The following is a 72089-nucleotide window of genomic DNA, read 5'->3' on the forward strand; positions in this document are numbered from 1 at the left end:
TACGCCGAGGAGTATATAATGCAAAGCAGAGAAGGATTAAATGGTAGGCAACTAGACGTGCACAGGATATTGAAACTCCTTCTCTGGGCTCGCTAGGATCGGCATGCCTCAGCTTCTGCCTGGCATTCATGGGGAGGAGGTTCTGGAGGTGGCGGAGTTGGGACCATGGGTGTAGGGGCCTCACAATGGAGGTTTAGGTGCGGGGGCCTCGAGGAGGTTCCGCTCCTCAACTGCGATTGGAACAGGTAACAGGTGGGGTGGGGTGGACATGGTTATCGGAAAAGATAAAGTTCAGGGATGTTATTCACTGAAGAAGAGAGAGAAATAGAGAATAAGAAGACGGCAGAGGGTTTCAAAACCATTCTTCTGAGTTTGGCTTGGGAAGATCCATTTGATTTTTTTTTTCCTGAATCTGAATCCATTGAAGTGGATTTGCAGGTTTGGGGAAGATGAGTTGTAGGTTTTGGGGAAACGATTTGGGGAAGATGAGGGCAGTTTGGTCAATTAAAACACAATTTTAACCATCTACAGTTAACGGACTGGGTATTTTTATTACTTAGTTTGGAAAGCAGGGGAGGTACATGAAAATTTCCAAACCTCAGGGTGAAAGTGTACATAAGTCATACCTCAGAGGAGGTACATGAAATTTTCATTAAAATAAAAGGCCGGATACAATAACTAGTTTGGGGAGAGGGGAAACAACTTTGGTCTAAAACCAAACATAACAATATTACAAGCATGTAACTATTGATAAAAGAGGATGCAACTAGTTTGGGGAGAGGGGAAACCCTTTCGGACTAAAACCAGACATACAAATACAAACATGTGACTAAAAATAAAAGAGGGAACATAAAAAAGGGGATATACTTTATTATGATAAAGCACTCAAATCTCATCTATTCTAATGCTCAACATTGATTCATTTCCCTCTATTGTGTTGTTTCCTCTTTTTTCCTTTTCTTTGCTTGGATCCTTTGATTCTCAAATCACATACAGAGTATCGGTTGCCTCTCCAAAACAATTGTTGTCCAATGATCAACCCAACTATTAAACCAGAGCAATATCCAGCTACGACAAATTTCCAATCAAGCAGAGGTGTTGAATCATCATTTTGTTGGAACGTTGATGTTGGAGGTAGTGCTCTATCTGATATTCCACACTTCCTTGACAAAGGCAACCCACATAGTCTTGCATTTCCCTCATAGGAAGCATTTGAAAAAGTGTCAAATTGGCTCCCTTGTGGTATACTTCCTATGAGGTTATTACATGATAAATCCAAGACTGAAAGGAAGGTCAAACTTGTTAATTGCCTTGGGATTTCTCCTGAAAGTTTGTTTCTTGAAAGATCTAGTGACTCGAGTTCGCTTAGATCCCCCAGTGAAAATGGAATTTGACCTGTGAGACTATATCTTGACAAGTTGAGTACTCTAAGTGTCTTCAAATTGCCCAAAGCATCTAGAATCTTTCCTTTGAAATTGTTATTGGATAAATCAATGGTGACGAGGGTGCTTAAAATTCCCGGCATTTTCAAGTATAGTCCCTTGTACGCAATAGCAATTGTGTCTTGATAGTGGTAGCCGGAAGTCTTTGCTTGGAAACTGAGGTAACTCAAATCTGAATTGTTACATTCATCATCGCTTTCCAATGAAAAATATATCACAATGGTAACTTCCCCCTAAAAGCATTGAAAGAAATGTCAAAGACACGTAGGTTTGGGAAGGGGGAATCCACATGAGAGAGTTGTCCAATGTGACCACCAAAGTTGTTGGATCTCATGACAAGAACACGCAATTCAGAGAGATTCTCCAACCAATATGGGAAGGTACCATTGCACTGGTTGTCCCCAATATCTAACACTTTCAATTCATCGCAGTTAACGAATGATCTCGGAACTTGTCCTTGAAGCATGTTTTTATTGAGTTTTAGCGTATTTAGAATGCATCCACTTATGAATAATATAGGAGGAATAGGACCATGTAATATGTTGCCCTCTAAATTTAGTACCCCCAATAAGTTACTATAGCTGAGGCATATTGGGATGGTGCCACTCACTAGGTTATTGGAGAAATCCAAAATATCCAAATTACTTGTATTACAGATTGAGAAAGGGATATTTCCAGCTAATTTGTTGTTCTTCAACTTTAGTACCCTCAAGTTGCGGCTGCCAAGGCATTTTGGGATGGTGCTACTCAATTGGTTATTGGACAAATCCAAATATTTGAGAGTAGTTGCATTATAGATTGAGAAAGGGATTTTGCCAGTTAAATTATTATCTGAAATTGAAAAGTAACTGGCTTTGGAAAGAAGGGACGTGAGATTCCCTAAGATAGATGACACAAACTCATTGAATGTTTGATTCATTGAATGTTTGGGAAAAGCATGACGCTGTTGAGATACACTCTTCTTCTTGTATCATGTTTGAGCTAAGATCAAGTATATCAAGGCCGACAAAGGAGTGATTATTAGTAGGTAATGGCAATTCCAGACCAGTCAACGAGCGGATGATAAGTGATGACACCAATCCCTATTTTTTGGAGCTGACAAATGTTGGCTAAACAACGGTCCAGGGATCAAACCATGGTTCCCTAGGGAGACCAAGATATTTATCTTTAGGGTTTTGCACGCCCTGGGTTAGCCCATGGTGTCCCATGGGTGCCCCATTTTAATTTTAGGGTTTCCCATGGTCGCCCATGGGAACCCTGGTGCATCCCTATTAGGGTTTCTCCTTCCCTATTGCATTCCATAAAATTAATTATCACAATAGGGACGGAGAAACTCGTCTCTAGTCCATCACATGGCAAGAGGGATCCATCCCATACTCAAATGCGCAGCGGAAAATAATCGATTCAAGTTTCTTTCGCATCCCATAAATATTAATAATCAATGAACAAAAGGAATTAATAAAAATCGCTAACCTGGTGAGCCTCAAGTGTTGCTCCTCCAATAGACAGTGGTTCTTCCTCCAATGAGCGCTCCAAGCAAAAAGATCTCGAACCTCCAATGGTGCTACCAAGGTTCTACACGCCAATCCCGATGCCCTCAAACTCCTCAAGACAGATCTAGGGTTTCACAAACCCTAACTCTCAAACACAGGTGAGAGAAGCAAGAAGAAGAAGAGAGATCACAAGAGGGAGAGAAAAACCAAAAACATAGGAGAGAGAGTGTCTGCGCTCCAAAAACGTGGAGAGCTCCCCTTCTGCGTATTTTTGGTCCCCTATTTATAATAATAGGGTTTAATTAAATCCTAGATAGATTTAATAGAGCCCTAGTGAGAGTCCGACTCTCTCTCTCTCGTCTGGCGATTCTGTTTAAACTCAAAGTGTTACACAGGTGAAGAAGCAGAATCTAATAGGGAAAGTATTAATTAGATTCTTTATTTAATTATTAATGGATAATTACAATTAGCACCAAATCCATTAATTAAATAAATAGCCAATTAAATTAGCAAATTTCAAATAACTCCCTATATGATAACAATTTATCATATACAACCCCCCCACTAATCAACACCATCATTATGGAATCTAGGGCATGTACACATGTACTACCAAACCCCAATCCATAGTACATGTCCATATAAGAGCGTCTGTGCATTCGATCGGGTCCCGCAAAACTCGATAAAACACTTTATTTGAAATAACTATAAATAATGTATCATTTTATGTAAAATAAATTTTGCAAAACCATTTCCAAAACGTGCATGGATCCGCATTCGATCCGACCATGCACAGACGTTTCTATCTTGGTGTTCCCCAATCGGGCAGTGGTGACCGTGTTGGATAACTCCTTCACTCACAAAGTGTTCACGCATTCCCAAAACACCGGCTTTGACTCGCTTGAGTCTCAATCATTGATGAACCAAAGAATGCGATCACACTTTGCAGTGATAGGGTTCCTCAGTACAGTGGTGTCGGTGACACATGTCTATCCCTTCCTACATCCGGGCAAGTAATACATGAGGGAATCGACAAAGTAGATTCTTCGCCAATGCACACATCAAACATGTGAGCACTCGCATTCGCACTCGACATCACATGTCTAGGCATACCCAATGCGACGACCATATGATAAGGGTGCCCAGCCCAAACCCTAGTCATGACTACCATTTTAAGTATAACTTACGGACACATAATGCTCAAAAAGTTTATATCGCATGTGACAAAATTAAACTAAAATGTATAAATGTTCAATACAAAGGTGAACCGGGTTGAACCGGACCGAACCGGGTTTGATGGACACACACTTGTCCAACAATCTCCCACTTGTACATCAAAGCCAATTCCCCATACATTTTAAAACCATGCCCTCCATGTGTTTCTCAAACACTCCTGGTGACAAGCCCTTTGTCATGGCATCAGACACATTTTCAGTTGTGTCCACTTTGGAGATACTCACGTCACTCTGCTAGATAATCTCTCTGATGAGGTGATACTTTCGCTGCACGTGGTTGTTCCTCTGATGAGGCCTAGGCTCCTTAGGCCCCTCTGTTGTCACATAACAGGGGAATAGGGCCCTTGAGAAGATCAGGGACTACTCCAAAAATGTTAGGAACTTCCTAACCTAAACACCTTATTAGCCGCATCACATGATGCAAGGTGTTCATAAAAATAGGGATCAGCTATAGATTTCTATTTTGTACTCCTCTATACAATGGCACCTCCACTCATTAAACTCATAATGACTCACAATACCTACTGCATAGCAGACGTCCGGCCTCGTGCGCAATATAGCGTATATTAGACTTCCTACTACTGAGGCATAGGGATTCCTCTTCATCTCTTCAATGTCCGTCTGAGACTGAGGACATCGTGATCTGGAAAGACTGACTCCATGTCTGAAGGAAACACTTCCCTTCTTGGAGTTCTCCATACTAAATCTGGCCAGGAATTTGTCTATATAGGTAGCCTGTGACAAGCCTAGCATCCTTTTCTGGCGATCTCTTACAAGTTTGATCCCAAGGATATAGCTAGCCTCACCAAGGTCTTTCATCGAAAACATTGTGGATAATCACTATTTTACTGATGAAAGGAATCCTACATCATTACCAATCAGCAATATGTCATCTACGTATAAAACAAGAAAACATACTGCCCTCCCACTGATCTTCTTGTAAACGCATGGTTCATCCATGTTTTGATCAAAACCAAATGATTTGATTGATTGATCAAACCTGATGTTCCAGCTCCTGGAAGCCTGCTTCAGCCCATAAATGGACCTCTGTAATTTGCACACCTTTCTTTGTTCCTCCAAGGAAGAGAACCCCTCTGGCTGTTCCATGTAGATTTCCTCTTGAAGGAACCCATTTAGAAATGCAGTTTGCACATCCATCTGCCAGATCTCATAATCAAAGTGTGCTGCGATAGCCAATAGAATCCTGATGGACTTCATCATCGCTACTAGTGAAAAGGTTTCCTCATAGTCCATACCCTCTTTCTGGGTATAACCCTTTGCCACCAGTCTCGCTTTGAATCTCTCGACCTTTCCATCTGCGCCCTTCTTCCTCTTGAAGATCCATTTACATCCAATCGGCTTGACGCCAAGTGGTGGATCGACTAGAGTCCAGACCTCGTTGGAATGCATCGAATCGATTTCAGAGCGCATTGCTTCAATTCCAGCCACCTAGTGGCATCAACATCCTTTAGAGCCTCAGAGTATGTCATCGGATCATCATCCGATTCAACCGATACCATGTGGAACTCTTCCATTGTTTCCTCTTCGGTTAGAAGAGTTAGCCTGGTGGGTGGTCTAATAGTCCTCCCACTGCGTCGAGGTTCCTCAGGTGTTGGTATTTCAGCGGGTATGTCAGTTGGTCTCACTTCTGGAAGTGACGTTTCTGAGCCATCTGATGGCTCTTCTATGACTACTGGTTCGGACCTCTGGGTCATCATTTCTTCCTCCAAAAATGTGACATGTTTACTTACAATGACCTTTTGGTCAACTGGATCATAGAAATAATAGCCTATCGTGCCTTTGGGGTAGCCTAAGAAATAGCATCTCGAAGTCCTGGATTCTAACTTGTCTGTCTATTGCTTTCGCACATGTGCTATGCAACCCCATACCCTAAGGTGTTGAATACTGGGCTTTCACCCTTTCCACAACTCAAAGGGTGTCTTGGCTACAGACTTAGATGGAACCCTATTCAAGATATATATCGCCGTCTCTAAAGCGTACACCCAGAAAGAAAGAGGCAGCTCACTATAAGTGAGCATCATCTTGACCATATCCAATAGGGTCTGATTACGTTGTTCGGATACACCATTTTGTTGTGGTGTGCCTGGATTAGTTAGCTGACTAACTATCCTTTGGGATATGAGATGTTCTTTAAACTCATCCGATAGATACTCCCCTCCACGATCTGATCGTAAGGACTTGATGCGTTTATCGAGCTGTCTTTCGACCTCCGCTTGGAATTCTTTAAATTTATCAAAGGCTTCCGATTTCCTACGCATCAAGTATATGTAACCATATCTAGAGTAATCATCGGTGAACGTGATAAAGTACTCATACCCATATCTTGCTTGTATGTTTATAGGTCCACACACGTTAGTGTGTATCAACTCCAACAGATCTGTGGCTCTAGCACCTTTATTGCTAAAGGATTTCTTGGTCATTTTGCCCAGAAGGCATGACTCACAGGTGGGGAATGGTTCCACCCTCAGACTCTCTAAGGACCCATCCCTCACCAATCTACTGATTCGGTCCACATTAATGTGACCCAATCTTAGATGCCACAGATATGTTGAGTTCACTGGAGCTGCTTTCCGTTTCAAATCAACATTTGAAGCAACATTCGTTCTAATAGGGCAATCTAGAAAATACAAACCACTTTGCATATATCCGGATGCCACAAAGGAGTTATTAAAACGAATAATCAATTTAGAATTAAAGGAAAAACTATATCCGTCCAAAACAAGTTTTGAAACTGAAATTATCTTCCCCTTGAAAGAGGGTACATAATAGCAATCCTTTAAAACTAAACTAGTAGAACTAAAATTTAAAATAAAAGTTTCCACAGCCAACGCCATGGTCTCAGCTCCAGTGCCCATCCGAAGACGCACTTCATTTCTTTCCAGGCTCCTTGTCTCCTTGAACCCCTGCAAATCATTGCAAATGTGAACAGTGGATCCACTATCCACCAACCAAGAATTGGTCGGTTCAAAAGACAAATTAGACTCATAAAGAACGTGAACATCACATGTACCTTCTTTAGCAGCCTCTGTTTCATCCGGCTTCTTGTCTTTCAAAGTTGCCAGGTAAGCACGATAGTTTCTTTTCCAGTGACCCTCCTTCTTGCAATAGAAGCACTTGCCTTTGCCTTTATTCCCAGACTTCCCACCCTTGGCTTTCAGGGTCTTGCCCTTATTTCCCTTTTTCTTCTTCTTCCCATTTGAAGAAGGCTTTACCTCAGTTGCATTGACCTCAGCCTTGTCCTTTTTCAAGGACGCTTCAGCCTCTACCAGTGCATTAGCAAGCTCGGTGAGCTCCATCTCCTTCTCGGACATCTTGTAGGACATCCTAAAAGGTGCATAGGCAGAAGTGAGTGACGCTAAGATCACATCAGTCTTGTATCGCAGGCTGAAATCAGTCCCCATGGATTCCAATTTTTTAAACAAATTGATTATTTTCATTACATGATCCATCACTGGAGTCCCCCTGAGACATCTTGGAGTTATGGATTTGACTCACCACATCAGAATGTGCGTGTGTCAACTGCCTGTTGAACAATTCAGCAAGCTTATCCATTTTACCCCCAGCAGTGCGTATATCCTTGACTGAGTCTACAACTGATTTTTCCAACGATCCTAGGATATAGAGTGATGCCTTGGAATCCCTCATGAGGAACCCTTGCATCTCTTCATTTGCCTCAAAATCGTTCGGGTCGGGTTGAGGAGGAACTTGTTCATCTAGAACTGTATACAGTCCTTCAGCAGTCAGGAGCAACTTAATGCTCCGGTACCAATCGACTTAGTTTGTACCATTAAGTTTGTATTCGCTAATGAGTGTTAACAAGTTGGAATTAACGGCAGCCATCGTATATTAATCTACACATGCACAAGTAAATAACCACATGCTAATTAATGACCATTGAAAATAATAAATTGAGCACACACACATCAATGGTCTTTCATGATTTGGGTTTCCCTCATAACCCAAAAGATGAATTGGATACCTACAACCCTTGCATGCATAACTTACCCTGTCGGGAGTCATTATACACACCATGGTAGTGTGGACTAAGCTGTCCGCCTCATGGGCTTCCAATATTTTCGGCCAACTAGGTGTCATGTCCAGATCCTGTCGGCTGACATACACCCAAGTCATGTACTTACCTATTGCATTAGTTAGAATCATGGAATCATGAAAGATGGCCCACTGTCACAGTGCCCTCTCACTATCCATACCCTAACGTATCTAGATGGAGGTAAATATAGATAAATACGTGACAGAGGTCCTGACAATGTCCTGTCGGCTTATGCGGGGTCATGTCACACATTTTTTATATTTATCTTCAAGAGGAGGCCATGGACATGTCTACCGATTAAGACTAGTCCATATCATACATGTATTGTGAATAAAGAGGGATTAATTAACTCTCACATACATGGATAGATTTAAACAACATAATTAATCAACATTAATTAAAAGTGATTATGGGATGGCGGCATTTTTATCAGAAGCAATTAAAGAACCCTTCCAATAAAAATAAAATTAATAACTTTGGGTGCATTTATCATGCCATGACTGCCACGCCTCGATCATCTCCTCCGCCTGATCACGTCTTCAAAGTAGGTGACTTGCATCTCCATAAGCTTTGAGCACCACATGTGGATCACCATCTACATGCCCTGGGAGTCCTAACTCCTCTAAAATTACAATGGAAACCTAGAAAAATTCTATACACTTTCTTTTCCATAATAATAAAGAAACCCCGAATGGAGAAACCAACCCACCATTTGGGTTGCCCATGGGGTGGAGTACATTTGTTTATAAAAAAGAAAGGGGGAGAGAGAGAAAGAGAGAGAAGCATCACATCCACCCATAACCCCATGTATCACATACATAAACAATCCATCCATTTATTAGAATGCCATTCCCATAATCACATCATAATATAATTTCATGCATGGGCATTAAAGCAAGTGAACCAAAAATTAAAACATGGATTCCTTCAATTATTGAACCACCACATCGCATGTGATATCATGTATCCAAGCACATAAAATTAAAATCGCATTTTAATTGCAAGTGGGTAAAGAGGGAATCTCTTCACCCATCATCATCCTCCAAAAACAAAACAAAATAATAAAATTCTGTTTTGAAAAATACAACTTTTTTTTTTTTTTTTTTTTGTTAAGGGAGGAAACAAGGGTGCATGCCACTTGCGCAGCCGCAGCACTCCTCGCGCAGCCCATATGCACAGGGCCCACGGACAGCAGCCTTGGGCTGCGGCCGCAGCCTGCCGCGTAGGCTAAAGCCCATGGACAGCAGCTGCAGGCCCGCTGTCGCAGCAAAGAGCCCACAAGGGGATGCGCACAAGGGTAGGTTCATGGGGAAGGGCGTGCACGAGAGGCTTTGCAGCGTGCGCTCCCCCTCCACATATAGAACATGATTAAAAAATTTTAAAATAAAAATTAGTAATCACAACCTAATTGGATACATGTTTCAATAATTGGAATAAACAAAACAAACCAAATCCATCATCACATGGGTAGGTTGTTACACTAACAACCTTGTAACTACCCATGTGGACATGGGAATGTTGTTACAACAACCATATCCTAACCACCCATGTGCCAACTTGCATCATACTCATGATAATCATATTAACCATTAATTATCTAATATTCATGGGTGGGAAAAGTGGCTCTGATACCACACTGTTGGCTAAACAACGGTCCAGGGATCAAACCATGGTTCCCTAGGGAGACCAAGATATTTATCTTTAGGGTTTTGCATGCCCTGGGTTAGCCCATGGTGTCCCATGGGTGCCCCATTTTAATTTTAGGGTTTCCCATGGTCGCCCATGGGAACCCTGGTGCATCCCTATTAGGGTTTCTCCTTCCCTATTGCATTCCATAAAATTAATTATCACAATAGGGACGGAGAAACTCGTCTCTAGTCCATCACATGGCAAGAGGGATCCATCCCATACTCGAATGCGCAGCGGAAAATAATCGATTCGAGTTTTTTTCGCATCCCATAAATATTAATAATCAATGAACAGAAGGAATTAATAAAGAGCTGCTAACCTGGTGAGCCTCAAGTGTTGCTCCTCCAATAGACAGTGGTTCTTCCTCCAATGAGCGGTCCAAGCAAACAGATCTGAACCTCCAATGGTGCTACCAAGGTTCTACACGCCAATCCCAGATGCCCTCAAACTCCTCAGCACAGATCTAGGGTTTCACAAACCCTAACTCTCAAACACAGGTGAGAGAAGCAAGAAGAAGAAGAGAGATCACAAGAGGGAGAGAGAAAAACCAAAAACGTAGGAGAGAGAGTGTCTGCTCCAAAAACGTGGAGAGCTCCCCTTCTGCGTATTTTTGGTCCCCTATTTATAATAATAGGGTTTAATTAAATCCTAGATAGATTTAATAGAGCCCTAGTGAGAGTCCGACTCTCTCTCTCTCGATCGTGTTCTGTTTAAACTCAAAGTGCTACACGGTGAAGAAGCGAGAATCTAATAGGAAAATATTAATTAGGTTCTTTATTTAATTATTAATGGATAATTACAATTAGCACCAAATCCATTAATTAAATAAAGAGCCAATTAAATTAGCAAATTCCAAATAACTCCCTATATGATAACAATTTATCATATACAACCCCCCCACTAATCAACACCATCATTATGGAATCTAGGGCATGTACACATGTACTGCCAAACCCCAATCCATAGTACATGTCCATATAAGAGCGTCTGTGCATCCGATCGGGTGCCGCAAAACTTGATAAAACACTTTATTTGAAATAACTATAAATAATGTATTCATTTTATGTAAAATAAATTTTGCAAAACCATTTCCAAAATGGTGATGGATCCGATTCGATCCGACCATGCACGACAGTCTCTATCTTGGTGTTCCCCAATCGGGCAGTGGTGACCGTGTTGGATAACTCCTTCACTTACAAAGTGTTCACGCATTCCCAGAACACCGGCTTTGACTCGCTTGAGTCTCAATCATTGATGAACCAAAGAATACGATCACACTTTGCAAGGATGGGGTTCCCTCAGTATGTGGTGTCGGTGACACATGTCTATCCCTTCCTACATCCTGGCAAGAATACATGAGGGAATCGACAAAGTAGATTCTTCGCCAATGCACACATCAAACATGTGAGCACTCGCATTCGTACCTTGACATCACATGTCTAGGCATACCCAATGCGACGACCATATGATAAGGGTGCCCAACCCAAACCCTAGTCGTGACTACCATTTTAAGTATAACTTACGGACACATAATGCTCAAAAAGTTTATATCGCATGTGACAATATTAAACTAAAATATATAAATGTTCAATACAAAGGTGAACCGGGTTGAACCGGACCGAACTGGGTTTGATGGACACACACTTATCCAACAACAAATTCACCCCATCAAGACGTATTTCTCTCAAGCTAGATGATGATAGATTTTGATGATGAACAAATAATAATGCTCTCAAGTTAGGGATTTCAAGTTGGGAAGCCCTGTAGCGAGAGAGGTCAAGGAAAACAAGCTTGGTCAGCAGTGAGATTTCAGATGGGATTTGGCCCTCAAAACGGTTAAAAGAAAGATCAAGAGAAACCAAATCTGTGAGTTGTGATATCTGTGATGGAATCCGACCTGAAAAAATGGTTACCAGAGAAGTTGAGGGTTTGAAGGTGACGAAGATGGATGAAGAGGGTGCTATTGGAATGAATGGAACCGTAGAGAGATGAATGAGAGAGGTCAAGGCCAACAACATGACCATTGGTGGCATCGCAGGTGATGCCTTCCCAGTAGCAACAATCAGTATTATTGGGCTTATTCCAAGACTTGAGAGGATGGTTTTTGGATTTTGGATGGAAATGATAGTGAATTTGCTTTAGTTGCAGCAAGGCATGTCTCTCATCATGGAGACATAATTGGGGAGGAGGATGAGAAGAAGGAAAACAAGTTTGAAACAGATCAGACAGTAAGAAAATGATCAGGAAACACCACCACCACCACCACATATTTCTCTATATATGCCTTCAAAAGAACTAATTAATTAATAAGAAGAGAAGTAAAGGAGAGAGGGACAATTCAGAGCAGAGCCAGAGCTAGAGCCAGAGGGGGGAGCTAGAAGGTTTGGTATGTACTTTGTAGAATGATAGATGAGTGAGAGAGCCTTCACCGCTTCCTATTTATAGACACAAGATAGGAGGATCCCCACGGACCCGTGGGACCCCATCCACAGGATTTTTTTTTCTTAATTTTAATTGTCTTGAAGGGCATGAGAGAAAATTACAAGCATACCATTATGAAATAGTGGATTCAAGGATATGCTTATTCACAGGATGTGGATCTTTATCCGCTCAATTTGCTTGTCCATCAATATCCTTAATTCCATCTAATAAGGGGACAGAAATGATCACCCTACCCCATGCCCGAACACACTGTCCGGAAGGGGTCCACCTCCCTCTATTAGAGGGAATAGAGGAAATTGATGGACAGACAAATTGAGGTGATATTTTTCGCACATTTGATTTGATTTGATTTGATGACAGTAAAAACCTTCTCTCAAAGCCCAAAGCTGATCAATTGCCTTCCCCATTGATTTATTTTTTTGGTACGAATTGCCTTCCCCATTGATGGTGATTACGTGACGGGTCGCTAAGGGAGAATCTTGAAGAAATTTGTACATTCACTCACTGGTGACTTTGATTTCAACAATATTAATGAGTTTCATTTTCTTCAGTACTTGGGCGTGTGCAGTGCGTTGCCCATGCACCTAGACACAGGGGCATGCGAAATGACCACCACACCCTCATAGAAAAACATAATTTTTTTGGGGGGCACAATGATCATTTTACAGATCCTTGTGTCTTGGCACAAAGACAACGTACCACACGCGTCTAGGTAGCGTTCTCTTTCCCATGTCTTAAATACACCTTATTGGACAATTTGAAAGGGGGAATCCTCATATTCCCCTGCATTAGAAAACAAGTATCGAAGGAAACCCTCTCCCTTGTATAAAACTTACAACTTATCCGAACTCAAGGATTTTACTGTGACGATTGAGATTGTATGTTTGAGCATTTTTTCCCCCTTTCAAATCACTGCCTGTTCTTTTCATGATCCATTTTCTTTGTAGTCGCCCAATGATGGTAATTACATGACGGGTCTTATGGGCTAAGGCTAAGAAGAATCTTGAAAAAATTAATGTATCCACTCATATATGTGCTAGTAAGGGAAAAAATTTGAATGTAACATATCATTATGTCATTATTAAAAGGCGTCTTTTTCATGTACATTTTTCAAATATACAAGTGAAATGAAACTATTATCTTTATTGGAAAAAATTGATCAGTGTCATACTTAGAGAGGATTCAGATCCTCTATTGCTGAGCTGTCCGGCAGAACCATGCTGTCAAGACACGACGAGGCACGTAATGATTGCCTTACCCCTATCCAAGTGCCTTGCCTGAGTGGGGGTAAGGTGGTCATTGCGTCTGGAATGAGAAATCTCAAGCAAGTTAGAATCTTTCAAAAGCAATTCATTAACTACTGGTGTGTGTCCTCTATGTGCAATAGATATGAGGGGTAGAATACTAGAATTTGAGGGGCCAAGTGTCTTGGTTAGTCTTGGGTCATGTTCTAATAGCAATTGGACAACAAGTGTATAATAAAAGTCACTTTAACTGTATGTTAAAATAGCAAGGATCATTTTTTAACATTTTAAAACATAAAAAATGGTGCAAGACAAGTTCAAGTATATGCATTTGTTCCGGTTCCTACAGTTTCGGGACCAGACTAGATCCAGACTAATAAGCTATTGGGTGGGTCAGTTCCAATCCCTAGCAGAGCGGTTTCGGTCCAATTACCGGTTCCGGTCCAAAATTGACACCCCTAAGTGGTGTTCTCTGTCTCTTTAATATTTAACACTTCTGGAGTTATGGTCTTGGACAAAAAAAAAAAAAAAAAAACTTTCTCTTGCGTTCTCCGAAATTGAGGATTTTCTGTGACAATTGAGATTCTATGTTTGAGCAAATATTTTTTTTCCTCCTTTCAAATCACTGACCATTCTAATCATGATCCATTTTCTATGCAGAGGCCCTTTGATAGTGAATACATGACGGGTCTTATGGGCTAAGGAGAATCTTGAAGAAATTAATGCATCCACTCATGTATTTGCATTTTTTCCTTTTTTTATTTTTTCAGATCAAGTACAGACTACTCTATTCATGGTCTATTTTCCATGGAGAGAGGCCCAACAATGGTGACTATTCATGCTTCATTTTCCGTGGAGAGGCCCAACGATGGTGATTACTTGACGGATCCGATGGGTTGAAGCCAAGGAGAATCTTGAGTGTCCATTTTCTCGTTTAATTTGGTTCATTAAACGGAATCGGGTCTTTCATGACCAGGATAAACCTAACCCCCATCGGGTTCTCTCTAATATCAAACATTGGGAAGCAACCTTATCTCCAAGTCCATCCCAGTCTTTCCCATATCTATCCAGCAGTAGGAAACCAACCTTTAAACATCACACCTTTCTCCTACTTCATGTATTATCTCTCTAAACCAGCTAAATTCATCGGAAGGATACTTTTTACTTTTCACTGATTGGAGTTCTCATTGTGACTCCAAGGAAAGTGGATGGACATCAATATTATACCTTAACTCAGATATGTTTGTATTTTCATTTGATTATGGAATTGTAGATTTTGTAGATGAAGCAAAAGAAAAAGCAATCGAACAAGGCATCTGATCCTCTACAGACAAGGGCATCAAGTGCCTAACTATTTGGACTGACTCGACAAATTTGGTTTTTTGGCTACAGAAGGAAAATGGTCATTGTTGGCCGTGGAAACTCTTCCATCTTTTGCACAATATTTTGTCTTACTTTCAGTTTTTTTTTTTTTAATTCTGTTATTATCCAGAAGGCTCATAAAACTATTATTCAGCCAACTCATTTCTGGCTAACAGAGCTCGTATATCTTGTAAATACTTTTCTTTATGTCCTTTTCATGATTTTAAGTTTTTGCATTTAAATGTGGTATTCATGTATTTATCTTGTACCTTGACCTCTTAAGGGTTTACCAAAAAAAAAACAAACAAACTTGGTCTCTTAAGGGAAATTTCGCCATTTTGAGTATTTTAGTGTTTAATTTCGCCGTAAGTTAGATATTGTTACCTAGGTTGGATATTTTGATTAATTTTTAAAGTCAGCCTTGGAATATTTATGATTGTTAAATTATGGTAAAAATATATAAATTAGTTAAGTAGAGCTCATAATGTACATAAGTACCTACCTAGGGCTAGTAACTAGGATCAAAATATTTATTTTAACTAGATTAACTATGTTTATAAATCTTAACAAAGATAAGTTAAATCTTCCAAACTAGATTAATAAGGTGCATAATGTGTATAAACAACAGTATACAACAAGAATTTGGTATAGGAAGATTAGTTTCGGTTGGGAGTTCTGGGGGTGGCTAACACCTTCCCCCAAGCGTAACTTGACACTTACCCGGCCAGTGATCAAGGCAGGTTAGACTTCAAGTTGGAGTTACTTTAGTCTTCCTCCTGCAAAGGAGGGATATCATTTATGTCTCATAAACCCTAATCTAGATGGCGACTCCCTTTTATCCTTCAATGTGAGCAGGTACAATCTCAAGGTGAAAACACCTTGACCTCTTTTAGATACTTACAGCTTGTTCTGTAACACCTCGTCGACGCTCAAGGAATCTTGTACCTACACATGTCAGGCAATATTTTCTTTGTGTACATATTTTCAATATGTATCATCATGCATGGACTTGTAAAGGAGCCCTCATTATTGGTCAAGCAGTATAAAGTATGAAAGTACACATATTATGCATTGATTGACATATCTTACATATTAGTTATATACATTTTTCCTTATGACTACGTTTGGTTGGAAGGGATATTAGAGGAAAGGGATATGCAACCCTAATTACCTACCATATTCCTAGTTCCAACCTAATAAGTTTGGCTCAAAACTTATTAGGTTAGAACCGGGATTTTCTTGTTTGCTCTGGGTTATGCTCAGCAGAAGGCTTACTTCTTCAGCTCAGCAAGTCTTATTATTGAGTATAATGCATTTGTCATTCACTCCTCCTAATTCCATTCCCATTGTCCATTGACAAGGGTAGTCGGGTGGGTAGCTTGCCCTTGGTATAATGGTATGCCCTCCTATGCTTTTTTCTAAAAGGGAATGTGTGCATAGATATGAGCCCACTCATTCCCCAATTGAATTAAGCAAAAGCACATCCTGTAAAAATAGTGGGCTTGACTTGTACTTCAACCTTTTGTGTACATTTCAAAAAAATTATTGAAATGTAATTCTAAAATTTGGACGATGAAGGGCAATTTAAATTTTAGAAGAAAACCAAATTTCTTTTTTTCTTTCAATGAAATTCTTCTTAGGGCAACATTTTTTATTTATTTTTTAATCTATATAATACAGCTAATAAACGATAGCTAATTAAAAACTGTCTTTTCTATTTCTAATGCTCTCATTAGGTCTAATCTGACTTCAAATTTAATACTAAGCATCACATTTGGTTTCCATGTGTAGAAGACTAGTAATAAAAAAGAGGGCACAACTAGTTGGGGTGGGGGAAGCAAGTTTGGACCTAAAACCAGGCATAAATATATAAGCATGTAACCATAAATAAAAATGGGAGCTTATAAAAGATGGTACACTTTATTATAATATAATACTCAAATCACATTTATTCCGATGCCTAACATTGATTCATTTCCCTCTCGTGGGATGTTTGCTCTTTAACCCTTTTCTCTGCCTGGATCCTTTGATTCTCAAACCAAACGTAAAGCATCGGTTGTTTCTCCAAAACAATTGTTGTCCTGTGACCACTCCAATTATTAAACCAGAGGAATATCCAGCTATGGCAAATTTCCAATCAAGTAAACATTCTGAATCTTCTTCTTGTTTCAATGTCAAGCTTGGATGTAATTCTCCATCTGTAATTCCACATTTCCTTGACAACGGGAAACCACATAATCCTGCATTACCTTCATAGGAATTGTTCAAAAATGTGCCAAACTGGTTACCTTGTGGTATACTTCCTATGAGGTTGTTATCAGATAGATTCAAGATTGAGAGGAATGTCAAACTTGTCAATTGGCTGGGGATTTGTCCTGAGAGATTGTTTCTTGAAAGATCCAATGACTCCAGCTTGATTAGATTTCCCAATGAGGATGGAATTTGACCCGTGAGGCTATTTCCTGACAAGTTTAGGAGCAGAAGTGATTTTAAGTCGCCCATTGCATTTGGAATCCTGCCATTGAATTTGTTGTAGGATAAATCTACAGTGGTGAAGGCTGTTAAGATACTACCCATCTCGAAGTATATTCCCTTGTCCACAATGGCAATTGTGTCCTCATAGTAGTTGTGACCTTGAAAACTTAAATAATTCAAATCAGCATTGTTCTCATCAGTCATCATTGCATTCCAATGAAGAATATATTGCAATGGTAAATTCCCCGTAAAAAATATTGCAAGAGATGTCAAAGACATGTAGCTTTGGGAAGGGAGAATCAACATGGGAGATTTGTCCAATGGAACCACCAAAGTTGTTAGATCTTATGACAAGTACCTGCAATTTAGAGAGACTTTCCAACCAATATGGGAAGGTACCATTCAACTCGTTGCCCCCAATATCTAACACTACCAATTCCTTGCAGTTAGCCAACGATCTTGGAACTTGTCCATGAAGCATGTTTCTATTAATTTTAAGTGTATGTAGACTGCATCCACTTCTGAATGTAGAAGGAATAGGACCTTGTAATTTGTTGCTCTCTAAACTTAGTACCCCCAAATTGCTATTGCCAAGACATGTTGGGATGGTTCCACTCAATTGGTTTTTGGACAATTCCAAAATATCCAGATTACTTGCATTGCAGATTGAGGAAGGAATTTTTCCAGTTAATTTATTATCTGAAATTGAAAAGAAAGTAGCTTTGGAGAGAAGGGAGGTGAGATTCCCTAAGACAGGAGAAACAAACTCACTGTTAGATTGGTTGAATGTTTGGAGAAAGCAAGGAGCTGTAGAGAGACAATCCTGTATCTTGTTTGAGTGAAGATCAAGATATCTAATATTGAAGGAGGAGGAATTATTAGTAGATAATGGCAATTCCAGACCTGTCAATGAGTTGTTAGAAAGGTCTAGTACTGTCAAATTCTTCTTTTGCCATATCCATTTGGGTACCGCACCCTTAATTCTATTACTAGAAAGGTCTAATTGAGACAATTCCTTCTGGTTCCTAAGGAAATCTGGAAATCTACTAATATTGCAAGATTGCATGAACAACATATGAATTTGAGCATTGACAAAGTTGTCACCACTGCTACTATTGATGGACAAAGTATCATAAGAAAGATTTGTATCTTCCACCATGTAGCTAAAGTCATTGAATGAAAGGTCAAGTATCTCAAATGTTCCTGTGATTTTGGAAATTGATCTCATCAGATCTTGTCCTTTCAAGTTGTTTCCATCCAAGGAAAACATCCGTGGATTAGAAATAGAAGAAATGTTGTGAATGGGAATAGGATCATTTATGACTTCACTGAATTGGTTATTGGACAACTCCAACAAACTTAGTGATGGAAGAAAAAAGAAATGAGAATGGATGGGTCCCTGGAGAAAATTTGCGCTCAATCGTACTTCCTCAAGATTGGGAAATCTCCCCAGGAAAATGGAAGAAATTTGACCACTGAAACTGTTACCTGAAAGGTCCAACAGGGTAAGGTGGGTAAGATTTGTTAAAGAAGGTGGGATTAGTCCAGAGAAGTTGCAATACGGAAGATATAGTCCTTTCAAAAGTTTAAGATTCCCAATTGAACTTGGCAATTTCCCTTGAAATTGCGTGTAACCAGCACCCAAATATTGAAGGGCATAGTTGACTTGATCAGGGAATTCAGGCAACTGTGGTATTGAGAGCAGAGGATTGAAAGTTAAGTCAATGTGTGTGAGATTAGGTTGAAGGAAAACGTTGCCTGGAAAATCTCCGTGGAATCCACAATAGTGGAGACTAAGGACAGTCAAAGAAGTGAGGTTTACCAAAGAAGTTGGTACTGTGGAAGTGAGATTTTGGTTCAAGTCAAGGTAGAGCTCCGAGAGGAAACGAAGGCTTGAGATGGATGCATCCAAGGGACCTGTAAGTGAACAATTCCTCATTGACAGCACATGAAGATTAGGGAGTGCAGATGACAAGTGATGACACCAATACCTATTCTTTTTAGCCGACAAATCCACCCCATCAAGACGCAATTCTCTCAAGCTAGATAGGTTTTTAATAAATGCTCTCAAATTAGGGATTTCAAGATGGGATGAAAACCCGCTTTCATCGTAGCCATTAGAAAAGAAAGAAAAATTGACGCTAGAGAGGTCAATGTAGACTAGCTTGGTCAGCCCCTGTGAGATTTCAGATGGGATTTGGCCCTGAAAATCATTCAAAGAAAGATCAAGAGAAACCAAATCTGAGAGTTGTGAAATTTGTGATGGGATTTCTCCTGTAAAAAGGTTACCAGAAAGGTTGAGATGCATTAACCTGGAGAGTCTGTCAAACCCAGATGGAGCAAAATAGTTGAAAGCATTACCTGAGAGGTTTAGCGTTTGAAGGTGATGAAGATGGAAGAGAGTGCTATTGGAACGGATAGAACCATTGAGTGATGAATGAGAGAGGTCAAGGCCAACTACATGACCAGTGGTGCCATCACAGGTGATGCCTTCCCAGTGGCAGCAATCAGTATTGTTGGGCTTATTCCAAGACTTGAGAGGATTGTAGTCAGATTTTGGATCCACATCATGATAGTGGTTTTGCTTCAGTTGCAGCAAAGCATACATCTCATCATGAAGACATAAAAATTGGGGAGAAGAAAAACAAGTTTGAAACAGAGACAACAAGAAGATGAGAAAAAACCACCAGGACATATTTCTATTCTATGCCTTCAAAGGAACTAAAGGAATGACGATTAAGAAAGGAAGAAGAAGTTTGGTTTGTAAAATGATTGATGAGAGAGCCCTCAGCGCTTCATACTTATAGATACAAGATAGAAGGACCTCACTCTCACAGGACTTTTCTTAAACACCTTAAAGTCACTCTTATAAACACTTCTGGTCTGGATGTGGAGTGACCAGAGAGTTAGAATTCAATGAAATACCAATCAAGATCACATTGGTAATAGTAAAACCCACCCCCAAAGAAAATCCTGACCACTTTCCTTAAAAGGTTGGCCAAATTTGACCAAAACTAGTTGATGTTGTGAGGAGTGAACTTTCTATGCATGTGCATTTTATTCAAATCAGAGACCGTTCTGTTCATAGTCCATTTTTCATGGAGAGGCCCAACGATGGTGACTACATGATAGGACTGAACTCCTACTATGCAAGTGCATTTTTCTTTTTTTTCTAATCAGAGACTGGTCTAGTCTTGTAACTATATGAAACCTAACACTCATTTTTAAACACTTCTGATATGGCTGTAGTGTGACCTAATAGGATTAGAATTTTAGAAAAAGCCAAACCCAATGGCCAAACCTGACCAGTTGCTTTCCCTAAAACACCAGATTTGACCAAAGCTTGCAATGCGTATCGTCTATGGCTCAGCTGCCCGTAGCAGCCTGTGCGGCGCAGACTGGGCTGCGCGCACAATGATCACCTTACCCCCTGCCCAGCACCTTGCCCGAGTGGGGGGTAAGGCGGTCATTATGCATGCGGCCCTGTTACGTTGCACAGGCTGCTATGGGCAGCTGGGCCATAGGAGATCTGGATCCCCAAAGCTTGTTGATGTTGTGAGGACTGACCATATATGTATGTGCAATTTTTTTCAAATCATATTGTTCTATTCTTGGTCCATTTTCCATGGAAAGGACCAATGATGGTGACTGTATGGTAAGTCTTATGGACTAAGCAAGCCTAAGGAAAATCTTGAAGAGCTTAATGCATACACTCATGTATGAGGGGGGTTTTTTTATTTTTTATTTTTTTGATTGGGCCCTATTCTGACTGATATTAAATCTAACAGGAAACTGGTGGTCCAGTAGAATATTATTATGTGAGGCAATGGCCATCATTTAATGTCTATATATTCAAAGGTCAATTTGAATTGAAGAATTTTATATGTACATAAACTGATTTTTTATTTTTGATATTTGATTGGGGACAGTTTAGGTTATTCATGTCATAAATTTTTGGTCATGCAATCATGAAGGACTTCTTTGGATTCAAAATTTCAAAGATTCTCAGTTGTATTTTTTAACTGCAAGTCAAAGAGAAGTAGGTGGAGAAGTCGACCTAAAAGTGTGCAGTGCGACAGTGTTAAGTGGAGATGTCGACACCTGGCAGCTCGGACATTCAACGTTCCAAACTCATTAACTTTTGTTTTTTATTTTTTCTTTCTTCTCAAACTCAATTGGATGTTCGAACTCTAGTTGTCGACATCTCCACTTGGCACTGCCACACTGCATACTTTTAGGGAATTGAAGAGGATTAAAATCCCCTCCAATTACTGTTATTGAGGGTTCAATGATGGCTGCTTGAATGGTGGAAGTAACTTGGATAAGTTAGGCTGGTGAAAAGCCACCTTGGTAGACTAGTGAACTTGTTCATGTTGGTAGTTGGATTCTTCTTTCCAAGTTCTGTTTGTAAATTAATGAACTTATACTAAGTACATGACCGCCCAGGTAGCTTTAGATGATGACACACCTCAAAAACCGAATTTTTATCAATTGCTGTAACTAGAGCGCTGCTATGCGTATCATGCGACGTAGTAGTGGCCATGTGTATACAGCAGGCCCCACTGAGAATCTTAAAAATTATCTGATGGTAATTTTTAAAGAGAGGCAATTTTTAGTTAGTTATAGTTTGTGAGGTGATGGTCTAGCCGACTAAGTTGTCACTTATCTGATGGTGTTGTTGCTCTCTCTCTCTCTCTCTTCGGTTCTTTCTTGTCTGTGCAAATACTTTTGATTAAACTTTTGAGAAAATCTACCCTCCCCTCTGATTGTGGGATTAAAAACTTCTACCATTTTAGATGAGCTTCAAATAACATAAGTTTTAACATGCCAGAGAAAATTCACAACTTTTGACAAAATTTAAGATTAAAGTATTAATATGCAAATAAATTAGGTTTCAATTTGTAATTAAAGTATGCAGGCCATTAGAATAATTGATCATACTAGGGGGTAATGTTAGGGTTTGATTTTTCTACCGTGTGGATAGATCTATCCGATCAAGGGAGATTGATTGTATCTACCAATAGACATAGAATTTTGATATGAAAATTTTTAAAGAATGTGGATGACATGTAGATGGATGTCTCTTCCAAATTTGGGTTTGTTTTGATTCATTTGAAAGGGTAAGAAAATATTGGAATTCGGACTGACATACTGAGATCACAAACTGAAAACCGATCTTCGAAAAATCATAACTAGACATTTACAGATAATTTTATGTGAAATTTAGAGGTTATGATTCTTTTTAAATGTTTATTATGTCATAAAATTTTCGGACTATTTTGGAATTGAGAAGTATGGATTCTGCTATCATCTTATCACTATGTACAGAAATATAATGATTCTAGATACTGTATTTTAGGGGTTGGATACTCGACCTAGGAGTTGTTTCTGAGTCTAAAATTTGCGCAGAATATGCCAATGATCTCTAGGGGCATGGGAGAAAATATCTGCAAAAATTGGTCCCTTCTTAGTTCTCACTGGTACACCATGTTTGTCAGTAGTAGTGCAACATCTCAACCTCTCTCTAGAAGCAAGTTTCATGAAAGAAAGATTGGCCACTAATTGATCTCAACTATGGGATTAGTAGAGTAACGGCTTGAGATTAGGGCTCCTTTACTTAAAAAGTGCAAGGATTGTATGCATTTTACTCAGTTGATTAATGAATTGAAGTTCACACCATTGTGTGTTTGGAGACTAGAAGAGCTTCTTTCTCCCTTGAGCTTTTAAGAGCTCATCCTGTTCTTGTATTTTTTGAGAAGCAACAGAGGATAAAAGTTGTGAGCCGTGCTAAAAGGTCCAATTCTCGTGTATGTCCATGTAGGGGTGCAAGTTTGGCCCAGCGAAGCCAAGTCCGAGCCTGCCAAAGCCCACCCTGAGCCTGGGCTATGCTTTTCAGCCCACGAGCTGGACGAGGGTTGAGATTTTCAAGCTGGTTAGGGCTTGGGCTGAGGCCTCGATTAACCCCAGCCTTAACCTGGGCTGGCCCTGTAATATATTCTTATAGATTATAATTTCATACATTCGATAATAAAACAGGGCTAACCTGGCCAAGCCTAGCCATAGAATAATAGAAATAGGGGCTGCTAGGGTCAATCAGGGCCGGATAGGGTTTGGTTGAGCCCAATAGGGCTGGACTTGAGCTGTGATATCCCAGTCCTACCTAGAGCTGAGCTGGGCTGGGGTTGGGTTGAGCCAAGGGGACCTAGGGATTGGAGTTTTAAAAAATTTGGCCCAACCCGGCCTGGTTGCACCACTACGTCCAAACATATTTACGGTACTCCAATCACTTCTGTATGGTCTTTAATTTCATTCTTCTCTACCATGGAAAATTATCACCTCAATTTGACTGCTCATCAATTTTCTCAATTTCATCTGACAGAGGGGGTGGACCCCACCCGGGCAGTGTGTTCAGGCAGGGGGTAGGGTGGTCATTTCCGCCCCCTCTATTAGATGAAATTGAAGAAATGGACGGGCAGGCAAATTGAGGGGTTAAAGGTCCCTCTACCACTTGGTAATCTCAATCTTTGCTGAAATTTAACATAGAATAAGGTGATCTTGGGATCTACCTACCTATTAAATCTGGCCCCATCTTATTTACAATGTCCAAATATTTGGGTTGTGTTGAGAACGTTCTCAACATGGGTTTTTGAAAGAATTCACCCAATAAATATTATGGGAAAAGGAACGCTAAGCGGTGTTGTGCCTTGGCGTGTACCTGTGCCCAGGCATAGCTAGGAGCGAAAAGACCGACACTGTCCCCTGAAAAGGTGGAAAGGATCAGGGCAGCACTGATCTTTTTTGCCCCACACTGTGTCTGAGCACAGGTACATGCCAAGATACATCACCGGTTAGCGTTCTTTCTCTCTTAATATTTCATAATGCTCAATTTAAAAATCATATGATTTCATAATGCATCTAAACAATGTTCCAGTTGTGAACTATATCACTAATGTAGCATATCTCTCTCTCTCTCTTCTCCATACGTCTCTCTATGTGTATGTGTTTGTATGGAATCGTGTGGTTGTTTCTCAGTTTCTCTGACTATAAATTATTCTATTTGTTGTTGTTTGACAGCTACGTTGGGCTTTGAGGTACGTAAGGAGAAAAAAAGGTTGAGAGGAGAGTAGAAATAGGTTTAATCCTATTGTGTGTGTGTTAACCCGGTTTTCCAACTACAGTTAGATCAATATTATGATTTCTTACTCCATATAATACCACCAAATAAACTATAGCTAATTAAAAATTGCCTCTCTTTCTATAACTCTCATTAGGTTCACTTCAAAAATTAATGGTATGTATCACATGTGCCTTGTCTGGGCACAAGACTAGTAATAAAAGAAAAGGATACAACTAGTTTGGGGAGAGGGGAAACAATTTTGCTCTAAAACAAGAGATAACAATACAAAAGAAACGATGGACGATCGCCTGCCGGCTGGCGATGGCAAAGTGGCGGATTTGGGTGGCTTCCGAGGCTTCCCGGTGCTGTTGCACTCACAGGAGCCTATTATTCCTCCTCGATCCTATGCAGCAGTGGCCAAACCTCAACTGCCTGAGTTAGCAAATCTACCATCACCAGTGAGAGATGGCACACTGACGAGAATAAAACTTCCCCAGGCTGCGTACGTGGCCCAGTTGGAAAAGCTACAGTTTTCTCTATTGGGTAGGGTTAACTTTCGTTTCACCATAATGGAAAAAGTCCGCAAAGCAGCCAAGGCATGGGCTTTGAAGGACGCTGTGGCATTGAAATCTATTGGCAAGGGCTTTGTGGTTTTCAGGTTCAATAATGCAGACAATATGACAAGCATCTGGAGGAGAGGGCCAGCTCGTGTTGAAGGCCAGATTCTTCGCTTCCAGCAATGGCGTAAGGACTTCAAGGTTGATGTCCAGTCTATCACACATCATCTTACTTGGATTCGATTTCCTATGTTGCCGCAAGAATATTGGCATGAAGATATTCTATTTTCAATTGCAAAGGCTATGGGGAGGCCTATTGCCATTGATAGAAAGACCATAGATTCTTACTATGGCCACTTCGCAAGAGTTTGTGTGGACGTTGATGTTTCAAGCCCAAGAGTGGATGAGGTTTATGTTGAAAGGGAGCAAGAAGGTTCTTCTGAACTATATGTCTTCAAGCAACCGGTCGTCTACGAAGAGCCTCCTTCTCGATGCACAGGTTGTCTCTGTTACGGTCACAAAATAGAGGCTTGCCCCCAGCGTGAAATGGAGAAGCCTGATGATGGAGCTATCCCGGGGGCAACGTATGTGGATGTCTTGCCTCTGAGAAGGCGACAGCGGTGGCAGCCAACACAAGTTCCGGCAGAGGGGGAGGTGCAGCATGCTTCTGATTAGGACGTTGATTTGGATAAGGAAACTGTGTTGCAATTCCCGTAGGCAGTTGCGAATATCTTGGACTCTTCCACTTTGAGAGAGGATAATCAGGAGGATCTCGACAACGACTCCTCTAGAGTACCAAACTCTATCTCCCCACAAAATCAGGATGCTTTTCTTGGAGAGTCCTCTTGCAATGAGGAATTTGATCGAGACGACGTGGGGTTGGTGCAATCGACCCATGTGTCCCCAACCCAGCAAGTGGAAGCAGCCCAACCAGTTGAAGCGACCAGGCCAAGGCTCCCAAGCCCGGTCTGCTCTCTAAGATGGAACTCTCAAGGTGAAGGGCGCTTAGAGGTGGTTCTCTCCCCGTTATCCGTCACCAGCCATGATCAGGGTCACATGGCAGTGGTTGTGCATGCCCCGAATGACCTAGAGAAGGAAGCTGATGGTGAAGTTCCCTTTACCAAGTGCAGCATCGCCGTCAAATCAGAGACAGGAACGTTGAGCAAACAAATATCGTCCCTAGGACTTGTCGTCGTCGGTGTGATGTGGAGGTTGGAATGGTGGCTAATACCATTCACAACTCTCAGCGAGAGGGTGCCGTGCACGGGTGCCAAAATGAGCTCTCTTCTGCATTCCCATGAAGTGTATTTATTGGAACGTGAGAAGGATTGGCAACGATAGGGCTCGTGTGCATCTGCGTTTGATTGCAAAGGAACACAAGCCTCACTTCCTGTGTTTGGTAGAACCAAAAATTGGGGTAGAAAGATGCCCTTTACTATTTTTCTCTCAGTTGGGGTTTAAAGCGGAGCTTATTTCCAATCCCAGAGTTGGGGGTATTCCGAACATCTGGTTCCTTTGGAAAGAAGGTTTGGTGCGCCCAATTGTTGTCTTGGATTCAGATCAACAGATTTCTCTCCAGGTCAAGGTGAATGGTACTTCAAGCTTTATCTCTGTGGTCCATGCAAGTTGTTTCAGAGTAGGGTGTCGTCAGTTATGGTGAGATTTGGTGTCGCTAGCAGGGGTCGCCCGCCCTTGGCTAGTAATTGGTGACTTTAATGCTTGTCTGTACTCATTTGAAAAGAGGGGTCCTGGCTGATTCAACCTAGGTTCTGCTGAAGATTTTGCAGCTATGGTGGATGCAGCTTCGCTCTCGCCAATCCCATCGATTGGTGCAAATTTTACTTGGACGAACAATAGAAGAGTGGGGAATGTTCGAGCAGTTTTGGATCACAGTTTTTGTAACGATCTCTGGTGGCAGCAGTATGCAGGTTGTGTTCAGCGTGTTATGGTCAGGGGAACCTCAGACCATTCTCCCCTTCTCATCTCTTGTGAGGTTCCCAGCCGCCCGCCCAATGTACCTTTCCGTATGCGGCATTTTTGGTCCGAGCATGGAGAATTTAGAAACTTCATGCAAAATTCATGGGTTGCGCCTGTGCAAGGTTCCCCCCTTTTTGTCGTGGCCAGTAAACTAAAGCGTTTAAAAGGCCCCCTCATAAGTTGGGCGAGAGAAGTCTTACCTCACATTGATCACGACATCTCTCGCACTAGGGCTCTCCTTGAGTCGGCTCAACGTGCATTTGATATTGAAGGAGCTTCAGAGGGGTTATTTGAAAAAGAATTGGAAGCCAGAAGAAATTATGATGAGGCGGTCATGCTTCAAGAGAAATTGTGGAGCAAAAAGGCTAGGGAAAAAAGGGTTAAATGTGGTGACAGATGTTCAAAATTCTTCCACCTATCAGCTAAAATCAGGCACGCTCGTAATACAATTCGAGAGATAAAAAATGAAGACGGAACGGTTCTAACCAACCTTGGTGATATCGGTTCCTGTCTGGTTGCTCACTTTGAATCACTTTTTAAAAGAGGTGATTCAACTAAGAATGTCGATTTGCTCTCTGTGATCCCTTCCATTGTCTCTAATGCTGACAATGCGATGCTTTCTAAGATTCCCTCACTCGACGAGATAAAGGCAGTGGTGTTTGATCTTGACCCCTCCAGTGCTCCAGGTCCAGATGGATTCCCGGAAACTTTCTACCAAGTTTGCTGGGACACGGTAGGGAGAGATGTTTGTCAGGGTATTCAAAACTTCTTCAGGTAAGGGGTGGTTACCAAGGGGATTAACAACAACTTCTTAAGCTTGGTTCCAAAAGTTGACAATGCAAACATGGTGGGGCAGTTCCACCCAATATGCTTGGGGAACTTATTTTTCAAGTTAATCCCAAAAATAATGGCTAGTCGTCTATCTACTATTCTACACAAGTTGATTTCGGCTGAGAAGGATGCTTTCCAGAAGGGAAAAATTATCTTTGAAAATATTGGGGTGGCTTCTGAGCTTACTAATTTAATGTTTGTCAAATGCAGAGGAGGAGGGATGGGCATGAAGCTAGATATTCAAAAAGCATTTGACACTCTTGAATGGTCCTATCTTTTTGATGTTCTCAGCTCTTTCGGCTTCTCACACTTGTGGATTTCTTGGGTGGATCAGATCCTACTATCTACAAGAATCTCGATGTTGATTAATGGTGGTCCGATTGGCTTTTTGGGGTGGAAAGGGGCCTGCGCTAGGGAGACCCACTTTCCCCTCTCCTCTTTATTTTATCTGAAGAGATCTTATGCAGAGGTCTCAGGGAGCTTCATCACAAGGGTTGGATCGTTGCACTTCCAGGCCCACGGCAAGTGCTTACCCCCTCTCACCTTCTTTATGCTGATGACTTATTTATTTTTATGAAGGCGGACTTGAAGGGAGTAAAGCGGGTGAAGCGCTTCCTCGACAACTATGGATTGTACTTGGGCCAAAAAATCAACCTTGCAAAGAGCAAAGTATTCATGGGAAGAATCTCTGCGGCCAGACAACAACGCTTGCTTTTGGAGCTGCAAATCCCTGTTTGTACTTTCCCAACGAGATACTTGGGGATTCAACTCAGGAAAGGCAGGGTGAATAGTGATATGATTTTACCTCTTGTAGATCAATTCAAGAATAGACTAGCTGCTTGGAGGGGTTGCCTTCTCTATATGGCAGGGCGCATTGAGCTTGTCCGATCAGTAATGGGAAGTATCCTGATTCACAACTTCTCTGTCTACCTGTGGCCAGTTTCAATTGTGAAGCTTATGGAGAGATGGATTCAAAACTTCATCTGGTCCGGTGAGGCTGATAGCACCAAATCCATTACAGTCAGGTGGGACAGTCTATGCAAGCCAAAAAAAAGAAGGTGGTCTTGGGATCCGTCGTCTAAGGAATCTTAATCTGGCGCTGTTATCTAAACTAGCATGGTCTATAAAGCTAGAAAACTTGGTCTTCGCAGCTTTCATGTGAGGGAGATTAGTTAAGGCTGATGGCTCCCTTAAAAAAGCTATAGGAACCTCATCTATTCTCCTTGGGCTTCACAAGGTTTGGGGCTTTGTCTGTTCAGCAGAACATTGGATGGTGGGCAATGGACATGCCAATAATTTCTGGTACGACAAGTGGATTGGGAACCAAAGTGTGGAAGACCTTATGCAGCCTTATTTGATTCCATGCTCCCTCTCTGCGGCGGTTTCTGATTTTATAATGGAGGGAGTTTGGGACTTACCGGTGACCAAGGTCCCAGTCCTGCAAAACATTTTTTCTCTTATTCAGAACGTGGATATCTCAGATACCAGCAAGAGTGATCACCATGATTGGGCTCACACCAGCTCTGGCTCCTTCACGGTGGTGTCTGCCTAGGAAGCTTTAAGAATCAAGGTTGCGCCTACTGCATGGGGTTGGGCAATTTGGCACAAAAGTTTGCAGCCCCGAGCCTCAGTATTTGGATGGCGGTTGATGCATGGCGCCCTTCCAACTGAAGATAAAGTATGTCAAAGAGCAGTAGCTCTGGTCTCCAGGTGTGAGCTTTGCGGGGTCGATTGCAAATCTGGAAATCATATTTTGTTGAACTGTGCTTTCTTGTGCAATATCTGGAGGGAAATTTTATTTTATTTCAATGAAAGCTGGAGCGGGTTTCCATCAATCCAACTTTTATTTTCTTGGTGGCTGAGAAAATTCCAGTTCATTCCCCTACCCAAAGTCTGGGGTCCCTTCATCGTTATTATCTGTCACCAGATATGGCTGGAGCGTAACAAACGGCGATACGACAATCTAAAAAGAACCCATTCTCAGGTGGTGAACTTGTGCCTTAGAGAAGTCTAGGACTGTACCAGAATTGAAGGGATGAAGATCAACTCAGTGAATGAGTTGATCCTTGCTAGAGTTGCGGGTTCCTATCACCAAATTACTAGCAAAAAATATTTTGGAGTTGAAGTGGAAACATCTTTGGGAAAGCCAGGATCTGCAGGCGCAGGTGGGATTTTCAGAAACCATCTCGGCTCTACAATTAGATGTTTCACTTCTTTTCAGGGGGTTGGAGCTAATTTCATGGCAGAGATGGCGGCTTTCATGGTGGGAATAAAGGAAGCTCGGGAGCTACGCATCTCCAAGCTTTGGATAGAAAGCGACTCTGAAGCTACAGTATCGGCTATTCTCTCCTGTAAGATCCCATGGAGATTCATGCAAAGCTGGTGGTCTATTTCTCCTTTCCTTGATTCTATCCAGTGGAGAATCACACATTGCTATAGGGAAGCTAATGTTGCAGCAGATGCCCTAGCAAACCATGCGGCAAGAAGAAAGATCTCAAACACTTGGCAAACTCCTCCTGCCTTCATTTCTCATGTTGTAGTTTGGGGTGCACTAGGCCGGCCTTATTACAGATTTACTTAGCATGCTCTTTTGAGCCGTGGGATTTTCACCCTCTTTTTGTTTTGGGTTTTTGATCTTCAGGGCTAGACCACTTGCTGATGGCTCTGCCGAAGGTAAATGGTCTATCAACGGAGAGGGTTCTAGCTTGATCTACAGTCCTTTTTGTAACACATCTTTTTACTTTTTCATATCAATACATTGCTGATCTTTAGCAAAAAAAGAGAGATTCTCCAACCAATATGGGAAGGTACCATTGAACTGGTTGTCCCCAATATCTAACACTTCCAAGTCATTGCAATTAGCCAATGATCTCGAAACTTGTCCTTGAAGCATGTTTTTATTGAGTTTTAGCGTATGTAGACTGCATCCACTTCTGAATATTATAGGAGGAATAGGACCATGTAATATGTTGCCCTCTAAATTTAGTACCACCAAGAAGTTACTACTGCTGTGGCATGTTGGGATGGTGCCACTCAATAGGTTATTGGAAAAATCCAAAATATCCAAATTACTTGCATTGCAAATTGAGAAAGGGATATTCCCAGCTAATTTATTGTTCTTGAACTTTAGTGCCCTCAAGTTGTGGCTGCCAAGGCATTTTGGGATGGTGCCACTCAATTGGTTATTGGACAAATCCAAATATTCGAGAGTAGTTGCATTGCAGATTGAGAAATGGATTTTGCCAGTTAAATTATTGTTAGAAATTGAAAAGTACCTGGCTTTGGAGAGAAGGGACGTGAGATTCCCTAAGATAGGTGACACAAACTCACCGTTGTTCGATTCATTGAATGTTTGGGGAAAGCATGAAGCTGTTGAGATGCACTCTTCTTGTATCATGTTTGAGCTAAGATCAAGTAAATCAAGGACAGAGGAGTGATTATTAGTAGGTAATGGCAATTCCAGACCAGTCAACGAGTTGTTAGAAAGGAATAGCCGTGACAAATTCTTTTGCCATATCCATTTGGGTATTGAACCATGAATTCTAGTACTAGAGACATCTAAATAACTCAATACCTTGAGTTCCCAAAGGAAATCTGGTAATTTGCTGATTCTATTGTATGAAAGGTCAAGCCGAAGTAACAGAGATGCTCTTCCTTTGATTTTTGAAAAAGAAGAAATGTTGTGAATAGGAGACGGCTCATCATTTATGACTACTCCACTGAATTGGTTACGAGACAAGTCCAGCAAACTCAATGATGGGAGAAAAAACAAAGAAGAATGGATGGGCCCTTGGAGGAAATTGTTGTCCAACCATAGTTCCTCAAGACTGGGAAAGCTCCCAGTCATGAAAAAGGATGGAGGAATTTGACCACTAAAACTGTTCTTTGAAAGTTGCAAACTGATAAGATGGGTAAAGTTTGCAAGACAAGGTGGGATTGGTCCAGAGAGGTTACAATTATAGAGATACAAAATTTTCAAAAACTTGAGATTCACAACTGAACTTAGAAACTTACTGGCGGTTAAGAAATTTGTGCCGCTAGCACCCAGATATTGAAGAGAACTGTTGTTGACTTCAGGAAATTCAGGCAACTGAACTGAGAGGGGAGGATTATAAGATATGTGAATCAGCGTCAGGTTAGGTAGAAGGAAAACATTTCTCAGAAAATCTCCATGGAATCCACAATACCAAAGACTAAGGACAGTCAGAGAAGTGAGGTTCACCAAAGAACTTGGTACCGTGGAAGAGAGATCTTCGCTCGAATCAAGGTAGAGCTCCGAGAGGAAACGAAGGCTTGAGATCGATGCATCCAAGGGGCATGTAAGTGAACAATTCTTCATTGATAGCACATGAAGGTGGGGGAGTGTAGATCATAAGTGATGACACCAATCCCTATTTTTCGGACCTGACAAGTTCAACCCCATCAAGACGCAATTCTCTCAAGCTAGATGACAGATTTTGATGAACAAATAATGCTCTCAAGTTAGGGATTTCGAGTTGGGAGTGCACAAAGATTGAAAATTTGGATAACCTATAGCCAGAGAGGTCAAGGAAAACCAGCTTGGTCAGCAGTAGTGAGATTTTAGATGGGATTTGGCCCTCAAAACGGTTGGAAGAAAGATCAAGAGAAACCAAATCCGTGAGTTGTGATATCTGTGGTGGAATTCGTCCTGAAAAATGGTTACCAGAGAAGTTGAGCATTCGAAGGTGAGGAAGATGGAAGAGGGTGCTATTGGAATAGATAGACCCATAGAGAGATGAATGAGAGAGGTCAAGCCCAACTACATGACCATTGGTGGCATCGCAGGTTATGCCTACCCAGTAGCAACAATCGATCAATAGAAGTATTAGTATTCCAAGACTTGAGAGGATGATGATGGTTTATCTCCGTCGTCTGAGTTTATGGGATTAAAGAAAAACTTCTTCCTTTTCTTCTCTTTTCTTAATGCTTTGGATGCATAGAAGTGTCCTGCCAAAAAAACAAGGATACATAGAAGTGCAGTTTATAATTTCAAGACATTGAAATCAAAATCAACATCGATTCCATTGAGAATCTTACACATGGCATAGATGCATGTATACAAGAATTTACGTAGTTCTCAACAAGATTCCCTTTAATTTTAGCATGTACTTTCCTTATGGCACTTCAATTAGACCCTTTTTTTTTAAGGATTGAATTTTCCTTCATCGACGGTGACTAGAGAATCTCTTCATTTATCAGTTCCAATGTTTGAATGAATGGAAATTTGAGAATAATACCAAAGATACTTTGGACATTCGAACACGTACAATAGGGAGGTCACATGGCATTCCATGATGGAATTCTCTTCTCTCACCCGATGAGATAAGCAATTGTCTCTTCTTTCCCTTAATAGATTTGTTAACCAAATTATGCCTCATGCTCCAGAAATTCGTTGAAACATCGGACCCCTTTTCGGCATAGTACATGTTACGTGTGCAGATATTGGTGAGGAGAAAATAGAAAATAAATAGAAAAATAAAAGAAAATAAAGATTTGGTTTTACGGACGAAATTGAGCATCCTGGGCTCAAATTGGGAGGCCACCAATCCTCTCTCAAGACAAACTCAAGAATTAAATTAAGATTTTTTCCCATCCCTTTCTACTTTTTCATTCATCAATTACATGGATTAGCCTTCCACCAAAAAAAAAAAAATTACATAAATTATCCCAACTACCCACTTCCCCACTCCCATAATTTCTCCCTACAACGCTCATCCCACTTTTAATAACTACATATCCATCTACCCATTGAAAATGTTTTAAAATTAATTGACTCGACTTTGTGTGTATCTTATGTAGATTGATCTAAATATATATTTTATGATATAACAAAGAAAGCCGTTGGTAAATGATCTTCCAGAAGATGGAAAGAAGCTTACATGGTGGTTGCTTTCATGTCGGCCAATATTTACTTTTGTGTTCATTTTTTCAACACGCAAGTATTATCATGCATGGAGTCAATGTCGAACAACCAAGTCTTGAGACTTGGCTTTCTACTAAAAAAAGAAGTCTCCTTGACTACCAATCCTGCATATAAGTTCCCACCCCTTGATGGAACATCTAAAAAAAATAGTTTTGAGACTTGTCTCCAAGTCAAATAAAAGAAAAAGAAAAAAAAAACAAACAAAAACCAACTACACATATCTTCTACCGAGCGCTGCCCTGTCTTGCCTGTGTTGCGCACAAATATGGCCACATGCAATGACCGCCTTACCCCAGCATGGGTAAGGTGCTCGGGCAGGGGTAAGGCGGTCAATGCACACTGCCTTGTGTCTGTGCAGCAGGGCAGGAAGGGCAGCCCGCGCCGTAGAAGATCTGGATCGAAAAACCAAATCAATAAGCTAGAAAACCTGGCTAGTATTGTTGGGTAATTGTATTACAACTTCTTACAAATAATTGAAACAATACAAATTGTAATACAATAGATTGAGTAGTAGAAACTAGGCTTGACCTTTGGCTGAAATGAGAAGACCAAAGCTTGGATTTGATGTAGAACCACACCCGCAATAACTTGAACAAGCTTGAGGTTGAGTCACACTTGTGGTGCTGCCTTTAAGGTAATTGATGCCTCCTACTGCCAAGGAGTGTTCAGCACCACTACCCCAAGATAAAATAACCTCCAACTAGAAGATGAAGCAGTCCTTCTAGTCACTTGAAGGAGCCAAGAGCTTCAACACAGCAACCCTCTAACATACTTAGAAGAAAAGAGAGAGAGAGAATAATACTCTTAGTGATTGCTAAGTATGGGCATGAACATGTATCCAAAGATGTATCTTACAATGCAATTGGTTGGGTTTATATAGGCCCAAGATCAATCTTTGCACTCTCTTGGAATTTCTAAGAATAACCATCCACTTATGACCAAATTGAAAAATGAGATTTATGGACATGAATATGGACATGAATTGGAGGTTAATTCCAAATTCATGGTCATTCCCCACTAAGGGGTCATGAATGGCCTTAAAATTCATTCATTCTCCACTAAGACCATAAAGGCCTTAAAACCCCATAAATGGTCATTCTCCATTAAGGACCATAAATGCCTTAATACCCCATAAAGGGAGAGACATCACCTATGGCCATGAATTGAGAAATTAATCTCATTCAATATCCTTGACCCACCTTCCTACTCATGATAGTGACTATAAATAGACTTTAGAGTACCCATAGAATGTTACAACCTTTGGAATTACTTCTTTGATCACATGGGTCCCACACCATAACAAAGCAATCAAAACATTTTGAAACTTAAAATAAAATAAAATATATATTAAATCTAACAAGTATCAACAAGTGACAAGACTCCGAGTCTTCTTGAGTTTTTTTTTTTTTTTTTTTTTTTGTGAGCTTCTTGAGTCATTAGTGATTCGGTATTTTTACCAATGACTATTTTTTCATAAGGTGCTCTAAACTTGTTAAGTTTAGTCATTTCCTCTTCATTCCCTTTAATTATTGTCCTTAGAACATGGAATATAATCATTTGCATGTAGAGTGAAAATCTTGTCTTCCCCATCGACTAAACAGTCAAAACTGATTTGGCTTTGAGTTTTTTTTTTTTTTTCTTACTTTTAATTATTTATCTATATTTATTGAATTTGAAAAAATAGAAAAACTTGACTCTCCCAGACCTGGTTTGACTGCCCGAGTCACTAGATTTTGTAAAGGGTGAGTTGGGTTGGAAGATCTGGTTCTCCAACAATTCTCATAACTCACGGCTTAATCCCCAACCCCCAAAAAAGAATGGAAAAAATGGACACTTGAAGCTGTTAGTGCTTGTGGCAGTGTTGTCATTGTTGGCAACAAGGTTTGGCAATGGTGGTCATCAGCAAATGGTTGTGGGTATAGTATTCTGTTGGTCTTGCGGGGGTTTAGGGGGTGTAGCCCCAAGGTAAATTTTTGGGCTTGCATTTTCTTATTATTGGTCCAGAGAGTATTTATTGGAAAGTATATATATCCACTTAATATGACCAAAAATGCACTTTTAGAGCCCTAGAGAAGAAGGAAATCGAAGAGAAGTAGTGTTCCATCGTTTTGGCGTGGTTCGAGAGCAGAGGCGCGAAGGAGATCAACTGAGAGCTTCGATCTGGTGTTGGCGATGGATTCGAGTGCTTGATTCGTGCTATTGAAGATCTCACAACATTCACTTGTAGTTGGAGGTTTGCCTTTGAGAAGGTAAACGTGATCACAAACTTCTCTGTTCTGGGTTTAGTTCCTGTTCTTGAATGTATTGGGTAGAACCTAGAGTGTAATCTGTTGTGGGTAGGGTTTGTGATTGAATCTATTTATTTGGGTTGATTGATTGTAAGGCTGAGGCCATTATCTTATTGGGATTGAGGTCCTTGCCCTCATTGAGGTGAGAGGTTGAAGCAGGGTAAGGGGTATCCTGGCCGTAGGGGCGGCTTACTGTATTTTGAGTTGAGTACTGGGCATATACGAAACCCCGAGGGGTATTGCTCCATGGACGTAGCCTTCACATACTGTGAGGTGAACCACGTAAATCTTGTCTTGTTGCCTATTGTTTTTTGTTGGAGACTAATCCTTGTTTTGCAGAGTGGGTTTATAGTCTTGGTAGACCTGGCCACATTCTGGTGGTACGAGGTGAGACTGTAAGCGACCGAGTTGTTTACAGGAAACGAAAAAAGGGGAAACTGATTCACCCCCCCTCTCAGTTTGATCCGGTACTTACAAAGGTGTTTTGTGCATGCATAAGACTAGTAGTGATAAAAGAAGAGCATACAACTAGTTTACAGAGACGAGAAGTAATTTTGGCCCAAAACTGAACATGAATATATAAACATGTAACCATAAAGAAAAGAGGAAACATAGAAAAGAGGATACACTTTGTTTTGATATAATACTCAAATCTCATTTATTCTAATGTTTAACATTGATTCATTTCCCTCTGTCGTGGTGTTTCCTCTTTAATCTCTTTTTTTGCTTGGATCCTTTGATTCTCAAATTACATGTAAAGTATGAGTTCGCCCTTAGGTTCACGTACGAGAACCATCTCGTACGCCCCTGAGCCGACGAGATGGAATCCACAAAGTGAGGTCCACAAAGTGGATTCCATATCGTCGGCTCAGGGGCGTACGAGATGGTTCTCATACGTGAACCTGAGCTGCACTTGTAAAGTATTGGTTGTTTGTCCAAAACAATTGTTGTCCTATGACCTCTCCAATCATTAAACCAAAGCAATATCATGACAAATTTCCAATCAAGTAGACATGTTGAATCATTATTTTGTTGGAACATTGAAACTAGAGGTAATGCTCTATCTATTATTTCACATTTCCATGACAAAGCCAACCCACATAGTTCAGGATTTCCCTCATAAGAAGCATTTGAAGACGTGCTAAATTGGCTCTCTTGTGGTATACTTCCTATGAGGTTATTACATGATACATTCAAGATTGAAAGGAAGATGGAATTTGACCTATGAGGCTATTTCCTGACCAATTGAGTACTCTAAGTGATTTTAAACTACTAAAAGCATATGGAATCCTTCCTTTGAAGTTGTTGGATAGATCTATGGTGGTGAAGGTGGTGAAAATTCCTGGCATTTTCAGGTATAGCCTCTTGTCCATAACTGCAAGTGTGTCTTGATAGTAGCTGAAAGATTGAGAGAGACTGATGTAATTCAATTCAAAATTGTCCTCATCAAACATCATCACCTTCGAATGAAGAATAAATTGCAATGATAAATTTCTAGTAAAATAATTGAAAGAGAGGTCAATGACATGTAGGCTTGGGAAAGAAGAATCAACTTGGAGAGTTGAGCAGTGGGACAACAAAATTTGTTTGATCTCATGACAAGAACTTACAATTCAGAGAGAAATTTGAATCAATATGAGAAGTTATCATTCAATTGTTGTCCCCAATATCTAACACCTTCAGTTCCTTGCAACTGCTCAGTGATCTTGGAGCTTTTCCTTGAAGCATATTATTATTGAGTTTGAGAGTATGTAGAGTGCATCTATTGACCACTGTTTGAAAGTAGGAGGGACGTGTCCATGTAATTTGTTGCTTTTTAAATTCATTATTGATGCAGTGAATATACTCCATGGACAGGAATGGGAGGGGAGTTTAGTCCTACATCAGTCGGGTAGTGTGCGGCAGTTTGGCTTATGACTTTGGAAGGGCCTCTCCACGTTGAAGCTCGGGTTTTGGGTTGGACACCATTAATTAACCCCAAATTGCTAATGGCAAGGCATGTTGGAATGGGACCACTCAATTAGCTATTGGACAACATGCCTGTGTGTTAGAGGGGTTAGATATCGGTCATATTCCCGAGTTTATATGAATTGGAAGTGTTTGATATTGGGATAACCAGTTGAATGATACATTCCCATATTAGTTGGAAAGTCTCTCTAAATTGTGTGTTTTTGTCATGAGATCCAACAACTTTAATGGTTCTATTGACAGCTCTCCTATGTTAATTCTCCTTTCCCAAACCTAAATCATTTTTACATCTCTTCCCATACTTTTACCTGGAACTTACCATTGCGATATATTATTCTTTAATAAAAAATGATGATGTAATTTATGAGGATGATTTTGAGTTGAAATATATTAGTTTTCAAAATTTTGCTGGCCTTTACTATCAAGACACAATTGCTATTATGGACAAGGGAATATTCTCGAAGATATACTTGGATAGAATACATGCTTGTATGTTGCTTTGTATGAACTCACTTGAGTTCTTTATCGCAAATAGGTTTCAAGTTGATTAGATCCTAGTTAGAAGGGTCTCTCCACCCTAAAGCTCGGGCTTTTGGGTTGGACATCATTAAATGGTATCAGAGTGGGTGATCCGTCCACCGACTATGTGGGGGCTGATGGCCTAAAGCTAGGGGGAGTTGATGCAGTGAATACACTCCATGGCCAAAAATGGGATGGGAGTTTAGTCCCATATCGGTTGGGTAGTGTGCGATAATTTGACTTTTGACCTTGGAAGGGCCTCTCCACCCTGAAGGTTGAGCCTTTGGATTGGATGTCTGGTATCAGAGCAAGTTGTCCATGCATCAGCCATGTGGGAGCTCATGGCCCAAGCTGGGGAGAGTTGATGCAGTGAATACACTCCATGACCAAGAATAGGAAGAGAGTTTAGTCCTCTCCCATTCCTGAACTCAATAGTTAGAAAACTCAAAAGAAACACAAATGCAATCCATACTCAATTTTTCATCACACAAAATCCTTATAGTCAAATCCATAAATATGTGAAAAGGAGAGTTTAGTCTCCTCCCATTCTTGGACTCAATAGTTTAAACACACAAATGCAATGCGGACTCAATTTTCCATCACACAAAACACTTGTGGTCAAATCCATGCATATGTCAATTGCTGCTAAAATCCTAGAACACACCAACCAAATATTAACATTTGTTGGAAAATTTGACTCGAAGTCTAGTAAAAAAGAAAACAAATACTTGATAAATAGTCTTGAGGGCTTGTTTAAGGGTTAAAAGTAACAAAATTCTGTCTAAGTCTTTTGGAGTTACTAATAATTTGGGATTTTACCGATATTTTTTTACCTAAATAAACCAAAATTCGACAAGTTTGGACATTTTGCATTTCTTTTGATTTTGTTTTTTTTTTTATTTTATCCTAAGACAATTGTTATGATCTATTTTTATCTATATGTTTTGTAACTCTTGTTGTTGCCATCGACTAGACACCAAAAATTCGTAGATTTGCTTCTTTTTTTCTCCTACATTCTCTTGAAGATTTATTTTATATTTTACTATATTTAAAAATAAAAAAAAATGTAATTCTCCCTGACCAAGTTTGACTGTTTGAATCATCACTAGGTTTTATTGAGGATGAGTTAAGTAGAACAATTCGATTTTTTAACAATGCTCATATTCCACAGCTTAGCACCCCCACCGAAAGGGGGGAGGGGCAAGGAAAGGACATTGAACCACCAAAGCTTGATTTAATATAAGTAATAAGTTTACAGAATACAAGTAAGTCAAGATACAAATTCATTCTAAATAAACATGCCTAAATCATGAAAGGGTGCACAACAATGATCGGAGTACTTGAATAGACATACATAGAGATGCATGCAAACACATCGTTATATATCATCGAATTTGAATATGAAATTTGACAACTGGCAATCCAAAATTTTCACTGTCTATCGAATGCTTTAAATTGCCACATTATTTTGTCGTTTGACAGAACTAGGTGGGTTACTAAGATAAACTTATCTACAAGAGGTGAGAAATTTCTCTTATAAATTTTAGGGAGAAAGAACGTTACTTGGTCACGTGCGGCCCCTATGCCTGGACATAGGGCCGTGTGAAATGACTGCCGAGCCCCTATGAAAAAGCAGAAATCCTTGAGGGGGCGGCGGTGGTCATTTAATGTAGCCCTGTGTTTAGGCGTAGGGGCCGCACACCGCATGCGACCAGGTAGCAGTCTCTTTCCTTAAATTTTGATACATCCTTTATACTTTTTACAATAATATTACATATCATTTATACAAATCAAACGATTTTTAAAATACAAAGCTATGCTAGAAAAGAAAAATATGAAAATCTAACGATATCTTATGTTACATTGTCAACAATTTATTTATTTTTTTATTTTCTCTATTTAATGGTTCTCTAAGCTATGCGTTTGTTCTCTATTTGATTTCCTTATTTTGTTCTCTGGCCTTACTGTTTCAATAATCAAGATGTTCTCTCTCTCTCTCTCTCTCTCTCTCACACACACACACACACACACACACATACGTTTCATGTTCAGTCTCCTAGGCTTAAGATGAATATATGATTTTTGGTTGTTCATTTCCTATTTGCATTCTTGATTAATCTCTTAAAGCCTAAGTTGAATGCGTGATCTCTATAATCTCTGTTACCTATTTTTTATAATTACATGTCTGTGGTTCTCTTTTCTGGTGTTTGTATGGATAATCTCTGTTATGTTTGGTGATCCAACATCATGCATCGGCCATTGGATTGAGAGCGACCTTAACCTTGGAAATAGGACCATTCATCAATGTCTTTAATGCAAGAGAGCTGTTGCTGTCAATTCCTCTCTGCAATTAACAGATTTTGCATGCTTAATGATCGATCATATATGTGCCCATGATGAATGCGGTATATGATATTTTCTAAACCCTTTTCACTTCAAGATACTTGTTATGGATTTTCTGCTCATTTTGCTTTATATTTTCATCAGGTAAGGGCTCAAAACCAAAATTTGATGAATCAAAGCTCCCCCTTCTTTCGGTATACTGGAAGGTATGAGCTATCAGTTAACCCCATAACCCTATAATGGAAAGGAATAACAAATTTTGAAGAATGGATCCACATACACACACAGGCCTAAATGATCCTCTCAAAACTGAATTGTATCATCACTACCCACTTTCTTGCTGGCCCTTTCTGAAGCAGCAATTCTTTCCTTCAAAGAATGTTGCATGCCTTCCAAATTCTTTTTATTTTTTCATTTTTCAATTTAATAGAACCAGACGTACTCAAAGCCCATGGATATAGATGCAATGTGAGCACTTCTACATTGATAATCTTGCTACAGATGCAAGATTGCCATCCTACTCTTTGATGGGCTTGTAATGCTGTAGCATTTGTGAATTGTGATTACATATGTATATGTTTTTGTTTTCTTTTTATCTGAACTGTTCATTATAGGAATATTGACTTAGTCCAACATTCAGTATATGCAATTGTTATTCTTCCACATTGCCCTGCAAACATAAGGGTTCTACTCCGGTTTTGTTTGGTATGCATTCTCGGAATAGTAGATTCTAGAGAAAAAATAAAGAAGAATCGGATTTCAGAATATATTCTAGATGAAGAATCTATTCCGTTAATGCATATCAAACACATCCTACATCTTTCCTGAAATTTTGATTACTATCAAAGCTAAATGGGTGTGGATGCTATTGCAACAGGTATACGTACAGATGAGAGCGACATCTTCAGTTTTGGAATAATATTGGGGGTTTTGCTAACTGGGAGAGACCCTTTAGATCCATTCTTTGGGGAAGCAGCAGGTGGGGGAAGTTTGGGTCGACGGCTTCGACATTTGCAGCAAGCAGGAAGGCACTAGAAGCACTAGACAGGAGCATCCTTGGGGAGGAAGGAAAAGAGGATGAGACGCTAATGGCTGTGAGGATTGTTGTTGTGTGCCTATCAGATTTGCCGGGAGACCGGCCTTCAAGTGATGAGCTTGTTCTCATGCTCACCAATTAAGCTGCATAGCTTTTGAAGAAAATGTATATGAAATGAAAATTTGTGTAAATTATTGGCCCCATGTAGACTCTCAAATCTTTGCACAACAGCATCTATGCATGCCATTTTAAGAAAAAAAGTATATTTTGCCTTTCATTTCTGGGTTCCTAGACTTTTTTTTCTTCTGTAGGGTATTTATCTGCATCACATGCCTAATTCCAAGGGAATTTAGGTTGTTCGAGAGTAGAATTTCTGTTTGAGTGTTCCTTTTCATTTTGCAGGGCATTTATCTACATCCCTGCAAGCTCCCTCTCTCTCTCCCTCTTCGCACTTACCTTCTTTTAACAAATGTAATCAATAAAATCTTACTTCTTAGCTATTTATATTAATATATAAATATGTTAATCAAATATTGATCAATTTAAAGTATACAAATGGTAAGTACCAAAAACCGATGGTTACTACACCTTAAACCAATCAACATTGGAACAAGACCTTGTCCATTTCGGAGAGAAGAAAATATTATTTGTTATAGAAAATCTATTCAACAATTACAAGACCTTGTCTATTATTAAAACATTAGAATTACAAGACCTCTCTCTCTCTCTCTCTCTCTCCCACCTCAGCTCTCAAATATCTCCTCTACACTTACATATGGTCACATGTGCATTTGCACGTGCATATTTACTAGTATATATATATAAATAGCTTTTGTTCGTGTGACCCAGATGCCATTCTAGTTGCCATTAAGTACCCACCTTGTACTTTGGTTTTGAAATCCTAATTTCAACCCTGATCCTATAAAGTGGATTCATCAGAAAAATTAGTTGATTATTGGCTGAATAGAAGGATTCTTTTCTTGTTTTTTTTCCCGGTAAGAAACAAATTTATTGAAAAGAGAGAAACAGCAAAGCCGAGGCATCCGAATACAAAGTCTTGGAGCCAATGGATGGAAATACACCACAGTGTCTTGTTCGCTAAAGACGGAACCTTTTGGGATAAGGAGTTAGTTGTACTGTTTAACTCTCTAGAAATATGAAAGAAATGACATTCTTCAAAATGGGATGATAAGAGGTGAAAATTATGCAATAATTGAGGATACAGAAGAAGTGGGGAACTTTCAGGGGAGGACCCAGGAATGATATGAGATCTTTGCAATTGGACTCAACCCAAATTTTATCATAGCAATACGAAATGGCATGGAAAAGGATGGAATGGACTGCAAGCGCTTCCCCAATCAAAAGAGTTTGGAACTTAAGAAACTCAGAAATTGCCAGATTGGGCGTATCTTGTACTGTTCATATGTGGATGAAAAATAATCAAGAAAATCTTTTTCGAATATTCAACAATCACAGCTTGGATACAATCACAACTTGGATCGAAGTCTTCTACGGCTCTGTACTGCAAGGACCCAAGATCATAGTATTTATAATACTATCCTAACCCTAATTTACTTTCACAATAAATAGGATTGATCTATCGCTTTAGGTGACAAACCGAACCGATTCATGTCTATTAAAAATTCTTCAGACTTTGAGCTGTATCTGTGTTGATACCCAAATGGAATCTTCCCTCCCAGACTTCTTCAAAATCAACACAGATGCTGCTGAAAAGAAGAATTCAGATAGGAATTGGACAGAATCGATGGAATTGATAAGAAGAGTCCCACATACCATACGCTTTCATATTAGAAAACTGACAACCAAATTACAGGACTGTTATTTACGGTCAACTTTTTGACTTTGAGTAAGAGAAAATTGAGATTCAACTTTGTACGTGCAAGGATGTTTCTTATTTTGAGGAGAGAGAGAGAGATTTCTGACTTTGAATGAAAGAAAATTGAAATTATTGAGCGAGGGAGAGGTTCAACTCCCCTGTGAACTCGGCAACTACTCCTCTACTTGATGAACAATGGTGATTCAGGTATTCTATTTTATTTTATAGCTTCGACTCGCACAATCATTTGTTTTTTTTTACTAAGGCTTTCTTTAATTGAAATTCAACTCTATACGTGCAAGGATGTTTTTTATTTTGAGGAGAGAGAGAGATTTCTGACTTTGAAAGAGAGAAAATTGAAATTATTGAGAGAGAGAGAGAGAGAGAGAGGTTCAAACTTATGCTTTGAGGGCAAGTAAAAATAAAATATGCATTGAGGCAGTATCAGGTTAAGCGAATACAGAGAGAGAGAGTGACAGGTTCACACTTGAGAGTTTGAGCTCCTCTCCAGGGAGCCTAACACATTCAAGGAGCATCCAGCCGTTGGGCTGTGTCGCACACATTCCTAGACATGCACCGAGATGTGTGCGGCATAGGCCAACCCTTGGATGCCCCCTGGGTGCTGAGCTCCCTGGAGAGAAGCCGGATCCCATTAGAGGTGTTAAGAAATACATTATTTGAATTTTAAGAATACGGCAATAAACTTTTGGTTTTTGAATTGGTTTGACAATTTCAAACTCCATATAACTTCATATACCTTCTTTCTAACTAGCCACTCGATCCTCTTAGTGGCTAAAATGTCTTCCGCTACTTTGTCCTCACCTTTTTCTTCTTATCTTTTACGAGGGGCACGGAGATGTGTGCGGCATAGGCCAACCCTTGGATTCCCCCTGGGTGCTGAGCTCCCTGAAGAGAAGCCGGATCCCATTAGAGGTGTTAAGAAATACATTATTTGAATTTTAAGAATACGACAATAAACTTTTGGTTTACTGAATTGGTTTGACAATTTCAAACTCCATATAACTTCATATACCTTCTTTCTAACTAACCACTCGATCCTCTTAGTGGCTAAAATGTCTTCTGCTACTTTGTCCTCACCCTTTTCTTCTTATCTTTTACGAGGGGCACGGAGCAGCCTATGGAAAACTGAGAAATCAATGAAAGCAGCTTCCCATAGTTAGTTATTGGTCATACTCTCCAGATGGGAAGAGTATGGGAAGAGTGAAATTATGAATGAAGGAAGCTTGCCAGAAATTTCAACTGATAGCAGCCTATATAAATGCTCACACAGCTCAGCCACTTGTTGATCGATAAAGAAATATTATTACAATTAATTATATCTTTTCTATATGGCTCGGGCATTTGCTGTTGCGTTGAGTGACAATGGAAATACTCCTATCTTTCACATTTCAGGAGGCCTGTTTTTGTTTTGTTTGATTGTGGTGTCTTTCTCTGTGATTTCTATGATATTATTTGTCTGTGGTGATTCTTGTAAGGGTATTTATGTAATATTCCTTTATATGTTCTCATATAATCCTACTTGTATTAATGCCTCAGGCTGAGGGGCAATCTAGTAATTAGTCCATCCGACCTAAACCCTAGTTTTTCTATATATACTAATTGGAGGCAGCAGCCTGGTATTCCAAACTAGATACTCAGTGGTGTAATGCTTTAAGCAACTTTCGCTTAAACCCTAAACCCTAACAATCTTAAAGCATTATTATTTTTTTTTTCGTTTCTCTGCGATCAAGATCGGCTTCGGCAGAATTGCGTTGAAGATCGCATTAAGATCGATCCTTGATTCGATTTTGGAGATCGTATGTGACGATTTTACAGGTTTTCTTTTGAGAGATTGGCGTAGGTTTTCCTTTGAGAAATCTGTTTCACGTCTTCGGCTTTAGGTGCGATAGTGGTTCACAATTTTGATTTGAGAGATCACATTACGCTTGGAAGATCATTTCTTGTTTCGGCTTTTGGACAATCGTACGTCACGATTGCAGTTCTCTCTAAGGCTTCATTTGATCAAAGCTTTTGGTTATCTTTCCAAAGTATTTATTACGTTTCCAAAGCATTATTTGATATTGAAAGGCTTTTTTGTCCTTTCTTCATCAAAAGGTTTTGATTTGATAGATTAAAGAAAAAAAAAAAAAACCATTAACTTGTCAGAGAAGGACGTTTGCTTTTGGATTCTTTTGCTTTTGATTCAATTTCAAAAGCCGAAGTGGTTTTCAGAAAGCTTTCTTCAAAGAGCATCGATTGGTTTTTCTTCTTTTTTTTTTTTTTTTTATTTGAGAAAAGGATAAAAGCAACTTTTGGCAGAAATTTATTTTTGGGTTCGGCCATTATCTGCGAGCAGCCAACATCCGCGCTAGCAGCCTGCATTAGCGTGTATATTACAAGTGTCGATACCGCTGCACCGTCGCGATCTTTTCCTCCTTCATCTAAATCCAGGGTTCTCCATCTCAGGTGTGACTGTTCCTTGAGCATTTATTTTTTTTTTATTTGATCTTTTGTTTGGGCATATAAACAAATCACTTAATATGGAGAAACACGCTGTTCCAATTGAGATGATCAAATTGGAAAGTTTTAGTGGCTCTGAGTTCAGTTCTTGAAAAAGGAAGACTCAGTTTGGACTGAAGTACCTTAATATTTTCTACACTGTAGTAAATACTTTTTCTGATTGTACGGACCTAACTGAAGCCCAATGGATAAGTGATGAGGACTTTTGCAAAGACTACCTATTGAACTGCCTGTCAGATAAGCTGGCAGAGACCTATAGTAAATATGAGTCTGCAAAAGAGATTTGGGAAAACCTAGAAGCCCAATTCAAAAAGGAGGAGGACCTATCAAAAACTCATTTGGTTGACAAGTTTATGGACTTCAAGTTTCAAGAAGATAAGGAAATACTTCCACAAGTAACAGACTTTGAGAACTTGAGAACAAAATTGAACCAAGAAAGCATCCCCGTTGTTGATGCATTCTTAGTGGGTGCAATTATCTTTAAGTTACCCTCTACCTGGCATTCCTTTAAAACTGAGATGCACAGAAAGAAAACACAAGTGGGGCTGGATGATCTCAAACGGTTCATTAGAATCGAAGATGAGAACAGAGCGAATAACTTGGAGATGGTGAAACAACAACAGCATCCGCCAATTTGGTTTCACAACCCAAGAAATATCCTAGGCACCCAAGCCACCTAAGAAAGAACCCCAACAGTTGGAGGCCAAAAAGCCTAATTTTAAAAAGAGGGGCAAGTGCCGCAATCGTGGAAAGTGGGGTCACTATGCATCCGAGTGTAGGGGTCCTAAGAAAGGGAACACCGACACACCACGTAAGAAAGTTCACATGGTGGACAAGATCGAGCCTACTAACTTTGTTGCCATGATTGGCAAGGGTAAGGGGTTGGCAGACATCTTGATTGGTGGTTAGACTCGGAGCGACTTGTCATGTTTGCAATAGCAAGGACCGCTCACCGATGTTGTTCAAGTAGCGTAGATCCTCATGTGCAAATGGAGACGCGTCGTGGAAGTGGCTCAACAAGGGACACGAACCTGGTTCTCTCATCGGTAAAATATTAACTTTGAAAAATGTTAAAATCTTTCCTGGTTTTGAAAAGAATTTAATTTCCATTGGAATTTTGCTTGATGCTGGCATGTCTATTACTTTTAGTAGTGGTAGAGTAACATTGTCTGTTAACTCCTTTTATTTTGGATGTGCTTATAATTTGAATGGTATGTTTAGGTTGAGTTTAGCTAATGAGACAATAAATCAGGTTAACCATAATTTACTTGATCCCAAAATACTACATTGTAGGCTAGGACATGTGAACTATAGGAAAATGCTCAAACTAGCTAAAACTCATAGTTTACCATTAGACACTTCAATTAGATTTAACAGATGTGAAGTGTGTGCTCAAACTAAAATAACTAGAAAATCGTTCAGACCGGTTTCTAGGAGCACTCAACTTCTTGAACTTATACATTCTGACATTTGTGACTTTAAAAGCTACACAACTAGAGGAGGTCGGAAGTATTTGATAACATTTATAGACGATTTTTCTAGATATTGTCATTTATACCTGTTAAAATCTAAAGATGAAGCTTTTGAAAAATTTAAAATTTTCAAGAATAGGGTAGAAAATCAGTTGAACTTGAAAATTAAAAGATTTAGAAGTGATAGGGAGGAGAATACAAATTGCAGAGTTCAAGGAATTCCGTGCCTCTGCAGCATAATCCTTGAAACATCGCTCCTTACTCACCTCAATCAAATGGCATATGAAAGAAAGAAACGGACGTTACAGAGATGTTAAACTCCATGTTATTGACATGGTATGCCCTCTTGCTATTGGGGAGAAGCAAGTGTTGACTGCAAATCACATTCTAAATAGACTACCACATTCAAAACTCGACTTCTACACCTTATGAACTATGGCATAATCATCCTCGTAGATATGACACTCTTAAGGTTTGGGGTGTGTAGCTTATGTTAGGATACAAGACCCTAGGAGACCTAAGGTGGGAACTAGAACAAACACTTGTGTATATCTTGGTTGTGCGAAGAGCTGTCAGACCGGTTTTTGGATCTATCAACCAATGTGGTGATAGAATCTAGGGATGCTATATTCTTTGAGGATAAATTCCTTAGAGATAAAGGCCCGACCTTGCCTGGTTTGACTGAAGTGGTTACAGAATCACCTTTGGAATCTGAACCAATTGTTTCTGACACTACTCCCACAATGCTCCTTGAATCAGAATCTAGAAGAGTATCTACTAGAGATCGAGTACCCAAGAATTTTGGTGAGGATTTTGTGACCTACAATTTTGGACCTGGTAGAGGTGGACGCGGGGGTGGTGGTGGCTGTGGCTGTGGTTGTGGTTGTGGTGGAGGCGGCGGTGGTTGTGGTGGTGGCTGTGGTGGTTGAGGCGGCGATAGTTGTGGTGGTGGTGGTGGTGGCGGCGGCATTGACTGTGGTGGTGATGGCGGTTGTTGACCTCTCCACCTCTCTCTTAATCTCTTTATCCAAAGAGATTTTATTATTGTGACCCTCATGGGAGTTAAAAAATTTGTAACTTTACTTTTTTGTCCTTTTTATGTTACACTCAATTTTTTTTAAGTGATATTCCTATTGATACCCACAGCCCACTAGGTGTCAAATAATTTGAACATCTTATATATATATGGGAGAATGTTTTTTGTGCCAGTGGCGCAGGCTACGCCCAGACACATGGGGTTGGGCGAAATGATCACCCTGCCCCCCTGAATGGTAGGTCCATGTGTCTGGGCGGAGACTGTGTTGCGACACACTCCCATATGTCTATCTCTCTCCTCCTTGAAACAAGGGGGCAGAGACGTCTTTTCACATGGGGAGGAGAGAGATAGACTCATGGGAGTGCTGGCATAGGCCACACTCCCGGACAGAGTCTTTTTCCCATATATATATATATATATATATATATATATATATATATATATATATATATATATATATATATAAATCCAATTCAGTCATTAGAGTTTTTCATCCAAAAAAGAAAAAAAAAAAATTCAATCATTAGAGATTTGTTTATCGGAAAGGCCAAAGGAAAAGAAGTTTCCCTTGAGTATCAATTCATACATCTCTGCTTATAAATTAAGGCTCAAGAATATAATTTTCTAAACCCCAACCCTTACCTTCTAAATAATAAACAAGCATCATCATGAAAACACCATTTTAGTACTAGATTCAATGCATACAGTTTGGTACATTGTTGAACACATTTACATCATCTGGATAGATGGTAATGGAGGTTATAAATCATCATGTACTCTTTCTTCATTCTTAGCACCATGAGAATACCAATAGTGTCGTGAACGAAACCTTCTCACTGTGGAGCAAGATGATGACCTTGTCAAGAACCATGAAGCTTTTATTTCCTTTAAAAACTAATAAAACCAACTAAACTCTTGCTAATCTTGCCAAGAACCATGAAACTTTTATTTCCTTCAAAAACTAATAAAACCAACTAAACTACTTCTTTAGATTACCACCTGCAGTGTGAGAAAAGAATGAGATCAACCTGAATGCTGTGAGACATGTTAAATGAACTAAAATTCTTTCATAAAAATTATAAATAAAAAAAAAAAAAAAATTCTCTGTATTTTTCCTTGCATCTAGTTCGGTCTCTGTGATGATTTCTCCTTCCATTTCTTTATCATTGTAAAAACATTTCAGACCTGCTTCTGTTGTAACCAGGTGGGGTTGATCAAGTCTTGAGGAATTCATTTCTTTTTCAGGTGGGTTCCTCTTTAGAATGGATGAACAAGTATCTGTACCGGCATTTAGGTTGGAACATAGGGCATTATCTCAGAAAATTATCCTCTCAGGTTCTCTGTCTGATACAGTTCCCTAGTGCCTCTAATAAGAGATGATGGACGTGGACCCCACCCAGTCAGTGTGTTTTGGACAAGGGGTAAGATCATCATTTCCACCCTCCTATGAGAGGAATTGGATGAACTGTACCGGACAGGGAACCTGAGATGATAGAGAGGCCTCTCTAGTTTTCAAACCACATATCTTTTTTTACTTGCTCACTGGTTTCATGAGATAAGTTAACACCCCCAACCCCCAAAAAAAAACAAGGAAAAATTACAAGATTAACCACTATTGGGTTTAAACATTACAAAAGTATACATTTACTGTTTTAATTAACAAAATTACTTAAACTCAAGTTTGGGTTTACAAAACTAACCAAAATTGTGAACCCACCACACTTTTTGACATTTTTGCCCCCCATTCCTCTGTGCCTGGCTAGCCACCATCTCCAATGTATCCCTCCAAGACCACCACGACACCATCAATACTGTCGTAACCACCGGATACATAATGATGAGGCATAAAACACCCCACCTGTCAGAGGCTGCCACGTGGCCGACCCGACCTCAATCCGAGAACCGAGTTGGGCCGAGCAGGAAATTGGGCCGACCCCATATCCGAGAAGTCACCTGACAAAGCCTGGTTTGAGCGAGCTGGCCGGTGACTGAGGCCGAGATTATACGGGTCAGCCAGGGACTCCTAGCCGACCTCATGGCCGAGACCAACCTCCTCTCGGGCCGACCTCCATGGCCGACCCCACGGGCCGACCTCGTAGGCCGAGCCCTCCTCCATCGAGGCTCCCATAGCACCCCACCGGGGATCTCCGGGCCACGTCAGCACATCCCGAGAATCACGGGATAAGGACCGAGCCACGATCCCAGCACAACACAGAATCACACTCTACATGGACTCTTACCTTAATAAGAGTCCGACCCCGAAAATAACTCTCCACTCCGCTCTACGCGAGAGAACCTTCCGAAAGAAGGACTCCTACCATACTAGGACTCTCCCAACCGTCTCATCTCCTCCTTACTCTATAAATACCCAGGTATGGAGCTCTATTCCACATCTGGCTTTTTAGTACGCAGTTACGCTGTCGCGTTGAAGACCTGACTTGAGCATCGGAGAGTCCTAGGCCGGAGCCACACCGGCCCTCTTGCGCTCATTGCTTGGTTTTTGCAGGTTCATTCACGGGCGAACCAAGTACCGGAGGTTTTCACACGCAACAGATTTGGCGCCGTCTGTGGGAACGACATCGGCAAGCATCGTCGTTTCTGCCAATTCTTAGAACAATAATAATGGTGCATACGAGGTCAGGGCAACACGGCTCTACTTCCCGTACGGAGGAGCCACAACCCGTTGTGCCGACGAGACGATCACCGCCCCCCGAAGCCTCTCGGCAGGGGATAAACAGAAGACCCCCTAGGGCAGGTGGTGCGCAGCCCATCACGGGCACCATTCCACCTCCAGAGAGCGGGAATGGGGGAGGTGCCCTAACCACGGCCGCGGCTAGCCGGGTACAGGCCGAGCCAAGTTTGGACGGGAATGTCCTACCTGCACCGCCACCCTTGCCGGAGAGTTTGGACCCAGAAGCCCCGGCAAATAATCGACAGGTAATGGATTTGCAGCTGCAGATGCTCCACACCAACGAGATGTCGCGCACCTTCATGAACGGATGGCCCGAGGCGGGTCGATGGGTCGGCGCCGGCGCGCGCTCCCTCCGCTCCGCCCGCGCCGAAAGAAACTTGCAAGCAAAATGAGGGCCGACATAGGGCCGAGCCGAGTCGAGCGCGTCCTCGCACCCGTCTCGTCAGAAGACTCCACCTCCGCGCCCCAGTAGAGGCGCTCGACGGGGTGAACAAGAACATCGCCAAAGCCCGCGAACAGGGCATGAAATTGAACCAGCCGGCTCTGTAGCAAGGAGGTCGGTATTTTCTGGACGAATCGGAGAGGACGAACCGCCAAGGATATTCCGAGAACAAAGGAAAGACCCGGTTGAAAGGCGCGCACCGAGACACAGAGAAGGATCGCGTCATACTCCCCGGCGTCCGAGCTCACCTCCCCGAGAAGAACAACAGGGGAGTCCCCGAGGGTCCAACTTCCAAGAAGAAAAAAGAACAAGGAAGGACGGTGAGGACCGAGCTGACCAGAATGGCCGACTACAGCGGGATGACCGATCCTATCAACCCCGGGCCGAGGGGCCGGTTGGCCAAGCACCAAACCGAGCTGGAGAAGCGGCTACGAGACTTGGCCGAGCAGTGGAGGGGTTGAAGAAACAGCGACCCCGGACGCCTACTCTTTGGTCGGGCATCACCCTTATCCTCCCGAGATCATGACCGCGCCGCTACCACACGGTTTCAAACCTCCCCCGTTCGACAGGTATGACGGGACGACCGACCCGACAGATCACATCAACTACTTTAATGCGATGATGACCATGTACGGGGGTACCGAGATCGTTTCTTGTCGAGCCTTCCCTGCATCCCTCAAGGGCGCGGCGACCTCATGGTTTTCCTGGTTGCCGCCGAATTCCATAAAAAGCTTTGCTCAACTCTGTCGAGCCTTTGTCACGCGCTTCCAGAGTAGTATGAAACATAAGAAGACCACGGTCAACCTCCTCAGCGTGAAGCAAAGGCCCGACGAGTCGATCCGAGCATTCGTCTCCCGCTTCAACAAGGAATCCTTAGATATCAAGGATTTGGATGAGGCCACGGCCCATACGGCTATGAGCAACGGATTGGCCGACATGGACCTTATCAAGGACTTGGCCCGGAAGCCGACAAGAAACCTAGCCGAGCTCTTGGAGAGGTGCAACGAGTTCGCAAATATGGCCGAGGTCCTCCAAGCCAGGAAGGGCAACGAAGGTCGTACCGACAAGAAGAGGCCGACAACAGACGACCGGAGAGAAGACAAAAGGCCAAGGACGGATCGCCGAGTTGACAGGTCGGATCGAGCTCGGAGCCCCGACTACACGCCATTGAATGCATCTCGCAAGGAGATCCTGATGCAAATACAAGATGGGGGATACATCCGCCGACCCCGACCGATGCAAGCGGGGTCATCTCGGAATCCCAACAAATATTGCCAATTCCACAAGGACATCGGTCACGACACTGAAGATTGTTATCAGCTGAAAAGAGAAATCGAAGAGCTGATAAAAGCGGGCCACTTGAAGTGATATGTCAAAGGAAGCCGAGAAGATCGTGGAGGCCGGCGGCCTGATGACCGAGATCAAAGAAGAGCCGAGCCTAAGGCCGAAAATAGGCGAGTTGAAAGAGACGATGACAAGGTCCGAACCGAGAAGAAGGAGGACGGATCCGGGCCGAGCAAGGACAAGGGAGCCCCCATATACACTATCCTCGGGGGGCCCGGGCAAGAGAGTACTAGAAAGGCTAAGGCAAACGCTCGCTTTGTCGGAGTAGCCGAGATGCCCGTCAAGAAACTCAAGCCGGCGGTGACGATCTCCTTCACGGAAGCCGACCTCGAAGGTATAAGTTTACCTCATGACGATGCTTTAGTGGTGCGGTAGAAATTGCGAATGCACGCAACCGTGTATTGGTCGATACCGGCGCATCCGTGGACCTTATGTCATTGGAAGCGCATCGACAATTTGGCTTCGGCGACGAAGCGCTTAAGCCGAAGGAACCTCGCTTCACGGGTTCTCGGGAGCGGCCGCGACTATCAAGGGCTCGATCGATCTACTAGTCACAATTGGGCAAGCTCCCTGCCAGGCGACGATCCAAGTCAAATTCATGGTGGTACGGTCGGTAGTGGCTTTCAACGCCATACTCGGCCGTCCGTCATTGACCGCCCTCCAAGCCATCATCTCCCCGACTCACTTGAAGATGAAGTTCCCCACCGAGAACGGTGTCGGCGAGGTCCGAGGCGACCAAAAGAAGGCACGAGAGTGCTACGCTACCTTCGTCAAGCGAAACAAGGGTAATGTTCGAGGAATGGCCATGTGCATCGAACATCTCCCCGAAGATCAGCGGGATGAGCTTATCGAGAGAAGAGGGCGACCCGTGGAAGACCTGACCCCACTTCATCTCAGCGAAGATGACCCAGCCAAGGTGGTCCAGCTCGGATCACTACTAAATAAAGATCAAAGAAGGCGGCTCGGAGTTTTCTTAAAAGCGAACACCGATGTCTTCGCCTGGTCGGCCACTGACATGTCGGGCATACCCCGACATATAGCTGAGCACCGACTCCATGTGGATCCGGGTCGGAAACCAATCCGGCAGAAGAGAAGGAACTACGCACTTGATCGGCAAACTGCAATCAAAGAAGAGGTGGAGAAGCTTCGCCGATCAGGATTCATTCGAGAAGAGAAATTCCCGACCTGGTTGGCTAACGTCGTCATGGTCCCTAAACCGAACGGGAAGTGGAGAATGTGTGTCGACTACACCGACCTCAACAAGGCCTGCCCAAAAGATGAGTACCCACTACCTCGGATCGACCTCTTGATCGACGCCACGGCGGGTCACGAGATGCTGAGTTTCATGGATGCGTACTCCGGCTACAACCAAATCTTGATGCATGAGGAGGACGAGTCGTACACGGCCTTCCGAACTGACCAAGAGAATTTCTGCTACAAGGTCATGCCGTTCGGATTGAAGAATGCCGGAGCGACATACCAGCGCCTCGTGAACTATATATTCCGCGAGCAGATCGGAAAGAACATGGAAGTCTACGTGGACGACATGTTGGTGAAAAGTTTGAAGGCCGAGCACCACTTGGCCGACCTGGAAGAAGCCTTCAGCGTATTGAGGAAGAACCAGATGAAGCTGAATCCCGCCAAGTGTGCATTCTGCGTAACCTCGGGAAAGTTCCTCGGCTTCATGGTCTCTGTCAGAGGCATCGAAGCCAATCCTGGCAAAAATCAGAGCCATTCAAGAGATGAGTCCTCCAAGGACGATCCGAGAAGTACAAAGGCTAAACGGACGCGTGGCGGCGTTGGCGCGATTCATGTCGAGATCGGGCGACAAGTGCCTACCATTCTTTAAGGCCCTAAAGAATATCCGGAACCCAAAAGATTTTATCTGGTCATCCGAATGCCAAGAAGCTTTTGAAGAGCTGAAGAAATATTTGGAGAACCCGCCCCTTCTCAGCCGACCTGAACCAAAAGAGGAACTTCAAGTATACTTAGCCGCCACTCCCGTAGCGGTCAGTGCGGTGTTGATCAGGGAAGAGAGTCGAACTCAAAGGCCGATATACTATATCAGCCATGTTCTTGTTGATGCCGAGACAAGGTATTCCGGGTTCGAGAAAGTAGCATTCGCCCTAATCACGGCTGCAAGGAAACTAAGGCCGTACTTCCAAGCCCATCCGATTGTGGTACTGACCGACCAGCCACTCAAAAAGATATTACACAAACCCGACGTTTCGGGACGGCTGATTTCCTGGGCAGTTGAGCTAAGTGAATACGATATAAGCTATCAACCGAGGACGGCGATAAAAGGACAAGCCCTGGCCGACTTCATCGCCGAATGCACGGGGCCCGAGCATGAGGTTGGAGAAGAAAAGACGGTCGGGGAGGTCGGGGCTACGGCCGACCCTACTTGGACCATGAATGTTGACGGCTCAAGCAATTCCGGAGGAAGCGGGGCCGGCCTAATACTTGTAAGCCCCGAAGGCTTTCTGGTCCAATATGCCCTAAGGTTCAAGTTCTCCGCCTCAAACAATGAGGCTGAGTATGAAGCCCTTCTAGCTGGACTTCGAGTCAGCAAAGCCATGGGCATAAAGCGGTTGAAGGTGCGAGGAGACTCCCAACTCGTGGTCAACCAAGTCAACGGAGACTACGAGGCAAAAGACGAAAGGATGATAGCATACTTGGGTCGAGCCCGAGATCTGATCTCCGAGCTCGAACACTTCGAGATGACTCGAATACCGAGAGAAGAGAATGCCGCGGCGGACTCCTTATCTAGGTTGGCCGAGGCCGACCTCCAATATCTGAGCCGGTCAGTATACATAGAAATATTGGAGAAGCCATCCTTACAAGACGAAAGCATAAAGCACATTGAAGAGGATGGGCCGACCTGGTTGGACCCCATTGTCAACTACTTGGAAAATGACCTGCTCCCGGGGAATCGAGACGAAGCAAGGAAGGTCAAGATCCGATCTTCCAAGTACTCGATGATCGACGGAGTACTCTACAAAAGGGCAATCTCGGCCCCTCTTCTCCGATGTCTGGGACCGAAGGGGGCCGAGTATGCATTAGCCGAGGTGCATGAGGGAATATGCGGGAGTCACATGGGCGGCCGAGCTCTTGCATACAAGATACTTCGGCAAGGATTCTATTGGCCAAGAATGCAGGAAGAGGCCATGAAATACGTGAAGACGTGTGAGAAGTGCCAACTGCTCGCGCCAATCCCAAGCCGACCACAACAACAAAATTAACCTCAATGCGAGCCCAATCCCATTCGCTATGTGGGGAATGGACATTCTCGGAGATTTCACCCCAGCATCGGGAAACAGAAAATACGTAGTAGTGGCGATCGATTACTTCACCAAGTGGGTCGAGGCCGAGCCCCTTGCCACCATCACCGAGAAGAACATGGAAAAATTTTTTCGAGATAAGGTCATCTACCGGTTCGGGCTACCGAAAGTTCTCATCACTGATAATGGCGCGCAATTCAACAACCCGGCCTTCCGAGAATTCTGCGAGCACTTCCACATTGACTTCCGACCCATCTCGGTCGCTCACCCACAAGCAAACGGACAAGTAGAAGTGTCCAACCGAACATTACTCTCCGGCATTAAGAGGAGGTTGGATGAGGCCAAGGGGAGATGGGTGGAAGAACTCCCAAGCGTCCTATGGGCATATCGGACAACTGTAAGAACTCCAACCGGGGAGAGTCCATTTCGCCTCGCTTATGGGACCGAAGCCCTCGCACCGGTTGAAGTTATGGCTTCATCATACCGAGTGCTCAACTTCGATGAGAAGACCTATGAAGATGGGCTGCGAGCCAATTTGGACTTCCTCGATGAAGTCCGAGAAAATGCCCTACTCCGAAACGCGGCGTTCCAACAGAAGACAGCAAGCTACTATGATTCAAGAGTCAAAGAGGGGCATTTTCGTCAAGGGGACCTTGTTCTCAGAAAACTCAGCGCATCTCAGCCGAGGCAACAAGGAAAATTAGCACCAAACTGGGAAGGCCCGTACATAGTCTCCAAGCAAATTCGCCCTGGCACATATCGCTTGCAGACTCCAGGGGGCAAGAAGGTACCGAGACCTTGGAACTCGAAAAATTTGAAAAAGTTTTTTCAATAATGGAACATGCTTGTATTCGGTTTCAGTTCCGACATTTGATTCAATAAAGTCTTTTCCCCAACACTCAACGTATTTCTCCAACACTCAACGTATTGGCAAGCTCCCAAGTCGAAGTCATAAGACCGACCCTCATAGGTCGGCAGCCAAGTCATAAGACCGGTCCTCATAGACCAGGCCGACATCAAAGATCGACCCTCATAGGTCGGCAGCCAAGTCATAAGACCGGTCCTCATAGACCAGGCCGACATCAAAGACCGACCCTCATAGGTCGACAGCCAAGTCATAAGACCGGTCCTCATAGACCAGGCCGACATCAAGGACCGACCCTCATAGGTCGGCAGCCAAGTCGTAAGACCGGTCCTCATAACCAGGCCGACATCAAAGACTGACCCTCATAGGTCGACAGCGAAGCCGTGAGACCGGTCCTCATAGACCAGGCCGACATCAAAGACCGACCCTCATAGGTCGGCAGCCGGGTCGTAAGATCTGTCCAAATAGACATGACCGACATCTCAAGGGCCGACATTCCTATTTGGCCGAGCCTAACGAAGTACTAAACCACGCTAAGGCATCATGCTCGGCCAAGAAGGATATTCGGCCACACGTCCGCTTATATGATAGCCTCTCCAATCGGACTGAAAGGAAAGGCGGATTAACAACCAAAGCGAAGATCGCGTTGACCGCCGACAACGTTGGGCATGGATAAAAAAGAGACGAGTTCCTAAGCTTGGTTAGTGAAACGACTCGGCAGCTTGGCCACAAACGAAACAAAATACGCAAGGAAAAGAATACTGAGGGCGCCGAGTTCAAATACTTAGACAAATTTTGACAAAAATAAGTTGTTTTATTCATTGAAAGCCGACTGATCGGCACGGTTACAAAAGGGGCAGCTCGGCCCCACCGATACAAAAAAAAAAATAAAAAAAAATAAAATTTTTACATCTCCGCCTCCTCGGCGTGGGACTTGGAGGCACCCTCGGAGGCGTCCACGGGGTTGGGCTCGGCAGCAGGGTCTTGAGGTCCAGCTCCCAGAGGGACGACATCGGTGGCAGTGCCTCTGGGCGAGCTTGGGTGACCTCGGCCCCCTCCTCATCTCCCATCTCCCCTGCAAAAGTAGTCGCATCATCGTCAAAGCGGGAGAGATTGAGATCGAGATACGCCTTGATCTCGGCCAAAAGCTCGGCTCGGCCGCTTCAAAACCTTCGGCAAAGGGAGGCTTCCGATCTCGTGGCAGATATCGGCGTACTCCTACGATTGGAGATAGTCGCTAATCGCCGCGCTCCGAGCCGTGGCCAGATCTTCCTTGGCCTTCTCCTTCACCTCGGCGAGCCGAGCTGCAGAGCCGGACCTTCTCTCTCTGCTGGCCACCTCGGCCGAGAGCTCTCACTTCCTCGGCCTCGGCGGTGAGCTTTTCTTGGGTCTCCGACGCCTCGAAGCGGCATCACAGGCGTCTGATAAGCCTTCTTACCTTTGGACGTCCAAGGAATAGCTCTCGGTCAGGAGCCGCTCGAAGCGGAGCATGGTCTCCACTGCTTTGGCGAACCCCTACAAAAAAGCATGAGAACAAAAAATCAGGATAAACTACACATATCAGATCATGGGCAAGAGCCGACAAGGAAACTTACCATGTTGAAGTCTTGAAAAAGGGTGGAGAGGAGCTCAGGGTCGGACAGCGCCTCCAGCTTCTCCTTGTCGGCTGGGAGCCGACTGGCATCCAGCCACTCCTTGGCGTGAGCGGCCGACGTCAAGGCCGAGTCCCCCGGGAAGAGGCGCCAGGTCGGCCTCACAGGGACGTTGTTGGCCGAAGCCCTCCCCAGGACGTATCGGGAGATGTTGGTGGGGGAGGCCACGGGCGGAAGGCCGCCACTTGTCAGGTTAACCGAGAGCTTTTGGCGTTTAATGTCTCTCGGCGGGCTCCTCTCGCCTTTTCGGCCTTTCCCCTTCCTCGGAGACCCGGCCTGACCCGTGTTTTTCTCGGCCTCCAAACCGACCACCGCGTCCGATGGTCCCGGCATCACCCCCTTTCCCTTGGAGGCCTTGGAGGACTCGCCCCGGGGTCTTTTCTCGGCATTCTTCTTTTTCCTATCCGCGATAATCTCGGCCCTCAGCCGAGCTGTGTCCATTGGAGGAATGTGGCCGACCACTGCAAGAGAAACCGAAAACATGGGAAACAAGTCAGAAAAGGAAAAGAAAACTAAGTTAAGGGGTCGGCTCGGATAACTGAGATAAGCTCGGCAAGGTTTCCTACCAGGGGTCATATGCCAACTCTGAAGAAACCCCTCGTCCTGAAGCAGGAGAACATCGAAGGGCGGACGGCGGGGATCGAGGTCGAGCGAGGTCATCTCGTTCTCGGTCAGGGGTAGTACCCTATTTACATAGTTCAGGTTCATCTCCTTCCACTCGGTTCGGAGAGGGCTGTTGGGGATGGAAGCGAAGAAAAAGCGGGGCTTCCAGTACTTGTTGAAGGTCGGCGTGCCGACCAGAAACTTGTGACCGCCTAGAGCCGCGCTCTTCCCTGATCGGCGGCAGAAATAATACCACCCCTTCTCGGGAGACTTCTTCAGGAAGAAGAGCCGAGAAAAAAGCGCCACGCTAGCACCTCGGCCCATCTCGCAGAACAGGGCATAGAAACCATAGACGGCCAGCCAGGAGTTCGGCACCAGCTGACCAGGAGACAGGTGGAAGTGGTCCAGGATCTGGTCCACCAGGCTGAGAACGGGGAGCCGAAACGCATACTTAAAGGGCGTCTCGTACAGAGCCACATCGCCGGGCCTGATGAAGCAGGCCATCTCCCCGGGATTAGGAACTCGGAGCTGAATGTCCTCGGGGATGGCGTAGGTCGTCCTCAGATAGTCGAGGTCGGCCTCCGTGATTGTGCTCGGAACGGTGCCGACACTGCCTTCCTCGGGCTCAGGGGCGTCGGTAGACGAGCTTACCGAGCCAACCCCCATCTCGGACGAATCTCCCTCACTTGATTCCTCATCGGATGAGGACGACCCGGAGTTCTCGGCCCGGTCTGCGGCTATGGATTGGGCCGCGTGGTCGAACTCCATGGGTAACGGGGGCTCGGCCACCTCGGCCTGACGAAGCTCCACCACATCGGGCTCGTCTGAGGTCGAGCCCAACAGGTCTATGGTGGGAGAGCGGACGGGGAGTTCTCGGCTCATAGGACTACTACCAACTGACATATTGGGCGGAGAAGACTTACTGGTTGAAGAAGAGTTGAGCGGGAACGAAACGACGGCCGAGTCGATCACGAACGAAGCTTCAGCCGAGTCGATCACGAGCAGACAAACGACGAGATCTATCGAGTTGACGGTTCCAAACTGGCCGAGAAGTCAATAACTTAGAGTAGTGAAGAATGAATAGTTAGGAGTCGCCTATTTATAAACCTTGGGTTTCACTGATCCAACGGCCGACCAGAGCTCAGCATGATCCAACGGCCCAGATCAAAGGACGTTTCGAATTCCCGAGCCCGCCATAATGACTCTGCTGACATGGCACGGACGCCCAACCGTCAGATCGTGCAGCGTGAAATCCGCGGCAATAAATAGTCTCGGCCCAACCGCAAGAATCTTCCCGACAAGCGCCCAGGAAATTTCACTCATCAGCGCCGAGCCGACACCGATGAGTGGGGGGCTGTGATGAGGCATAAAACACCCCACCGTCGAGAGGCGCCACGTGGCCGACCCGACCTCAATCCGAGAACCGAGTTGGGCCGAGCAGAAATTGGGCCGACCCCATATCCGAGAAGTCACCCGACAAAGCCTGGTTTGAGCGAGCCGGCGGTGGATCGAGGCCGAGATTATACGGTCAGCCAGGGACTCCTAGCCGACCTCATGGCCGAGACCAACCTCCTCTCGGGCCGACCTCCATGGCCGATCCCACGGGCCGACCTCGTAGGCCGAGCCCTCCTCCATCGAGGCTCCCATAGCACCCCACCGGGGATCTCCGGGCCACGTCAGCACATCCCGAGAATCACGGGATAAGGACCGAGCCACGATCCCAGCACAACACAGAATCACACTCTACATGGACTCTTACCTTAATAAGAGTCCGACCCCAAAAATAACTCTCCACTCCGCTCTACGCGAGAGAACCTTCCGAAAGAAGGACTCCTACCATACTAGGACTCTCCCAACCGTCTCATCTCCTCCTTACTCTATAAATACCCAGGTATGGAGCTCTATTCCACATCTGGCTTTTTAGTACGCAGTTACGCTGTCGCGTTGAAGACCTGACTTGAGCATCGGAGAGTCCTAGGTCGGAGCCACACCGGCCCTCTTGCGCTCATTGCTTGGTTTTTGCAGGTTCATTCACGGGCGAACCAAGTACCGGAGGTTTTCACACGCAACACATAACTGTGGCACCATAACATATTAATATAGCTCTCTCTCTCTCTCTCTCTCTCTCTCCTGGATTAGACCTGGATTCTCCATTCCGAATCACCCATGTTTCTTTTGCTTTCCATTCAAATAAGACGAACTCAAAAGACCAAACGTTTCATCCCTTGATCTACAAGTTGAAGGTTCTCTTCTTTGGAAGCTAAATCTGTTTACCATAACTCAACCCTGACCCAACCCCTCCTAAGTCTTAACCCGTAGGAGCAAGATGGGGTAGGGATGCACAGGGGCAGGGCAATGGAGGCTTGCAGCGGCAGCCTCAAAAACCCATTTTTTAGAACACAATACAACCGCATTAAACTTTTAAAAATTGCAACACCATGAAAGGGAAGCAACCCCATCAATTTCAGCGTTGAGAGATGGAACTTGGATCTAAGAAGGATGAGAAGGAGAGAGAGGAATGAAGGAGGGTTTGAGAGTTGGGGTGACTGATTCCAACGAAAACAAATTGATTTCAATTGGAATCAATGGAGATTGACCAGTGTCCACCCCTGAGTTTTTTAAAACATTGCTCTCAATTCAGAACCTTTGGATTGGTTGAATTAGAATCGTTGAACGACTGCTATTCACGATCCGAATCTTCACCGACTCTTCACCGGGGACTGATGCTCTGGCACAAATTTCTTTAGTTTATGTTCATCGTGGTTAGCCGAATACAGGGGGTACGGGTGGGATTCCAGGAAGGAAGAAGGTATGGGTAGGGCTTCTGTGGCGGCGGAAGGAAGAACACGACCCCCTTCACTGCCCTCAAGGGTAAAATTGTCCAAAAAGAAAGAAAAATACTGAATTGACTAGTTTTAAATTCTCTCTCATTTTTAAGTAAAATGTCTTCATTAATCCCCTGATTTAACTTAAGGATAATCTCTCATTTTTAAGTGTAGCACCTTCATTAACTCATAGTAGAATTAGGCACATAAGGAAAACAAACTTAAAAAAAAGTGATTAATCTGTGCCCCCAAACACCACACGAACTAGAGAGGATGCTGGGGGCAGAGAACTACAAGAAACCAGAGATTGATGATTAATACTCCCAAGTTTAATACAATCCATAAGTTAAAAAGGATTATGAACACCTAATCAATACTAAACTAGATTAACAGTCTCCACACCATACACATATTGAAGCTTTGATTGGACAGGAGTAGCCATTTGCACGCTATGCTTTAGTCTCAGGAAGGTCTTGTGGACTGAACCTCAAGGGTACTTAACCGAACCTCAATGGTGTTTACCCGTTCCTCAATGGTTTTTAACTGCCCCTGAATGGTATTTAGCTGCCCGTGAATGGTATTCAGCTGCCCATTAAGATTAGCTAGGAACCCTGGTACGAGTTTCAACTGCTCGAACATTGGTGGCCAATTTTCTACAAAATTTTCTGCAATATTGTTGATGGCATTAACAAGTCCAGGGTAGTTTGGGAGGTTTGGAGGTTCAGCCATGTCTGAGAAGCTTAGTCCTTGCCGAGAACAAAAAATAATTGCAGATCAGATACTATGGGTTATGCTATTTAGTGTACAACCAATCTAAGTTCTCACTATATTATTCATGCAAGTATAACTATGTTCAGTCCGAACCAGATCAGGTAATCAAACCAGAAGGACCAGTCAAAACCGGAATTGAACCAAAAACCAAGCCCAAAACCAATAGACCAGTAAGGATCTGGCCTCCAACGGGCAAAAAGTAAACCGATCGAATCAGAAAAGCAATGCAGGGAACACATATCGCGCCCAAGCTCCACGATCTAGGGCGTAAAAAAAACGGAAATCAATCACAGCCATCAATAGAGATACCGTCGCAAAGAACGAACCCTAACTAGGGTTTCTGCTGCCGCCGCAAAAAGAAAGCAAACCAGGACAAAGAAGGACGCCTGAGAAGATGACCAGCGCAGGGCTACCCGCGCCCAAACTCCCGGCGAGGGCTATTCATCGAACCAAAAAGGAGCTCCAGCGACACACACATATGGCGATCTAACCATAAAACAGAATAGACAGCCCATCGAGGGGTCGCCGGAATCGGAGAAGACAGCCAGAAATCGGCCGGTGGAGATCATATCCATCAACCGTAACTCTTAGACGGTAATCCCTGTAGAAAATAGGGTTTGCAATCGAAGAAAAGGGAGAGAGAACTGCTGCCAAGAGCAGCACGGAGGTTGGGGATGGGGTTTTATTACAAACCTGAAAACTAACTAAATGGGGAGAGGGAGACTTCGCCGGAAAGACAGCAGCTGCGGTGGGAAGCATTTCACCTTCACCTTTGAAAAACCAGAATAGCAGCAGTGGTGATTACCTTGGGTTTCTACCGGAGGTCGCAGGAGTAGAAGAACTCTGCTGGAGCTTCAACTCAATCGAACAATCTGATCCCCAAGCAAGGAACGGGGTCAATGAAAACAGGACTTCAATGTCCACCGAAGATGAGAAGCTTCACCAGGGTTTGATAGAGGTGGGAAGAGAAAATAAAGAAGAAGAGAAAGCAAAGAGGAGCCATGACCGGGGCTTACCGGGAGGAGTAAGGGTTGCAGAGCTGCGGTAGTGGCTATGGTATTCTCTGGTAGAAGATGAGATTAGGGAAGAACATGGGATTAAGGATTAGGGAGGAGAGGAAATGGAAAGGTTCGTAAAACCCTAAACCCCTAAGCAATTAGTAAAATGCTAATTACAAATCAAACAAACTAATTAACATGCTAATCTAACAAACCCAGAAAATAACTAATTTACTGTAACACATGCAAAGCATTATATAATTGAATAAACTAAGCTTAAACTAATTAAATAAGAATAGAGAAATTACCTTAATCTAATCCCAGAGTCGGATCGGTAGGAGAGGGCTCCTGATGCAGGAATTAAAATAATCCAATTTGTTGCCCAGCTCAAAAGACCATGCTACCCTCCACTGCTCTCAAGCCCAAGCCCAAGCCCAAGCCCAAGCCTTTGCCTTTGCCTTTGCCTTCGCCCAGAATTTCTCAAGAACTCTCCCATTTATAGGAGGCTTAGGATTTAGTAAGGATAAAATGTCCAAGATGGTGCCACTTGTCACCATCTAGAGTCGGCCAATAAATGAAATATTCTAAAAGTACCAAAAAATGATGAAATTCTGGGAACATAACAAAAGATCCGATTTTGCCGTGCAATATGTCGTCTGAAAGTTTGTTCCAAGCACTATCCGATGATGTTGAATACGGGCAAGATCGCAAGTAACAACTTTGAGGAAAGAAATCAAAAACTCAGGATGCCAGTTGTACCAACAGTGGGCGAATGGAGGTCGATTCGTGCCGTTCTCGCACCAAAGTGTAATGTTTGGACTAGGACACTAGACAACACTAATCCACAGTGCCGAAGTCCAATTTTCACAGTAATTTTCATAAAAACCTTAGCAGTGGTATTTGTAGGAATAGTCACGGGATCATCTCTTGGGTTCACAAGAATTGGAAAGAACAAACCTCCATGGTTGCCCATGGGAGACCAACTATAATCCAAGGGTTTGGTATAAAAAAGTTTATCGAACCCTCTCTTTTCTTGTCCCATAAAATTTATGGGATTAACAAGAACAGAGGAACACATCTCTTTTCCATCCCATGGAAAGAGGGATCCATCCCATACCCGAATGCGCAGCAGAAAATAGATCGAATTGGATTTATTTCATATCCCATGGTTATCAAATAATTAATAATACTTAAGGAATAAAATAAACATTAAGATTTGTTAACCTGTAGAGCCTCAAGTGTTGCTCCTCCTCCAAATAATGATTCTTCCCCTAACAAGCACTTCAAGAAAACCCAAATTTTGATCTCCTTGATGCAATAGAAGATCCTCAAGCCAAACCAGAATTTCTTCTCCAAGAGCATGATCTAATCCAAAAAACCTAGGGTTTCCAAAACCCTAACAAGCCTCACAACTTAAGAAAGCAAGGGAGCAAGGGAGAAGAGAGAGAGAAACGAATTCCAGAGGGTGGTGGGGGGAATTCGCCCAAGCATGTTAATCGTCCCCCCTAGTGTGTTTAAATAGATGAGGCTCTAAGAGCCCCTTCAATCCCAGTGAGAGTCTAACACTGTCTCTCCTGTTTGACTTAAAACCCTAATGGGCTTTCCTGATGGGCTTCTAATTAGTGAAAAAGCATAATCGAAAAGGAAAATAAAAATAATTAAAGTTTGAATCTATAATGGGCCTTTAAATAAAAATTGCTTTAAGCCCGTTTAAGATTAAACAAATTAATTATTAATTAATAAATCCCAAAAATATCCCTGCATAACAATTATTCACCAATCCTCCATTAAACAACATCACCATTATGGAATCTAGGGCATGTATACTAGTATTGCCAAACCTCATTGCATGGTGCATGTCCATATCAGAGCGTCTGTGTACATGATCGGAATCCGCAAAACATGATTTAACAATTTAATCAAAACAATAAATTTAATAATCATTTTATGTGAAAATAAGTTTCCCAAAAACTATTTGCAAAATGGTACATGATCCTGTTCTTATCCGACCATCCACAAACTAATTCCCCTTGATCGAGCAGTGGAAACCATGTTGAGTGACTCTTTCATTCACATAATATTTACGCATTCCCAGAACACTGGCTTTAGTTCTCTTGAACCGCAGTCACAATCATTGATGAACCAAAGAATACGTTCACATCATATAATGACAAGGCCCTCTTAGGTACAGGGTCTCGGTGATGCATGTCTATCCCAAACCTACATCAAGTAGTAATAGATGAGGGAATCGACAAAATAAGATTCTTCACCAATACACACCCATGTGCGTACTTGCATTCGTACCCTGACATCAAAATATCTAGGCATACCCAATACAACGTCCATATGATAAGGGTTGTCCAGCCCAAACCCTAGTCATGACTACCAATTTAAAGTTGAACTTATGGACATACATTGCTCAAAAAATTTATATCGCATGTGATCATATTAAACCAAAATGTATGAAAATTTTAATACATAATAAATTGAGTCGAACCAAATTGAATCGAGTTTAATGGGCACACATATCTAATAATCTCCCACTTGTACATCAAAGCCAACTCCCCATACATTTTAAATCCATGCCCTCCATGTGTTTTTCAAACACTCCAAGGGATAAACCCTTCATCATGGCATCCGACACATTTTCAGTAGTGTCCACTTTGCAGATACTCACGTCGCCTTGTTGGATAATCTCACTAATAAGGTGATACTTCCGCTGCACATGCGTGTTCCTTTGATGAGCCCTAGGCTCCTTGGCTTGTCTAATTGCCCCTCTGTTGTCGCATAACAGGGGAATAGGACACCTGACATGGTCAGGGACCACCTCCAGATCTAATAAAAACTTCCTCACCAAATGCCTTTCATTGCCGCATCACAGGTTGCAAGGTATTCTGCTTCAGTAGTAGAATTGGCTGTAGACTTTTGTTTTGCACTCCTCCATACAATGACATCACCTCCCATTAGGTAAACCATCCTAGATGTGGAATTTCTGTCATCGCCTAAGCTACCTGATATGGAACCACTTGAACCCCAGGTACGCACTCTCTGCCAACCGCCTTTGTGCACCTTTGCAACCTATTGGCTTCCTTCAAACTTTATTAGTGATTAATAACAACAAATAAAGGAAGAAAACCGGGTTCCCAATCCTTATAACTCAATGGGCCAATTCTCTTACTTGAGCTGTGTGATAGGTCAGTGATTTTTGGCCTATTTCTTTGAGTAACCTGCTTTACAAGTTAATTGCCAAGGTACTGCCAAATAGGTTAAAATATGTTATTGATGATTTGGTGAGTATTAACCAATTAGTTTTATTCAGGGTAGAAATAATTTTGATAATATTCTGTTTTGCCTTGAGATTGCTACGGGTTTTGGTAGAGCCAACTCCTCCCCCCCCCCCCCCCTTTTGCTATGATGAAAGAGGGCATTAAGATGGCATTTATTTTTGTTAGGAGGGACTACAATGTGAGGATTCCATCCCTTATGCATTTCCATTTCCCTTTCATCCATTGGATCTCTACTTGCATTTCCACCCAACCATACATCTATTCTTTGTTGGATTTATGTGTCCGTCAAACCCGGTTTGGTCTGGTTCAATCCGGTTTACTTTGTATTGAACCTTTTATACATTTTGGTTTAATATTATCACATGCTATATAAACTTTTTGAGCATTATGTATCCATAAGTTTTACTTAAAATGGTAGTCACGACTAGGGTCTGGGCTGGGCACCCTCATCATATGCTCGTCGCATTGGGTATGCCTATACATGTGATGTCAGGGTATGAATGCGAGTACTCACATGTTTGATGTCTGTATTGGTGAAGAATCTACTTTGCCGATTCCCTCATGTGTTACTACAAGATGTAGGATGGGATAGACATGTATTACCAAGACCCTGTACCTGAGAGGACCATGTCATTGCAAAATATGGCTTCATTTTTTGGTTCATCAATGACTAAGACTCAAGTGAGTCAAAGTCAGTGTTCTGGGAATACGCAAACATTTTATGAGTGAAGGAGTTACTCAACATGGTCACCACTGCCCGATTCGGGAACACCAAGACTGAGGTTGTCTATGAATGATCGAATCGAAATCTGAATCCAGTGTCGTTTTGGAAATGATTTTTGCAAAATCTATTTTACATAAAATGATAGATTATATGTAGTTATTTAATTAAAATGTTTTATCGAGTTTTGCGAGACCCGATCATATATACAAACACTCTTATATGGACATGTTCTATGAAATGGGTTTGGCAGTACTAGTGTACATGCCCTAGATTCCATAACGATGGTGTTGATTAGTGGAGGGTTGGTACATGATAATTTATTATCATGTAGGGGTTTATTTAGAATTTGCTAAAATAATTGCTTATTTATTTAATTAATGGATATGGTGCTCATTATAATTATTCATAAATTAAAATAATTAATTAATTATACTATTTCCTATTAGATTCTGCTTCTTCACCAATTAGAAGCACTTCAGGATTAAACAAGATCAAGCAAATGAGGAGAGAGAGTGTCAGACTCTCACTGGGAATCATCCAAGTAGGGTTTTAGAAACCCTATTATTTAAAGACACCAAGGGGAGGGGGCAGCCCACGTTTTCTCCAGCCCTTGGATGAATTTGGCTCCCCCCTCCTTGGACGAATTTGGCTCTCTCTCTCTCTCTCTCTCTCTCTCTCTCTCTCTCTCTCTCTCTCTTTTGTGATCTCTTCTCTCCCCTTCTTCTTGCTCTCTAGTATTTGAGAGTTAGGGTTTTGGAAACCCAGATCTGTGCTTGAAGAACTTAAGAGGATCTAGGATTGACTTGGAGAACCTTGGCTGCACCATTGGAGGTTTAGATCTGTCTACCTAAAGTGCTCGTTGGAGGAAAAATCACTATCTATTGGAGGAGTAACACTCGAGGCTCATCAAGTTAACAAGTTCTGGTTAATTCCTCTTGTTAATAACTATTGATTATTCATGGGATGCAAAAGAAACTCTAATTGATCTCTTTCCGCTACGCATTCGGGTATAGGATGGATCCCTCTTTTTATAGGATGGAAAAGATATGAAATTTCTCTTTCTTGGGGATCCCATAATTTTATGGGATAAGAAAGGGAAGGATTTGGTAAAGTATTCTTATGCCAAATACCATTGGGTTCCCATGGAAGACCATGGGAATCCCTAAAAATTAAATAGGGAGCCCTAGGGCAACCTGGGGTGCCCTAGGGACAATCCTGGAGATCCCAAGAGTTGGGAACTCAAAGTATAAAGTTTAATGGTTTACCAAGGTGAGCCACAATGATCCCATGGACCGTAGTTTGACCTACATTCTTGTTAATGGCTCTCCTGTTGGGTATTTCTCCCTAGAAAAGGCATTATACAAGGATGTCCCCTTTCTCTTTTTTTGTTTACTTTGGTGACGGATGGTCTTTTCCACTGCCTTCATTGGAAGCTTGAGTAGAATCTCTTGGAGCCCATGATCTATAATGATGATGTGTTTATATTTTCTAGACCCTCTACTATCTCATATGAGGCTATCATGGATGCATTATAGTTATTCAGGGATACATCTGGGTTTAATGTTAGTACTAAAAAATATGTGATCTTTATCTCTTGAGTTCCTATTGATGTTGAGGAGCAGTTAAAAGTTATTATGGGTTTTGAGATTGGGCATCTTCCGATCACATTTTTTGGGCTCCCTCTCATTTCCTCTAGGATGTTTCTACACCATTGTTCTCCTATCCTTGATTGGCTTAAAAAGAGATTTTAGTTGTGGAAACGTTTACTTCTCTCCTATACAGGCCTTTTGAAACTTCTTAGAGCGGTTGTGCAAGCTTCCTATCTTTATTAGACTAGAGTCTATGGTCTCCCAATGTTGTGATTCGGAAGATTGAGGCTGTTACGTGCATGGTGAGAGAGGGAATGAGAGAGAAGGATAATAGGGGAAGATAAGAGAGAGGGAGAGAAAGAGAGGTAATAAGGAAAATAAAATAGGAAAAATAGGCGGCTTTATGGAGGAAGCAGTGCCTCCTTCTCTAATGGAGAACTTGTTGGAACTTTTCATCATAGTTCATTCCCTTCATTGTGCCAATTAAATAGCTACATATGAGGTGGCAGCCCACTCACATATCTCCACATCTCCTCAGGTACAACTTCTATTTGGTTACATCCTAAGGGGTCAGCTCAGTTGGTAAAAGACCAACTCCTAAAATAAGAGGTCAAGAGTTCAAACCACCTTGGGGCCTATCCCCATCCCCTATCCCCCCCTTATTATAAAGCTCCAATTCCAAAAAAAAAAAAAAAAACTTCTATTCGGTTACCTCTCCTATTACAACAACTCCTTCCACTAAGATTTAATTAACTACCCATGAGGATAACTAACTACCATGATGATAACTAACTATCTTCCCACATACAATAACTACTACATTAATAACTAACACCATACTTAGACATTGCTAAGGTTGGGATTCTTAATCTTCAATGGAAAGTTGTTGAAAAGAAAGAAGGCTTATGTATTCAGTGGATTTATTTTAAATACCTCTGGGAAGATTCAATTTGGATAGTCAAATGTGTTCTAGATGCTTGATGGGTTTGAAAAAAGACTGTCAAGTTGAGACACCTGGTTCAAGATCACATGATTTTCAAGGTTGATGATGGCTCCTCCACTAGACTTTGGTTGGAGAACTGGCACCCTTGTGAAGTTCTTATTTTAGTTTTAACCTGGGGATCAAATCAAATATTATGCTGGCTCAAAAAGGATGGCTCTTGTCTCCTCGATCATCTCAAATTGTTCTTGGTGTCCTAGCCCTTCAGTTTTTTCTCCTTGACCTTGTTTTGTAGCAGTTACTGTTAAATTTATGCCCAAAACCCGATTTAAAACCCGGTCTAACCACCGGTCTGGTTTGAATCTTTTGTGTAGAACCAGGAGCGAAGTACGCTCGTGACCTGTGGGTCATGATACTCAAGCCATCCCACAAGATTGTCGATCGTGGCTCAGGGAAAGTCGTCGAGGATAGGTACCTCGATAGAGATCGGGGGAAGTTTGTCTACGAGGGTGCATTCCTAGAATTCCCTCATTCCGAGGATCCGCATGGCTTGCACCTGGTGTACCCGTACCCACTTAGAGATGATTGGGAGTAAGTCGGTATGCTAATAACTTATGTGTATAAATACTAGAATGGGCTTGGGCTTAGGACCTTAGCCCCTTTCTATTTGGAACTAGAATTTAGGCCCAAGTGGATCCAATGGCCCAATGACTTAAACTAGACCTTGGGCTTACACCTAACCAAACAAGCTCCTAAGCAAATGGACCTAAGGACCTAATACTAACCAAACAAGACCTAATGCCTAGATAGGTTATTAAAGACCCAAAACTACTATTCACCTCACATTACAACCCTAAATCGTGGAGAGGAGAGGAGAAGAAGAAAGAAGAAGAAGGAAGAAGAGGAAGAAGGAAGGAGAAGGAAGAAGTGTGGTGGAGCTCAAGCTACCATCATCAACCCTTGGTGAGTCTCTTTCTCTCTCTCTCTCTCTCCCCATCTCTCTTTTCCTAATCCTATTACCTAGGGTTTGAATCGGTTGAGCACACCTTGAGTGCTCCATCTACTCAATTGGAAGGCCATTAATGGTTGACCTTGTGTCTTGTGGGGGTACCTAACCTCACATTGAGCCTCTCTCCCTCTACATCTATTCCTATTAGCTAGGGTTTTGGGGGTGAAT

The 72089-nt window shown here is 42.4% G+C and overlaps 1 protein-coding gene and 1 long non-coding RNA gene across 2 annotated transcripts; both read right to left on the reverse strand.

The window, feature by feature from the left end:
- Window positions 1-912: 912 nt before the first annotated feature.
- On the reverse strand, window positions 913-18972 carry LOC122643413 (receptor-like protein Cf-9 homolog). Its single transcript, XM_043837036.1, has 2 exons — window positions 16963-18972; window positions 913-1675 (listed from the first exon to the last, which is right to left on the reverse strand). Exons 1-2 carry the CDS (start codon window positions 17758-17760, stop codon window positions 920-922), a joined length of 1554 nt encoding a protein of 517 aa, XP_043692971.1. The 5' UTR covers window positions 17761-18972; the 3' UTR covers window positions 913-919.
- A 242-nt stretch (window positions 18973-19214) lies between these two features.
- LOC122641601 lies at window positions 19215-32743 on the reverse strand. The gene is made up of 2 exons (XR_006329933.1): window positions 32445-32743; window positions 19215-19556 (listed from the first exon to the last, which is right to left on the reverse strand). It is a non-coding gene; the product is annotated as an uncharacterized LOC122641601 (long non-coding RNA).
- Between the last annotated feature and the right edge of the window lie 39346 nt (window positions 32744-72089).

This window comes from Telopea speciosissima, chromosome 10, assembly GCF_018873765.1.
Source record: "Telopea speciosissima isolate NSW1024214 ecotype Mountain lineage chromosome 10, Tspe_v1, whole genome shotgun sequence".
Lineage (NCBI taxonomy): Eukaryota > Viridiplantae > Streptophyta > Magnoliopsida > Proteales > Proteaceae > Telopea > Telopea speciosissima.

Bases quoted from the DNA above. Each gene is read 5' to 3' on its own strand.
- LOC122643413 (XM_043837036.1), bottom strand. From the start codon at position 17,760: ATGTTGATTCTCCCTTCCCAAAGCTACATGTCTTTGACATCTCTTGCA. The intron at 1,676-16,962 runs AGAGGGAAATGA...CAATGCTTTTAG, and splicing joins TAAAGAGCAAACATCCCACG to GGGGAAGTTACCATTGTGAT.